At 34.4% G+C, this 72089-nt stretch overlaps 1 long non-coding RNA gene across 1 annotated transcript; it reads left to right on the top strand.

Moving 5' to 3' along the window:
• Positions 1-16749: 16749 nt before the first annotated feature.
• LOC141577474 (uncharacterized) lies at positions 16750-27665 on the top strand. The gene is made up of 3 exons (XR_012506473.1): positions 16750-17111; positions 27466-27498; positions 27584-27665. It is a non-coding gene; the product is annotated as an uncharacterized LOC141577474 (long non-coding RNA).
• Positions 27666-72089: the final 44424 nt, after the last annotated feature.

Below are 72089 nucleotides of genomic sequence, written 5' to 3'. Positions count from 1 at the left end.
TTATTAGTAGGAAGTTCATAGTGATAAAAGCTGATCTCGAGAAATAAGAAAAGTCTCAAATAAACAATCTAATTTGATAACTCAAGGAAATAGAAAAACTAATGGAGCCCAAAGTTTATAGAACAGCAGAAAAGACAAAGGCTAGAGCAGAAATAAATGAAATGACACTAAAAAGAAAATAGAGAAGATCAATAAAACTAAGAGCTGGTTCTTTCAAAAGATAAACAAAATTGGCCAACCTTTAACTATCCTAACCTAGAAAAAAGAGAGAAGACTCAAATAAATTAGTCAGAAATGAAAGAGGAGATGTTACAACTGATACCACAGAAATACAAAGGATTATAAGAGACTACTATAAACAATTATGTGTGAACAAATTTGAAACCTAGAGAAGGGATAAATTCCTATGAAGATACAACCTACCAAGACTGAATCATGATGAAATAAAAAACGTAAAAAGACCAATTGCTAGTAAGAAGATTGATTTGGTAATCCAAAATCTCCCAACAAACAAAATTCCAGGACCAGGTGGCTTCACTGGTGAATGCTACCACATAAAAAGAATTAACATTTATCCTTCTCAAATTCTTCCAAAAATAGAAGAGGAGGGGAAATTTCCAAACTCATTTTTAAGAGGTCAGCATTACCCTGTTACCAAAACCATACAAGGAAATCACAAGAAAAGAAAATTATAGGCCAATATCACTATTAATAAACATAGATGCAAAAGTCTTCAATAAAATATTAGCAAATTGAATTTAACAGTGCACTGAAAGAATCACAGCATGATCAAATGGTATTTATTCCAGGGATGCAAGGATGGTTCAACATCCATAAACCGTCAGTGTGACCCACCACATAAACAAAATGAAGGTAAACATTGTATGATTATCTCGGTAAATGCAGAAAAGGCATTGACAAAATTCAACATCCATTTATGATAAAAACTCTCAACAAAGTGGGTATAGAGGGAATGTAGGGCCAAATAATTAAAGCCATAAATGATAAGCTCACAACTAACATACTCATTAGTAAAAAGCTGAAACCCTTTCCTCCAAGATCACAAACAAGAAAAGGGTGCTCACTCTCTCCCTTTATATTTCACACAGTATTGGAAGTTCTAGCCAGAGAAATAATGCAAGAAAAGGCATCTAAATTGGAAAAGAAGTAAAATTGTCATTACTTGCAGATGACATAAATTATATATATTACATCCTAAACACTCTGTCAAAAACTGTTAGAACAAATAAATGAATTCAGCAAAGTTGCAGGATACAAAATCTATATACAAAACTCTGTTCCATTTCTAAAATAATGAACTATCAGAAGGAATTGCTCAAAAAGAATAAAATACCTGTAAAAAAACTTTAACCAAGGAGGTAGATGTCCTGTGTATAGAAAGCTACAAGTCATTAAGAAATAAATGAAGGAGGAGGAGGGTATAATTCAGGGTAGAGCACATGCTTAGCATGCATGAGGTCCTGGGTTCAGTCCCTGGTACTGCCAGTTTAAATGAATGAATGAATGAATGAATGAATAAGCAAATAAATAAATCTAATTACCTCCCCTGCCAAAAAAAAGAAAAAGAAAAAGAAAAAGAAAAAGAAAAAGAAAAAGAAAAAGAAAGAAAGAAAGGAGAGAAGACACAAATAAATGGTAAGATATCTATGCTTATGGATTGGAAAAATCAATATTGTTAAAATATCCATACTACCCAAAGGAATCTACAGGTACAAAGTCATCTCTATCAGAATTCCAATGGCATTTTTCAAAGAAATGGAGCAAATAATCCTAGGATTTGTATGGAACCACACACACACACACACACACACACACACAAACCAATATCCCAAGCAATCTCGAGAAATAACAACAAAGCAGGAGACATCACCCTCACTGATTACAAACTATATTTCATAGCTATAACTAAATGAAACAGTATGGTACTGGTATAAAAATAGACATAGATCAATGGAACAGAATAGAGAGGCCCAGAAAATAAAAATCCACACATATATGGTCAATTAATTTATGACAAAGGAGCCAAGAATATATAATAAGGAGAGTCTCTTCAATAAACAGTGCTGGGAAAACTGGATAGCTACATTTAAATGAATGAAACTATATCACCATCTTACCCTATACACAAAAACTAACTCAAAATGAATTAAAGACTTGAACATTAATACTGAAACTATAAAACTCTAGAATAAAACATAGGTGGTAAGCTCTTTGATATAGGTTTTGGTGATGATTTTTTGAATCTGACACCAAAAGTAAGAGCAACAAAAGCAAAAATAAACTTGGGATTGCATCATACAAAAAAGCTGCTGCCCAGCAAAGGAATCAACAAAGTGAAAAGATAGCCTACTGAATGGGAGAATATTTGCAAATCATATATCTGATAAGGCGCTAAAATCTAAATAAAGAACTCATACAACACAATAAACAACAACAACAACAACAACAACAACAACAAATGGTATCTATTATCAAAAATACCAAGAAATAACAAGTCTGATGAGTATGTGGAGAAAAAGGAACCCTTGTGCACTATTAGTAGCAATGTAAACTGGTGCAGCCAGTATGAAAAACAGTATGGAGTTTCCTAAAAAATTAAAAATAGAACTATCATATGATCCAGCAATTCCACTTCTGGGTATATATAAAGAAAATATATGTTATATGTGAAAATATACACACACACACACACACACACACACACATATATGTGTGTGTGCGTGTATATATATATATGATATGAGTGAAGAGGGTATACATTTATTAAAAAATAAAAAAGTAAGAAAAGAATCTGTGTTACAGATGTATGACATAAATTCACTGAAGGGAGTGGGGTCAAAAAATTTGTATTATATATTTTAAAGTTGCTAAAAGAATAAATCTTAAAAGTTCTCATCACAAGAAAAAAATATGTAATTATGTGTGGTGATTGATGTTAACTAGACTTACTGTGGTGATCATTTTGCAGTATATACAAATATTCAAATCATACCTGAAACTAATATAATATTACATGTCAATTATATCTCCATTTTAAAAAGTACATGGTTTGCAAAGTTTAAAAATTATTTCTGAAGTAATTTAAACACCTACCCTGGTAATTGTGTTAAAATAATTGATCTGCTTTGCAGATCTCTTCGTAAGTATTACAAACCTTAAAACAATCTCTGTTTAATCAGACAAATTACAAATTCAGAGGTCTGAATTTAACATTATTTCAGTAAGTGTGACGGATGAGGGCAGTAGCAAACCTTTTAATCTTTTAATCATGTATTTCAGCTTTTCACTATTAGAACGTAGGCATGACTTTGAGAATGCAGAATGAACAGACTGTCTCAGCAACACCAGAATAGATTTAGTATTTAAAGTTCAGTGAAATACCAAAAGGCCCTAAGGTTTTCTTCTGCACTAAAATAGCAAATCCTAATAGGAAATCAGAAGAGAACAGAGTACCTCAGCATCTTACTCACACAATTCCTTGATATTTTCATGGATAGCACAGTCTTTCACAGTGGTTTTGCAGATTAGATGAATCTACATTTATAACTATGCTTAATAATATTGAATTGATAAAATTCAGTTGGTCAAAGTTAATTTATTTCTACTGATTTGGGCAATTTCTAAATGTGTTCTCCAAATAGATGCTCATAAACATTGTTCTGGCCAGTATCTTTCTAACAAATGTATGGATTTCATAATAAATTAAATCAGAATTTCTTTTCACTCTCCAAGATTAAGTTCTTGATTACCTTAAGGGAGTAGTAATTTATACGTTGTTTTAGAAGTTTTTTCTGGCCCAAGCATTATTAAATTTTTGTAGAGATGTTCTGAGATAGGTGAAACTGACCTTGTGGTGTTCATAAATAGAAGAATTTAACCATTTTACTTCTCTCAGGTTCACCAATGGCCACAGTGAATATCTGTGTAGGAAAGAATAAATGTATGAATTTGATGAACATATTTTCCCAAATAAATCAGCTCTTTGAATAGATAATTAATATTTATGGATTCAGGAAATTTAAGATAAATCATCAGGGAGATAAACTATCTGCTGTGTGTCAAGAAATAAGTATATTTTATTATCATATATTTGACCAGCAGCAAGTCTACGATTATAGATAAAATTATTCATTTAAAACTAAAATGAGTTTTTAAATTTCAATTTCATGCACAAACCGACATGAACAAACATAATAGTATATGGTATTACAAATTGGTAACTGCTTTGGAAAAAAATATATTATACTAAAAACTAAATGATATCCTTTTGTAGAAGAAATTTCTTTTGCTCTTTTAAGTCTTTGATTATACAACTGAACAATACAGGTTAATTCTGTGAACATATTACAGAAAAACTGTTTAAAACGTACATTAAATGTCTACCCATTAATTTATGGATTTACAGATAGGCCAGTTGTTATATTTTTCCCTTCCCCAATTACTATAGGACTTCTGTGGCGTTTTTTCATGCAAGCATGAGAAAAGTGAGAAAAGTGTTTTGGTCACTTTTTACACACATATAAACACACATACATACACTTAATTTTAAAATAACTAAATGAGTACTTATTTTGCGATACAAAATTTCAGTGTTTAGTTAGAACTTTATGCTTTTTTACTCTTCTTAATTATTACAGAGAAGAAAAAAAGATTCAGAAATTTGCTTGTTAAGTGAGGGTTCATAGCAGTAGAATGAGTTATTGATTTTAATAATTTATGGAGTTCAATCTCTAGCACAGGGATTTATCTCTCATGTCAACCATATATCCATGTTCATGGTCTTGTTGAATTTTTTTGTCATCAATCATCCCTGCACTTTGACATATGGATTGTTTTGCAGATTGAGGAAGCACTTGGTTACAATCAAATACACAGTGTAAAGACTGAGGTTCCAAATCTGTTTCTACTTTGAATAATTTCATCCTCCTGCTCGTTCTCCTCCTCCTCTTCTGCTTGGCAACTGGTAACAATGGAGTGGTGATTTAGACTACCTCATTTCAAATCTTTGTTTCTCCATAGTACTTTATTTAATATTTCTAAGCCTTGGTTTCATCAACAGTAAAGTAGAGATGACAGTAATAGTATCTACTTCACAGAGTTCTTAGAAAATTTAAATGAATTAATGTATGATATGTTTAAAAGAGTACCTCAAATATAGTAAGCTTTCTATTAGTGTTACTGTAACCATTGTCATCAGAACTATCAACTTAATGTTACTCATGTGTAAAACGACAGATACATAATACAATTTTCTTTCTATAAAAAGCATAGTAGCTGGCTTACTTCCTGGTCTTTTCTTCCTCCCTCCCCTAAACCCTGCATTGTGTTAAAAGCTGTAAATGTACTTATAAGAAAGATCATTTTGGAGTTGAATAGAAAATATTACTCAAGTGCAAAACAAAAGATTGAAGTCAGTGCCGAAGATAAAATAAATCTTTGAAATGTTTTGAAATTTAGGTCCAATGACCAAAAGAATGAAAAGATTTCCATATGACATTAAGCAAATGAACTGGATCTCAAATACTTTAAAATGCATTCTCAGAGAAGAACTGAACCTAAATTTATAGTTTCATTTTACTTATTTTAAAAATGTGGATTATGTAAGTACCAAATATTTTTGGCAGTTACATACCTGTGGTAAGCCTTGTTATAACTAAGAATTTATGCTCTAATAATAAAATATCCACCCACTAGAGAAAGGATATTTTAGTCAATAAATGATGCTGGGATAATTGACAACCCATTTAAATAAAAATGAAAAATCATGACCTATATTCAAAAGTAAAGGCAATCAATGGAAACTGATCTTCATGTGACATAGGATGTTGGAATTAGCATATAGAGATTTAAAATCAGCTATTATAACTACATTTAAGAATATAAAGGAAAACATGCTTGTAATGAGTGAAGATGTAGACAATCTCAACACAAGAACAGAAAACATAAAATAAAATCAAATTGAAATTCTAGATGTAAAAAAAATAATACCTGAAAAAAAGTAAACTTAGAGGTCTAAACAAAAGATTGGAGATAACAGAATAAAGTGTCAGTGAGGTTAAAGATAAATCAATAGAAATAAAAACTGGACAACAGAGAGCAAAAAGAGTGGAAAAAGAGTAAATTTTCAGTGATTTGTGGGATAGTAGCATATGCCTAACATATGTATGATTGAAGCCCTAGGAATAGAAAATGAGAGGATAGGAAAAATATTTAGAAAAATGATGGCCAAGTTTTTTCCACTTAATGAGAAACATTAACTTACAGATTTCACATAATTATTAAACCATAAGTAGTACAAAAACAAAGAAAATCACACTCAGGCACATCAAAAGACAAACTGCTGAAAACCAAAGATAAGCATAAAATCTGGAGAGTAGATTTTATATATAGGGAAATAACAACAAATACGCCATCTGATTTCTCAGTGGAAAAAACCGAAGTCAGAAGACAGAATTTTGTATCTTGTCAAATATCTTTCAAGAATAAAGGTAAAATAAAAACATTTTCAGATAAATTAAAATTAATAGAATTTGCCACCAGGAGACCTACTTTACAAGAAATGCTGAAGAAAGTTTTTCTGGCAGTTGGGAAATGGTACCAGCTAGAAATTTCCTCTTCGGGAAGGAACAGTAACAGCAATGGCATATATATGGGTTAACATAAGACTCTTTCTTTCTTTCCTTCTTTCTTTCTTTCCTTCTTTCCTTCTTTCCTTCTTTCTTTCTTTCTCTCTTTCTCTCTTTCTCTCTTTCTCTCTTTCTTTCTTCCTTCCTTCCTTCCTTCCTTCCTTCCTTCCCTTTCTTTCTTTCTTTCTTTCTTTCTTTCTTTCTTTCTTTTACATAAGATTATTTAAAACAACATAACATATTATATGTTTAGTAACATTTGTAGATATAATACATATAGAAATTATAAAACAAAGTGGGTGATTTCAAGGTTCTTAATTTTATGTGAAGAGGTCTAATGTTAATTGTAATTACTTTGGGAAACATTGCAGAAAGAAATCACTAAAAATTAATGCCAAGAGGTATAACAAAGAGCCAAAAGATAAATTAAAAGAAAATTCTAAAAGAAATTCAATTAACATGACTGGAAGTTAGAGATGAGTCACAGAGGAACGAAAAACAAACAGTACGTACAGAAAACAATTATTATAATGGAAAATATAAATACAACATCTATAAGTACATAAATCTATTATTATCTATAATATATAAATGTAAATGGACTGAGTACTATAATTAGTTGGCAGATATGAGTAAAATGGAAAAATAAACCTAGCAAGGCATATATATACTGTTTAGAAATGATGCACTTTAAATCTAAAGACACACAGAGACTGAAATCAAGAAGAGACAAAAAGAAATCTCAAATAAATACTAAGGATAATAGCAGATGATGAAGATAAAACCTATTACCAGAGATAAAGAGAGATATTTCTAAATGATAAACAGATTAATTCAGCAGAGAAACAAAACAAGGTAGTGTTGTATATGCACCTAAAAACAGAGGTTCAAAGTATGTAAAGTAAAAATTGTCAGATATAAAGAGAAAAAATAGATAAATGTACATCATATTCTGCGATATTAACACAACTCTTTCAGTAACTGAGAGAGCAGATAAAATATTAGTAAAGGCACAGAATATCTTTAACCATCTTGACCAAATTCATTTTAATAGAATATCACATTTAACAACCGTCAAATGCACATTCTTTAGAAGCAGACATACAACAAGATTATGACATACGCTAAGCTATAAAAACAATCTCAATAAGTAACAAAAGACTGAAATCTGAGAGAAAGTATCTGTGACCACAACAGACTTAAATTAAAATCAGTAACAATGATATATCTAGAACCTCCCCTAAATATTTGGAAATTTTAAAATTTCAAGAAAAACCATGGTGAAAGGAGAAATCAAAAAGGTAATTTAACCAATTATAAAATTAATGATAGTGAAATTATAACATATTACCATTTGTGAGATATAGCTAAAGCAGTGATTGTAAGGAAATTTTTATCTTTAAAGGCTTTAGAAAAGAGGGAAAGTATAAAATTAGTGATCTAGGGCAGAGTTTAGCAAACTATGGCCTATTGGCCAAATCCTGATAGCGACTTTTTTATAGCCCACCAAATAAGAATGGCTTTTAAACTTAAATTTTAAAATATATATATGTGTATGTGTTTGTGTGTGTCTACACACATATAATACCCTCAGTCTGCAAGGCTTAAAATATTTACTATTTGACTCTAACAAAAATTTTACTCAGTTCTAATCTAAAGTTCTATTTTAAGAAAGCTAGGAAAAGAAAAACTAAGTAAAATCAAAGAAGAACAGAAATAATGTAGATGAGAGTAGAAATTTGTCAAATATAAAACAATAGAGAAAATTTATGAAGTGAAAATTTAGCTCTTTCAGAAGATCAACAAAATTCATAAACCTCTATTAGACTGATTAAGAAAAATGAGAAAGTGCGAAAATTGCCAATATGAGAAATTAGAAAGTGGATATTGTTAGAAATCCAGCAGACATTGAAAGATTAAAAGGTAATATTATAAACAACTATATGCTAATAAATTTAATTAAGACAAATGGACAAATTAAGATAAAAATGAACAAATATTTTGAAAAGCACAACTTAACCATAACTGACACAAGTTGAAATAGAAAAACTGAATGGCTCTGTATCTTTTAAAATAATGGAATTTGCTACTAGGGGAAGTGCACATGCACGCGCGCGCACACACACACACACAGAGAAAACTCCAGGGCCACATGGCTTCCACTGATGAATTCCTGGAAAGATGTCTTCACTTCCACTCTCTAGCCACCTCCCTCTATTATTCATGTGTTACAATCTCACTTCATGTGATGACGCTTCTCTTAGAGACTCAAAATTTCCATCCTCAAAATTTCCACACTGTACCCTGAAAGGACCCACAACTGTGGCTCTATCTTCATATCAATGCAGCAGAGTCTTTCTACTTCTCTGTTATATGTCATAATGCTGCTGTCTTCACAGAAACCATAATGGTGGAAAGGAGGCCAGAAGAGAAATAGATTTGCACACAAAGGAAGATCAAAAAGTATGACCTCCTTTAAAGTGATTTTCTTAATATATAGCTTTATTCCATGGATAGTGATAACGTTATAGATTGCTAATGAAAAATCCCATAAGGTCCAACAGACAACATAAATCTGTGAATCAAGCCAGATTTAAAATGAAAAAACAATGGAGATTCTGGCAGCCAGGAGAGTATATTTTCCACATAAGGGCATTTAAAATTTGCTTTTTATCTTTGTCTTTTCAGCACAGCCAACTTTGAATAAGTCTGGTTGGTTCTAAGTTTGTTGCCTACAATTTAATTACATTGTCTAAACTTTTGTCATTTTGAATCATTCCATTTTATTTATTTAAAAATACACAAGTGTGCTAATTTCCAAGAGGAGATAAAAAGTCACCAAGTCTACCTGAGACAAAACTGAGTGAAGCAAATGAGTGAAATCGCATGTGAAAGTTAAAGAATGAATCGAGATGCAGACAGAAACACAAATACTATTAAAGTATATATTACTGAGTAAGTATTTGTTTAACTTTTGATGAATAACAAAACATGTACTACTAGATGTACTGTTTCTTAATCTTGACAGCAACTCTGAACTAAAGGTCATATTTATTAATTTATTTTTTTATATTATACTTTCTTATGAAAAGGATTTAGAATGGCTAAGATTAAGTAAAAAAAGAACATATTTAAAATGAGACTTAAGGCTTTGAAACAAAGTAGATTTGAAGATGAAATCAGTATTCAGTGTTTATACCATAAATTTATATGCTTTTGCTAAAAGATGGATAGTAATTTGGCTTTAAACTAGTGAACCATTATTAATGCTATAAGGCATAGTGCCTATAAGATAAAAACCTATCCAGATGTTTAGAATGAATCTATTTCTGGAGGAAAAATCAGAAATGAATATCTCTTATGGGTCCTCATAGAGAGCATATGGATAATCTGATAAAAAGTGTCTTCAATAACAACTGAGCAGCACATGTTATGATAACTATCATCAACTATTTTTATGAAATTCCTTCAATATAAACTAATACCACAAAGTAATAACACTTTTACAAGGGGGCTGAGAGGAGGTATGTATTCCTGTTTGGCAGAGATGGAAATGGAAAGAACAGAGAAGGCTCTTGCAAAAAGAAGGGACTGAGCTGAGGCTTTAATAACAGTTAATTTATTGCTATATATATGTAATCTCTATCAATTCTTTCCAAGTTCTCCATTATAATCCATATTTTTCAGTTGATAAAAATTGTATTAGAGATGACATTACTTGATCATAACTACACATCTAATTAGTGAGAAAGCCAAGATTTAAAGGGATCTAGCTGGACCCAAAACACAAACTTTTTCCATTACATCTTGTCTATTAGGTAGATAAGGAGGCAATGTGATTAACCAGATGAAGAACTTTGCAACCATTTTATCATTTAAAATAAACTATGACTTATTCTCAAGGATGAAGCATTAATGATCATGAACTATTTCACTGTACACAGCTGTCCATTATAAAATGAAAATTGTGATATGAAAAATGACAATTCTAAAATTGTTCATTGTTGTTTTTAGTATAAACTTGCAGAGCATTTTATATCCTCAAAAATGTATATTCCTATAAATCTTAGGTTCAGTGACCACTTCTAATCAGGAGGAAGACACTGAACTGAAGCTAATTGTTAGCTCCCTTACAGAAGTCATAATTTACATCCTAATGGCATTAAAGATGAAAGTTTTGTGATCTTACAGCCTGAGGGGATTAAAAGTGATATATGGTAAACCAGCCTTATTAATACTTTTTAAAAAATTAGAGTTAAAAAAAACCCAAGCAAAAGGATTCTGGCATTTGAAAGCAAGTAGGCTTTTATTCATTATTAATTCACACAAGAAAAACAGCTATGATGGCAAAGGCCAGATACTTATACCCAGGCTATAAATATGGATGAATAATTCATTTTTCTATTAATTTTGAATTTATGGCCTAATGGTTGAACTTTATTTTTTCTTTTCCTAGAAGGGCATGTACCAAGCAAAATACTGCGCTGTCAGCAGTCAGGACATAAAGCACAATGGTAAGCAAAGTCAGGTTTACCACACATACATTTACTTATTTGAGTGACCCTCTATTCATAGACTTCATTTTATGACTCACTAGAAGATTCTGGAAAATCATATCTTTTCTAGAGATAACCTTAAGTGTAAGTAGAAGGCCCATGTGTCCCCCAAATAATGTCCTCCATAACATGTTACTGAGTCTATAATTCAGGGTGTTTTCTCCTGAAATTCTTTATTACAATTCAAATGTATCTTCCTGTCTCTCAACTTCTCACTTTAAGTCACACAACAAAACTGATATTTAAAACTTGGAATCCGTTCCCATACTAGGAGGTCTTTTGACTGTCTCTTCTGAGATTATGATTATCTAATTTGAGGACGCTGAAAGGGGATCATTACAATCAAAAGGTTTTTCCTATTAACAAATACTTTCTGACCAGTTGCTGTCATCTGCAATGAAGAGGCCAATCAATTTGGTGCTACCCTTGTTGCCTCCTGGGTGGATGTTTGTACCAAACATAGAAATGAGTACATTGTACACACCCAGCTTGCCTAAGGCAGGTTATACATCACTGAAGAAAAACTGCCCGACATATGAAAAAAACAAAAAGCCAAAACAACAATGTACGTCCCAGCTGCATGGATGAGCCACACATTAAAATCCACCTTTCCTTCTCCATTCCCGTGTACCCTAATGTGGGTATCATAGGTTATATTCATATTGCAATATCATTCAGATCTTCACGATACAATCTGGGCAAGCTGGCCCAGCAGACAGTACGAATATTTCTGGAATCCATTTCTATACCAAACAGCTAGTAATATCTTAACCAAAAACAGAAGTGTCCCTGAATTCCATATATATATATCTCACAACAAACCCAAACCAAATATTCAACTCTGATTCAACTTCCTGTTAGCCAAACTTAAGAATTTTTCTGATTATTTTAGAGACAGGGAGGTTGGAATGGAAAGAAATGGCCCTGGCACTGGAATGCTTATCTGTAGGTGTAAATAGGTTAGAATATCCCACTTTAGCAAAATTTACAAAAGATATGTGACTGTATGAACTCAATGCTAGGACCCTCCAAGCACCTCTTTATTTGAGGGGACCTGAGATTCAAGCTTCATTAGCTTTTTCGTAGGTGGACCCCTGTGTCCTGTGATAACATTTCAGATAAAGAAGAGTTAGGAAAACTCTTGAGGCCTTGAATGAACAATACAGCAAGGACAAAGGCACACCTGCAGCTTCAAATAAAAATCCCCAGTTATTATAAAGGGTGTCAGATACTAAAAGTCAATTAGTATGATGACCATAATAACGAAAACTCTTAATGAAATATACAGAATGGAAAGCTACGTGTCTTTTCTCAAAAATATAATTACACTAGAAATTATTAAATTTCTTAAATCAATTTAATTGATTAAATACTTAATTCATTTTCAGTAAGGTCTCTTTTAAAGAATATAAAGGCTTTCAAGGAATGATTTACACTATTATTAGATAATATAAGTATCAGCTTAAACTTTATATAGTCAACTTTCATATTCTTTTTACAAGGCAGTTTTATCTATGCTTTTTAATCCCTTAAAAGAAAGTAAATTTAAAAAATGATTTCAGTTAATTGTTTAATAAGATGTTTAAAATGCTTCTCAAAGATATTGTCTTTTCCATAGTTATATTGTATTACTGTGTAATCCACTACTGAAAATAACCTCTAATTCTGAAGCTACTGTATATTCATGAGGTTGCATGTTCGTCTTGGAGGACTGGTGAATAAAAGAGTCAGTGAACTGGACATCAGGAAGAAACTTGTAAAGTTCATTAACCATAGTATTCTGCCTTTAGACATATTTCACATGATTTCAGATAAAATCCATATTAATTTTAACCACCTGAAAAGAAGACTCCATTTCTTATTTCTTATACTACCTTTTACTATCCTCCTACTATGTGCCAGTTACCATGGTTATCAAAAATGACAGGACTCTGCTACATTTTCAAATCATTGTGAGAAGTATCAAGGTTTATTTACTATTGCATTCCTTGAGTCTAGCACAGGGTCTGATAGATAGTCATTAAGGGTGTGGTTGGAGTGAGAGAGTTACATAGATGCTGATTTAGAATAACTAGATAGAGACTTCTGTTTCATAAAATACCTTGATGGCAATTGTGACAGTAGAATGGTAGTTCTAAAGATACAGTTAGGAGGGAGCCAAAGAGTTATATGAGCAAAAGATTTTTTGAGGGGAAAGGTCCTTTAACTAGGGAGGATAAATGAAATCAAGAAAGAGAGGACACACAATATTAAGGCAGGAGGTTGGACTTCACTGGAAGGGAGGACCCAGTGCAATTTCTGTGGAGGTAGTGGGAATGATCCAGGGACTCTGAAGAATTTGTTTTGTTTTGTTTGTTTGTTTGTTTTGAAGAATTAGTTTTATAAAATATTCATGTGTTAACATTTGTGATAAAGCCATATATATTCCTTTTCCCAATTCTTTAGTGAAGTGACTGCACATAAACTTGAAACAGTTTGCTTTGGGGAGTAAAGTTTAGGAGCCGTGTCTAGTAGGGTGTAGTATTGTAATTGGGCAGCATGAACTGGGGGAAGAAGGTAGAAAGGAGATGGAGAACTCAACGGAAAGAGAAAATAAGAACAGGAGATGCTAAGAAGACAGACGAGCTCCTCCCTCACCTCCAAAATCCTTCCAGGGAGATGCTGATTTTCCTTTTTCACGTAGGGTCAAGTTTGAACCAGTTGTATTTAAAGTAACAAGGACACGTTGATTCCAACAAACTGGAGGATCTGAGGATATTTCACATGTTGAAATAGGGATTAGAAGTACTTAGAATTGATTGAACTGAGGGGTATTGTTTCAGCCTTGAAACAGCTTAAAGGCTAATGATTGAGAGGTGCCCACAGGCTGTTTTATAAATTCTGCAATAGAGGTGTTGCCCTTCCCTTTGAGGGAAGACTTCAGAAGCAATAACAAGTGAGTGGGGTCTGAAAGAGAATCCAGGATTTCTTAGGAGGGAATGCCGGGGAGAGGCATTCTAGAGATAAAAAGCAGAGACTGCAAATCATGGAAATTTGGAAGGTGCATTGGGGGAACCAAAAGCAGAAAAAAGACTGAAAATGAAGATGGGCTCAGCTTGGAAAGGGCTCTATATGCCATTCTGAGGAGAAAACTGAACCCACATAAATGAGAGAATTCCATTAGAGTTTTTTTTTAACCAAGAAAGTGGCATATACCTCAATATCTGTCTGTTTCATTTCATTAACATGTTTTTAAGACTTCCCTTAGGGGAAAACAAAACAAAATATTTAGAATATCCAACGATACCAAGTAAGAAAGCAAAGACATTGGAGAGATGACTAATTATAATTGCCTGCACTCAAATGGAAAAACGCAATTCCTCTTATTTCCATTTCTTCATTCTTTTCCTGAAAAGGCATGGGATGCATCTTTTCAATGTATTTTGTAAACTGACCCAATTCACACATTTCTTTTCAGGGCTTTGCCTGTTTTGATAGGTTTCATTCACAAAAAGACAAAATGACAGATTATTTTCACTTGTCCATCCATTCCTGGAGCTACAGGCAGATCTATATTCCACTTTATGCTCTAGCAAATGGAATAAAGATGCAGCGAAACAGCATATGCGGAGAATGTTACAGGAAATCTATAATGCTAATAAAACCTACAGGTTTAGCAGAAATCAGACAATTGAGAGTTTTTATTTTGTTATTATTTTTCTTGGCAAAATTTTACTTATTTGTTGCAAAACTAGGGCAAACCTCCAACAAAGTGAATGAAACGATGAAAGAAGTTACATTGAATTTTGTCTAGCTAGCCAGGTTTAAAATATGCTTTTTTTTGTTGTTGTTGTTCGTCTAGGAAGCAATTCTGAGGCACACTGAAGGAGTATACACATTTTTAACTTTTTTTCCCCCAACTAGTAAATCACAGATTTTATCCGTGGGCACAAAAATCAAATTCACTCTTCATGAACTATCTCCACTACTGCCTCTTCTGTGAAGCCCTACCTGATGCTATTCCACTCCATGTAGTTCTGTAGTGCTGACTAGGTAACCCACCTTTTATCTACAGAATAGAGATTCTAGGAATTTTTATTAGAAGCTGAAAAGCTTTCTGGGAGACAGCTCATCCCAAGGTAAGAGAGAATGAAGGTACAGAAATTTGGCCTGAGTCATTGGGCCAGTTTTGGATGGTAGAAAACAGAGTATGTGATTCTGAACATGTCACAGCTTGCATGGATTCATAATTAAAATTGAGGGTGAGGAGGATTAAAATCCTGAGTGAGAACATTTAGGGGAAAAAGAAAAGTGCTGTAAAATGAGAGCATAGTGTACAATATTGATACCAAAGCTCCGGGAATGAAAAAAATTCAGGAGATAAAGCCCACAGTTCAGATATTAGCATGTTCTACATCCAGCAACAAGGGGCTCAGAGTTGATACTGACAGGCAGGAATGCCTTCTCCTGATAGCAGGAGGAGTGTGGAACCCTTTGCATATTTCTTTCCTCTTCCCTCTCTCTCTTTCTTATACTTTCTTTCTTCCTCTTCCTTCCTTCCTTCCTTTTCTTCTTCCTTTCTCTTTCTTCCTTTCTCCTCTCTCTCTCTCTCTCTTCTGATGAAAGAGACACAAATCTGATTTGAATTATTGTAGGAAAACTAATTAAAGTATTGCAGTGAAGAATTAAGTAACTGCAGGGAAAGCAGAAGTGAAGCTGAACATTGGGCACAACACTTAATAAGGAAGTTAATGAGGCCAGAGATCTCTCTGGATCTCTTAAGTCCTCTTTTCTACTATGACATCATTCTCTGCTGCTGCAAATTGGGAATCTTCCACATGGCAGACAATATGCTGCTGAAATCTTCAGGGTCTCATTAACTATTTCTCTGGAAACATTATTTCCCTTGCTTAATCTAGTGTCAAGTTACAAAATCCAGGTACAACATTAACTTGAGTTCATGCCCAGTATGAAGCTAATCGTGTAGATGGGGACTGGAGGATGGGAAGATAGGGATGCTTTTAAGAATAAGTAAACTTTCAGAATTCATGTTTAGTTCTGGGCGAGGAGCATTTCTTTGCAGAAGAGAGACAGTGTTCCAATTGATGGGCAGACATAAGAACTACTAGGGCAAGCACATATCAGGCTGTGACATTTTCATCATCAACATACATGCGCTTAACCTCTGTCATTGGCTACCTCAGGACAAACATCTGAAACTTTTGTTGGCATTTTGTTGGCATCAGTGGATGCCAGCAGACATCAGTAACAGGGCTCATGCCTTTTGAATCATTACTGACAGGGCATAGCACCATGGTGAGCTAGATAAGAAGAGGAGGAAAACAGTACATGCTGTTGTAGTAAACAAGATTACCCGGGACTTCCTGAACCACATGGTAAGTATTTAAGTGTAGATTAGATTACTGTAGAGCAGATGGTGAAGCCAGGGAAATAGTCCTGGTTAAGATGCCCCTATTTACACTTTAGGTTGCTAGGCTTGGGAAATACAAACTTCGTATATTTATAGGCAATATGGATGTCCCCTGTGTCAGATGAGGATCCTAGCACTGTGCATAGACAGTCAAAAAATAAATTGTGGTATGGATTACACCTAACTCAAATTGTAGATTTCTTATATATCCATCTTCTGCATGTCTTTTAAAAGTAGTTCAATTATTCAGTTGTGGCATGAAGGCATGGATTGAGACAATTCAAAGCATGAGTGCATAGCAACATAGGAATAGTGACTAGAGGAATTGGTTAGCTCATTATGACTGTCTAAAATGTCATAAAATTCTCAGGCATAAATTCAGCACCTATAGTCCTGGTGGGAGAAATGGCTATAACAAGGAACTTGAAATTTGAGAAGTTTATATGCACGAGTCCATTCTCAACATGACCCCATTGGATTGAACAGCATCTTCGAAAGGTATGTGTCTTGGCAAGGCAGAGCATATAGGCCTAGAGAGGGGAACTAGAGTACTAGGAACTATTTAGCTGGAAATTATTCAGCTTAAAGTACTTAGCTTGAAATTAGGAAGGGCTAGGGCAGAACTCTAGCCTTATAACTAAAGCAACAAAAGGAAAAGAAGAGAGTTTTGACTTAGAGGACAAATAAGATCTCAAGGGTTATCTGTGGAGACACTCATCCTAAATTTCATTGCTAATGAAGGTATCTCTAAGAGCAGCGTGTTAAGCCAGCAACCTTGACTGGCACCTTGAATTCTGACTCTCAGTGGGTGTTAGACTCAAGCCACAACAGACCAGAGCAGGAAATGGATGGTGAGAGATGGAGGGTACTGATCTACTTCTTGCATATGTCAGGATTATCACAGAAACTGCAACAGGAAAGAATCTGCAGGCAAGCAGGGGCACCAGCAGTTTGAGCTATGAAGACCTGATACAGATGCAGAGAAAAATGAGGCAAGACTGACAGATAACCTTTTGAAGTGAAAGGAAGCTGTTGTTTAATGCTGTACTCCCCTTTTGAAATTTTTAATTGCTTAACAGGAATGAATTAAAGCATTACTCAACAACTATTTGCTGTGATTAGATTTTAGAGGATGAACATGATCTAATTCTATAGGAATATATCTGCATGCCATTTGAAGAGATGAGCTTTGATCTCTGAATCTTTTATAGAAGATTTGCATTCAATTCTAGGAGATCAGAGTTTACTTTCCCCTTAGAGTCATGGGTTACTGTTTATTTTACTGCACTGTTGTCCTGGAAGCATGCGGGCAGAAGCAGTCAGAAACATGGGGTGCCCTTTGTGGGCAGCTCCCCGTGGCATGGTACAAGAGTTGTATTCAATCAAACTGTCAGAGTGATGACAGCTGTGAGAAGGGGCCCATCAAGCTATTCATCAAGCTCTGAAACAGCTAGCACTTTAACTTGTCTGGAGTTATTTACTAGTGGTTGATGATAACACAGCTGAGTGAGGCAGAGGCTTATAAAGCATCTCTGCTCTCTCTTTTGGTGAGAAGGTCATTTTGAAAGAGAGAATTTTAAGGTCTGTATTATATCCAAATCTAGCCTTTTATTAATATGGTAAAACACAATAAAACAGTAAAAAAAAAAAAAGGAGTTTTAGAAGGAGCACAGGCTGTGCTATTATAAAAGCTTGGATTCTGTATCAGTCAGGGTTCATTCAGAAAAGAAGAACTAACAGAATATATAAATGATTACAACACTACAAGAACAACTGATAGAAGCACGTCTTAAACTTTGGTACTAATTAGATGTATCTTTGGGTAAAGAACTTAAAATCTTCATCCCAAGTCATCATCTGTAAACACGGAGATTGGGCTAGGTATTTTTTTTTTTTAATGTTTCTTTTCTGTTTTAGCTATATGTGATTCTCTGTGTATACTCACTTTATCTTTCCACCAGGGTTGTGAAATCCCAGTAGGTCAGGCACCCTGACCAATTCTTCTCTTAAATTTTTTGCAGAAGGTAGAATATTCAACATAGACTAACTAGCTACTGAAAAAAAGAGATCCTTGAATAGAGATTTATAGAAGAATAATTGATGGATAAATCAACTCAGTTTACTGTGCCATTAGTATGTAGACAATTAGTAAGTAGCATTTGATTAAATGTAATGATTTTTAAATATGTTCTAAATGGCTGGAATATAGGTTTCTTGGAGAATCTTACTTTGTTGGCATGTTTTAAGGCAAAGACCATTATACCTAGAAACTTGAGTCTAAGTTCTAGTCAGTTTGAATTTCCACATTTTTAATATATGAAATCTATGACCCAAGCTTCTAAGGTTTTAATTAAAAAATCTATCATATCCTTCAAATTTGCTTTCAGCTAGTGAGAGTAAAATATTGTGTACTTCTTTTAGCTGATAGCCATCTGCTACAGAAACATTCAAATGTCAGCGCATCAGAATTTAAAAGGACTTCCTGAACAGAAGTTCACTGAAATCTAAGAAACTTTAATGGAACTTCTGTTGCAAAATGATGCTCTCTTGGCTTTAGGCTAATCCCCCAAACACACCTACAAATCCATCTCCCAAAATGTCTGCCACGGAGAAGGAGCTGGATCGGCTTTACAGTTTTTATGGCAAAGGTTAAAATAAGTAATTTCCACAACAGCTGTCGACATACAGTCTGTCTTTGGAGGCTGCTTTCCCGAGAGAATTTTATTTCTTCAAATGTCATAATTAGAATTTCATCTCCAGTAACTACTCAAGGAAATCTGGCAGCAGGAGACATCTTGGGTCACATTTTAATTATGAATGCATCCTTCCCGTCTGAAGGGGGCTGCTAGTCATGTCACAGGAACCTCTATGCACTGTGAATAATTAAGTGCACTTTTCAGTGGATAGCAGTTGTTTTCTTAAAATTCAGCGAGCTTTATCAGATCCTTAACAGATTTCTCTGTCCTACCAAAAATCAGTGGGATGCAAAGAGGTCGATTTCCAGGCAATTAAGAGCAATGAGTTGTGTTCATGTACTTGCATTATTTATGGTGGTTGTGTATCAACAGGAGGGCACTTTCATGCATTCATTTTTTTGGTGTTATTTCTTTCATTAAACATTTATTGACTATCTACTTTGGTGTTGACCATGGAACTTACAGCTGGGGAAACAAAGTTGAATACCACTACTTTTTTCCATAATAGAGATCTACTTGAATTTGGTTATAAATTGTCAATAAATGGATGATATAGTGGAGTTATATACATGGTGCTTTGGGGATACTATGAGAGAAGTAATTAATTCTACTTAGAGAGATTGGGCAAGACATGACAGGGAAAGTGATACCTCAGTTGAGCTGTAAAGGAAAAGCAGGAAGGAATTTGATAGATTGACAGCAGAGGGGAGGGAATTTCTGACAAATGGAACTGCATCTTTAGAAAAAAACTATATTTGGAGGCATCCATAGTGGTTCAGTGGGGTGTCAATACAGAATGCTTTTGAATAAGTGGCAGAAGATAGGCATACAGCACAAGATCAGGGTGCATTTTAATGCAGGCAGAAATGCAGATGTCATGGACAGGGTATTAATCTTCACAAAAGGGGTATAGGTTACAGGTGTGACAAGGTATCGATTTGCTTAGCTCTCAGAATAGCCAGACAGGATTTTTTAATATCTTTGTCCTTTTATCCCAATTCCCTGAGAAAATCTATCATTTTCCTTTTTTTATGAAGTGAAAAAGACTGGTACATCCATACAATGAACTACTACTTAATAATAAAAAGAAATGAACTACTGAGACATGCACAAAAATGGTTGAATCTCAAAAGCATTTTGCTAAGTGAAAGAAGCCAGAGAGAAAGACTATATAACGTATGATTCCATCTATATGAAATTCTAGGATAGGCAAAATTATAGTGATAGAAGGAAGACGGGCAGCTGCCAGGAGCCAGGGGTTGGGCAAAAGATACTGACTAAAAAGGGGCATGAAGGCACTTCTTGGTTTGATGGAAATTACTATTTCATGGTTGTGGTGGTGCTACAAGACTGTAAATATTTCTCAGAACTCATCAAATTATGCTTAAAATTGGTGAGTTTTATTGTTCGTAAATTATAGTTTAGTAAAGCTGACAACAAAAAATATATTAATAATTTTAATTTAGGAGGTAGGATAAATAAAGTAGGGTTGTCATTGGTAAAGAAATGTTAGTCACTCATATGAATTTTGAAAGGAGAATGTGGTTGCACAGTGTCCTTGTTTTTGTCTTGGTCCATCAGGATCACAAAATAACCGCATCTGATGTTGATATTCCATGAAATTGTCTATGTTCAGAAAGGAATGCTACAACGTAGCTGTTGGTTGCCAGTCCAGCTAAGAATTGTCAGCTATCAGAGTTTGTTTTAGGTTTTTTTTTTCTCCTTCTTTCTCAATTTCTTACATCCATCAACTCATAACTCCATCTGAGGCAACTTGAAAGGTTGTTTTCAGAGGAGAAAAAAAGCAATTTGTGTTTGTTACCATCTTATCAACCATGACTAAATTTTAGAGTAGAAAGCTTGAGGGAAAGAAAGAAAAAAATATGCCTTTTAACAAACCATTTCTGTATATTATTTCTGCAACTTATTTCTGTGTATTAATTTTGTATCCTGCAACTTTACCGAATTCATTGATGAGCTCTAGTAGTTTTCTGGTAGTGTCTTTAGGATTTTCTATGTATAGTATCATGTCATCTGCGAACAGTGACAGTTTTACTTCTTTTTTTTCCAATTTGGATTCATTTTATTTCTTTTTCTTCTCTGATTGCTGTGGCTAGAACTTCCAAAATGACATTGAATAAAAGTTGTGAGAGTAGGCATCCTTGTCTTGTTCCTGATTAGAGGAAATGCTTTCAGCTTTTCACCACTGAGTATGATGTTAACTGTGGGTTTGCCATATATGGACTTTATTATGTTGTGGCATGTTCCCTCTATGCCCACTTTCTGGAGCGTTTTTATCATAAATGGATGTTGAATTTTATCAAATGCTTTTTCTGCATCTATCGAGATAATCATATGGTTTTCATTCTTCAATTTGCTAATTTGGTGTATGTATCACATTTATTGATTTGTGGATATTGAAAAATCCTTACATCCCTGGGGTGAATCCCACTTGATCATGGTGTATGATCCTTTTAATGCATTGTTGGACTTGATTTGCTAGTATTTTGTTGAGGATTTTTGCACCTATATTCATGAGAGATATTGGTCTGTAATTTTCTTTTTTTGTCATTGTCTGTTTTGGTACCAGAGTGATGGTGGCCTCATAGAACGAGTTCTTAGTGTTCCTTCCTATGCAATTTTTTAGAATAGTTTTAGGATAAATGTTAACTCTTCTCTAAATGTTTGGTAGAATTCACCTGTGAAGCCATCTGTTCCTGGACTTTTGTTTGCTGGGAGTTTTTTAATTACTGATTTGATTTCAGTACTGGTAATTGGTCTGTTCATATTTTCTGTTTCTTCCTGGTTCAGTCTTGGCAAACTGTACCTTTCTAAGAGAATTGTCCATTTCTTCTAGATTGTCCTTTTTGTTGGCATATAGTTGTTCATAGTAGACTCTTATGATCCCTTGTATTTCTGTGGTGTCAGTTGTAACTTCTCCTTTTTCATTTCTGATTTTATTAATTTGGGCCCTCTCCCTTTTTTTCCTTGATGAGTCTAGCTAAAGGTTTATCAATTTTGTTTATCTTTTCAAAGAACCAGCTTTTTTTCTCATTTGTCTTTTCTATTTTTTTAAAGTCTCTATTTCATTTACATCTACTCTAATCTTTATGATTTCTTTCCTTTTACTAACTTTGGGTTTGTTTGTTCTTACTCTAATTGCTTTAGGTATAAGGTTAGGTTGTTTATTTGAGATTTTTCTTGTTTCCTGAGGAAAGCTTACATATTTATAAACTTCCCTCTTAGAACTGCTTTTGCTGTGTCCTATAGGTTTTGGATTGTCATGTTTTCATTTTTATTTGTTTCTAAGTATTTTCTGATTTCCTTTTAGATTTCTTCAGTGATCCCTTGGTTGTTTAGTAGTATATAATTTAGCCTCTGCATGTTTGTGGTTTTTTCAGTTTTTTTTCTTGTAGTTGATTTCTAATCTCATGGCATTGTGGTCAGAAAAGATGCTTGATATGATTTCAATTTTCTTAAATTTACCAAGGCTTGCTTTGTGGGCCAGCACATGATCTATCCTGGAGAATGTTCCATGTGCACTTGAGAAGACTGTGTATTCTGCTGCTTTTTGGTGGACCACTCTATAAATACCAATTAAGTCCATCTGGTCTAGTGTGTCCTTTAAGGCCTGTATTTTCTTATTGATTTTCTGTCTGGATGATCTGCCCATTGATGTAAGTGTGGTGTCCACCTGGGTAACTTGTAACTCTGTGTTTATTAATGAAATTAAACTTTCCCCTTCTAGTAAAAAACACCAGGATGGAATGGGAAACTATGTCCGCTCCAGATTTAGTCAATCTGGCAAACCCGCTCTCTCACACTCTAGATGAGTCACTTCAAAGGAAGACCACCAACATTTTAAATCTTAAACTCCAGAAAACGAAGACTTCTAAATGAAACTAAAATCCCCCTAGTTTCTGCTATTATTGCAAAGAACTAGAACATTGGAAAAGAGAGTGTTACAAATCTGAGCTTTTTAAGAAACTTCTGCCCTCTAATCAGCCTTTCCAGGATCCTCCCAATTCTCAATCACAAGGCTCCGAGGACCTACATGGATTCTTCTCAATCATCCCTCTTACTTGGCATGGAGAGACATTTCTCCACATGGAGGATGAATCTTTTCCTAATTGACAATGGAGCCACGCTCTTGGTGCTCAACCTTGCTACTATAAAATACCCCCTGCCTTCGAGAGGTACCCAACCTTTTCTCCTTAGTTCCTCTGTCCCATCCATTTATTAGGCTGGGATTTCTTAGAGAAATATCATGCTGGAAGTTCTTATAAAGAGGGATATAGTTCTAGGAATTGACAACAGTCATTAAAGTAGCCCATCAAGTGAATCAAATGACCCTTTGACACCTTTTATTTGTTTCATCTCTGATGGTATTAGAGCAGATTCCGGAAATATTGATCATTTGTTCCTAGTGAATCAGCTACCACCTTCCATGTGGGCAAAATCTCCAACTAATGTTGGCAAAATTCACAGGGTACCTCCCATCAAGATTTAAACAGACCACTCGAAACCTCCTCCCAGAATTAATCAATAGCCTATAAGTAAGGAAGCCCTTCAAGGCATAAAGCCCATAACAGAACACTACGATGCTCAAGGTCTCATTATTCATTTTACCTGCCCCCATAACACTCCCACTTTAGCAGTGAGAAAACCTAATGGCTGATGGTGGAGGTTTGTCCAGGACTTCCAAGCAGTACACAATGTTATTATCCTTTGACATTCTATTGTTCCTAACCCTCACATGTTACTAACATCCATTCTCACTGGAAGTAAATCCTTTATTGTAATTGATTAATGCAGCATATTAGTCAGCATTCCAGTTGATGAGGCTAGCCAGTACCCCTTTGCCTTCCCTTGGAAGTAAACAATTTACCTGGACAGTAATGCCTCAGGGTTATACAGAAAGTCCTTCTTTTTCACAAATCCTGAAGGTTAATCTAGCTAACAAAAAGTTCCTTAGGGTTTCTACTTTGTTGCAATACGTAGATAATTTTCTTTTTTGCTCTCCTTCTCAATCAAGCCTCCTCACAGGAAAACAGCATCTACTTGCTCAAGCTTTTAGCCTTAAAGGGACATAAGGTCACCAAAGAAAAAAACTGCAGTTTGCCCAAACCCAGGTTTGATATTTAGGGCATCTGATATCAGAACAAGGGATACACCTAGGTCCAGACAGACTTCACAGTGTCCTAAGTTTCCTCAAGTCCAAAACTAAGTACCAACTGCAAAGTTTTCTCAGGCTAGCTGGTTATTGTCAAAATTGGATTCCAAATTTCTCTCTTATGGTCAAACCTCTATATGCTTTACTCAACAATAACAACCCCAATTTTATGGGGAGAATCCAAGAAGATAGCCTTCAAGGCCTTAAAAAAGATTTTTGATGAACCCATCTGCCCTTGGGCATCCCAATTATCAGATTCCTTTTTTACTTTTTGTATATGAAAAGGAGGGAAATGCCCTTGGGGTCCTTAGCCAAAAACACACAGACAACCATGAACTGGACCCTGGGGCATGGAATCCCCCCACCTCATGTCTGAGAGCCATTATGGCCAGTGCCCTTTCGGTTAAGGGTCACAGAAATTGTTGTGGGATCCCCTTTAACCATTTTTTACCTCATGCAGTGGAAGCTCTCTTGATTTCTCATTGCACTCAATATTTCTCAGCCAGCTGCCTCACATCCTCTGAAGTCCTTTTGTTCACTGCCTTAACCTTGCTACACTTTTCCCCTCCATCACCTACAAAGTACCTCATGATTGCTTAACACTGACAAACACCTGACTCTTTGTGATGATCTATAGGAAATTCCACTAGGTAAGGCTGATGTCTCATTATTTACTGATAGGTCTTAATTAAAAGAGGACAATGACAAATATTATGCTGGGTATGTAATTACAAGTTCTTTTGATGTTGTTGAGGTAATAACTTTACCTACAGCTACTTCAGCCCAACAGGCTGAATTATACACTCTTACAAGGGTTTGCAAATATTTATACTGATAGATGTGCTTTCAGAATAGCTCATGATTTTTGGAATGTTGCGGAAGCAATGTGGCTTTCTTACATCCAGGGGAAATAAAATTAAGAATGATCCCTATGTTCAGGAATTACTGAAAGCAATAATTTTAACTGGCCACTCTAGGTTTTATTAAGATTCTAGGGCATTCTAAACTTGACCCTCTGGAAGCTAAAGGAAACATCTTTGTTGCTATTTTTTCAAGGAATGCCACCCTTAAAGGGACCAATGGCAGCCAAACCTCTGTCATGGTCCAAAGGAATATTTCACCTTATGATAATTTAGAAAAACTGGCTAGAAAAGCCCAACAATTAATGTCACAAAAGGAAAAAAAAAAGATTGGAAATTCAACAGTTGTTGGTTTGATAAAAAGAGAAAACTCTGGTTTAGACCAAATAACAACCCAGTCATTACTGTAGACTCTAAAATTCCCACACTTCACCACTGTACATTCATTAAACCATTGGTCTACTGACAAAATGATAGCACTCATTTATCGATATTGGTGAGAAACATTAACAAGACCACAAAGAGTGCCTACCTCACTTGTCCTACTTGTCCAAAGTACAATCCAGGGAAGGCTGATTGTACTGCTCCTAGATATTTTAAACTGCTGAACAGGCAATTTAAGGTCTGGCAAATGTATTTCATACAACTTTCTTCTCTATTGGATATAAATATGTTTTAGTCATAGTGTATATATTTTCACACTGGACTGATGGCTTCCCTTGCAGACAGACTGTTGCCTCTTCTGTGGTTAAAGTCCTTTAGGAAAAGATTATCTCTACCTCGGAACTCCTCTCAAACTTCATAATGATTGTGGAGCCCCTTTTACTGGCCAGATGCTACAACAAGTCTGTGTTGTTTGGCTGATTTTGTAACATTTTCATTGTGCTTACCATCCTCAATCCTCTAGTTTAGTCAAATGCACTAAATGCATTATTAAGATTCAATTTGCAAAACTTGTAGAGGCCCTCCAAATACCAAAAGCATTGCAGTTCATCCTTCTAAACCCCAGACCCCTTTTGGAACTTGTAAACTCTCACCCTTTGAGGTAGTAACAGAATGACCTTGGCTCCTGCTTCTGTTGACCCACAACTGAAAAAAGGAGAGATACTCCAATATTGCAAAGGTCTAACTGCTTCTATTAAAAATATCCATGTTTTGGTAGAATCATCTTTTCACAGTGTGCCCTAGGGAAATAAAGACTTTAAGCATCACATCTTACAACTGAAGATTTTGTCTATTGGAAAAGGTACCCCCAGAAGAAGTTTCTTAAACCTCACTGAAAGGGGCCCTATTAAGTACAGTTAACCAAACCTTGTGCTGCCATACTCCAAGGAATAAACCCATGGATTCACATGACATGCTTAAATAAAGCACTAAACCCTGACTGGACCCATACATCATCTGGTGACCTGAAAGTAGAGATTTCCCAGAAGTGAACATCTGATGAGACAGCATTCCCAAGATATCCAGACCAGGCCTGTTAGAAGTTTGTTGCCAAACTCTTGATGATAACATAATGCTTCAGATAATCCCAAATGTCTATAATCTTAGTAACATAGGATGTTTAGATAAAAAGTGCCCAAGAGTTCTCCCTCCTACCCCTCCTTGTTGCTTGCATGTGACCTTAATAGGTTTCTAATCTGTATACTTGGCCTGAGACATGAGACACTACATTTAGGAAAAATCCTCCCTGACACCGAGGGACAAAAAGCCACTGAAACTAGAAAACCTGACTCTTGATCAGTAATGTTATAAAAAAATAAAAAAAGATCTTGATCAAAAGGAGAAAACGTAAAAAAATTAATAAATAGAAACCTCAAATAGAGTTGGGAGACCAGAAGAGGGAGCTTTCACACTCTGTGACAACAATAGAGCCCAACAGGAACAACAAAGACTCCTCTTCTTTTCTGGCAAAGACTCAGCCCATGAAAAGCCATGGGCTCTTTGCTTACCATAGACCTCCCAACTTCCTTTTCCCCTTTACAAAAGTGTTCTCTTTTCCTTACCGTGTGAGGACTTGCACGTAGCTCACCATGGTTGCAGATACCAAATTGCATTTCTCTGGCAATTCCAAGTAAATCTATTCTTGCTGGAGAAATAATCTGGCAATTCATTTGTTTCAGGTCAACACAGCCAAGAACCTAGAAGATCAGAAGGTACATTATTTTTCCTCCCTGACAAAATACATTTGTACATTTCTCTTCGTCAAACTTAATGCATTATTTGTCTTTTTTCTTGTAGGTTGTTTGTATCTGGTTGATATGAAGAAGTTATTTATATGACAGGAAAATTATCCCTGTTTCTAATAAAATTTGCAAATATTTTCCCCAGTTTGCCATTTTTGTTTTTGACGTGCTTACGTTGGGCTTTTCCATGGGGTAATTCTACATTTTGTATAAATTACTGAATTTTTATGTAATTGAATTTAAGAGTTCTGAGTTTTATATGTCATATTGAGAAAAGGCTTATCATTCTAAGATTACTTACTTTTTTTCTTATTATATTTCTAGTATTTTTGCATTTTTATTATTGGTCTCATCAAATTTCATAAATAAATTTTAAAGTAAATAAACATGGAGTTGTTAAGAATTAATTTATGCAGTTTTTCAGTGTGCGATGTACTATACTTTGAAAATTCTCTCTTGCTGGACCCTTAGGTTTTCATTTTGCTTTGATGGGATTTTTCCAAAATTATAAATTTTAAAATGTTATAGTATTACCCAATATATCCCCAATGGCATTTTCAGGGGAACTCTCAAAGGCATACTATCCAAGTTTCCCACTACTATTGTATATACAAACAAGTATATATAATCATATTACAACTACTCTGTGCCAGACACTGCGTTGAACTCTGGAAGCACTATACTAAGATGAATGCTAATGCCTTAATTTTTACATTATATATAATTAGGAGTGAGCCTGTATCCTCTTTTATTCCTCTAGAAGTAAATAGTTCATTTTTTTTGGTGAATTTTTGAGAAGAATCAAGGTAAGTAAATTCTTATACTTGGATCCCAGCACCAGTCAATGAAGGTGTTGTTTAGAAATTTCTGAGAATATATACATGTCTTTATTCATAACATAAGATTTCCAGAAGCTGGCTATATAAAAAGTGTCAAACACACAGCATTCCCAATTACTAGAAGGACTTCATAGCAGTGACAAAAGATGGTGAAAGGATTAAAAATTGCTTCAAGCTAGTTGGTACAGATATGCAATATGCCACATTGGAATGATTAAAGGAAGAAGAGTGAAAGCAGGCCTTTTGTAGCCAGCTTTATATCAGGTGTTTCGTTGCTCATGACCGCTCACAAGTGAACCATATTCTAGATGTGTCTTCATTGATGCACCTGTAATCACAATTAAAACCTTTGTGTTTCAAAGGACACTCAAGAAAGTGAAAAGATAACACACCAACTGGAAGAAAATATTTGACAATTATATATCCGATAAGGGACTTGCATCAAAAATATTCAAAGAATACAAATAACACATACAACTGAACAATAAGACAACCCAATTGAAAAACGGGCAAAGGATTTCAGCAGACATTTCTCTAAATAAAAGATACAATGGCCAAAAAACACTTGAAAAGTTGCTAAACATTATTATTCATTGGAACAAATGTAAATCAAAACCACAGTGAGAGATCATTTCACACTCAACCAGGATGGCTACAAATTTTTAGAAACTCAAGAAAAAAATAACAAGTATTGATGAGATATGGCAAAACTGGAACTCCATATTGCTGGTGACACTGTGAAATATTTTGAACACTTTGGAGAAAAGTTTAGCAGTTCCCCAAAATGTTAAACTTGGGTTTATCATATGACCCAACTATTCTACTCCTCAGTATATACTCAAGAAAACTGAAAATATATGTCCTCACAAAAACTTGGGCATGAATGTTCACAGCAGCATTATGGATAATAGCCAAAAAGTGGAAACAAGCCAAATGCTTGTGAACTGATGAACAGATAACAAAACCGCAGAGATAGAAGTAGGTTAGTCGTTGCCAGATGCTAGAGGAAGGGAGGAATGACGAGTGACTGCTAATGGGTATGTTTTTTCTCGTTCATCAAGAAGATTTACTCCCTTGTTTCTATCCAACAGTTTAATCATTTCAGTTCTTACAAGCTTCAGCTTGGTCTGGCCACTCTAGCTGTATCCCTATCACATTCTACCCTGCAGTAACAAGCAACTACCTTGTGTTTAAGATCCAATTCCTGAAAATAGGTTGTATGTCAGTATTGGTATAAATATTTCTTTTGGGAAAACTTTTACTTGCCATTATTAGACTACTAAAATTATGATCAAAGACCACTTAAAAAATATATGCATATATTGTATATGTATATATGTCTGTGCATGTGTATATATATACATATACACATACATGTATATATGTACACACATATATATTGATATATTGGTCTGTTTTTCTGGAGAATCCTGACTGTTGCATTATGTTTTTAGAGAAAAAAAGATTTTTAATTATTTTTATTAGGCTTATATTCAGTCTACTTAAAAGCAATTGGTTTTCTGAAGTCAGCTTTAATATAGTGTTACAGCCATGATTACCATACGGGGAAGCTGTTGTCAGGGAAGGTCAGCTATTTGTGCTCAGTTATTCCACAGGGTGGCATTAACTTACAGAATTTACTGTGGTTCAGTTATTCATTTTTAATTCTACTTTTCCAGAAAAACCAGACTTGTACATGACAGAATAGGGAGAGAGTTCAGGAAGAAGAATTTACTCTAAAACAACAAACACCGTTTGACTAGATTTCTGCATAAATCCAGCCAAGGGACTTTAACAGACATCCATGTTCTTTATCAGTGCAATCTCTCTGGACTGAGAAATCTTCAAAGATGCCCAAATCTTTAAAGATGTCCAAAGATTTTATAACCTGCAATTAGTGAGGAAGAGGGGCAAGTTATGCTACTTATAATAACAAAAATAAGCCATATTAAGGCAAAATTATAGGGGTCTGAGGGCTCTCTCTATCTCGTAAATATAGATATCTATGTGTCTTTCTCCTTACCCATCCACACACCATTCCTCTCCAGAGCTGACTGAGTATTGTCAACCCTTTCCCTTCACAAATGTTTAATGAGTGTTTATGCGCCAGTAACCTTTTAAGTATGGTATCATAGTGAAAAATACAAGTGTCTGTGTCTATTGTAAATGGCAGGTAATACATAACATGAGAAAAACAGATAATGAGAGTTACACTAAGAAATCAAGATGATATGATGTGGTGACTAGAAGGCATCATTAGATATGGTCTTCCTCATTTTGTACGTGTTAGTTAGGTAAAGATCCAATACAGACATGCTAACATTGATCATGTCAGTGTCAGTGTACTTTCTAGGGATGGCCTCAAACATATTCTTTTTCTGAAACACTAGTGAAATCAGGGACATCATCCTTATAAGTGACATTCAGAAAAAGTCTTCCAAATACAAACTGCATTTATTTAGTTATTTACTTGTTTGTTTGCTTGCTTATCTATGTTTATATATATTATATATATGTACTTAAGTTTCAAGTTCTGCCATTAGCAATTTTATACAAAAAGTAGTAAGTGTATTAGAAAATAAGTGTGGTTTTTTTTTTTTTTTTTTTGCAGGAATCGTAGATGATAGGGAAAACATTTTTTTCTTTTTCCGAGCCAGCTATGCAGAATAAACACTTTTCCTCTTTAACACCAATCTGCCTTCCTACCATTTAAGATTGCAGTGGCCCTCCCTGATGATTTTGTCATAAAGTGACAGCACTGAGGGTGCTAAAACTCCAACAGTAAACAATTCTACCATTATTTCAGTATCTATTTCTTGGTATCTAGGACTGAGCTCCCCATCCAGAGGAACCAGAACTATCACTGGGATGTGTACTAGCTTCAGATCAAAGAGATTTGCTATTATCAAATTCACCCAATCTCCAAATAACTGCTCAATTCTGGTGAAGTTTTCTATAACAAATGATACATTATCAATATAGTAAATCTGGTGTAAGTCCAGGGCCCACAAAATATTCTTTGCATGAGGACGGGTAACATGTTGAGCAGGCCTGGGGTGTCCACAGAATTTAAGCAAAATGTGCTTACTGGGATGATCAGGATACACTGTTTCCTTGCACTCTTTACAGAGTCAGCATGAGGATCAAAGTCTAGGTCTGTTTCCTTATCTCTCTTCTTTAGTGCTCTATTTTAAGTTTAGTGAAATATTTCTTGGCTTGCTCTGCAATATAAGCTTTACCATTTCTGGCCATTTGCGTGCCTGATCCTGAAAATAATGTAAATTTTCAGCCTTGTTGAAAAAATAATCATCAAAACAAAAAGTATGTTCATCTAAAGACTGGTGAGCTATGGCTGAAAGAATTTAGCAGCACAGGGGTGTGAACAGCTGTTGTTATTCACCCAAAGGTGATTTTCTTCAGATAACTCAATATACCTTTTACCTCTTAATTTTGTGATTATGACAGCAATAGTATCTCCAAGACCTGGATTTATCATAGTGACTGGCTTTACATAGGATTTATCACTATAAATGACTATTGCAATTGCATTGTGGAAAGTTGCCCATGTTTTCACTTTAAATGTTTTATTTTCCCTCTGTAGGAAGGCAATTTGTTTCTTGGAATTGGGTATGATTAACAATAAACGGTAATGTTTGAGGTTAACAGCCAAGAGCACAAGCTACTGTGTGAATAGGTAGAGAGTCCAAAATCTACCTTTTGACCTCCACCTTAGATGATGAAGACTGGGTCATAGACTCGAGTTACAATCAGTCTGGAATAGGTAAAGGATTTTTGAGGTGGGCTGACAGATACAGCAACACCTGATATGCTTCTTGTTATACTACTGACTGGCATTGTTCACCCGGGCAGGAAAAGATAGCAGTTTGGTAGAAGTCAGGTGAAATGAACCATATTCTTTTTTGTAATTTTGTTGACATAGTCTTCCTTTATACATGTGAGTACCATTTTCTACTCAGTACTATCTAGACATTTTACAAAAGACTGTAGTTTGGCCTGTTGCCTTTAGTTGCCTATTTGTATCCATCTAATATCACTCATGTGTTACACTGAATTTTTAGCTTAACCATCAAAATGAATCTGCATTGCTCTTGACTACATAATGCAACCACTGTGACCTCAGCAATACTATTAAAGATGATACGGAAAAATCCAGAGGTAGGTGCAAACAGGAGGTAGTGGCAGGGAGTCGCAGACTGAGATAGCATTATGTTCTCCTTTGCTTGCTTGTTGTCAGCTTTCTGATATTGATGCCATAAAAAAATTATGCAAAGAAAGGAGGGATTTATGCCTGATAGAATGTTTCCATGTATTACAAAGTATTCTTTTACATAAGGTCTTTTAAAAAGTTAGATGTGCAAAAAAATAAACAAAAAAAAAAGTTAGATGTGCAAATCAATGAGTTTTGACAAATCTGTATACCTAAGCAATCAGCATCTCCATCAAAATTAGGCCATTGTCATCATTCCAGAAAGATCTCTTGTGCCCATTTTAGTCAATTCTCATTCCCATAGTCAACTATGCCTCTGATTTCTATTACCATATGTTAGTTTATCTTGTTCTTGAACTTTAAGTAAATGAAATCGTACAGTATGTACTCTTATGTACCTTTTCATTCACCATAATATTTTTGAGATGCATCTGTGTGGTAGGGTGTATCTAATTCACTTATATTTATTGCTAATTATTTTCCAGTTAATGAATATATGAAGTTTGATTATCCTTCGCCTAATAAGAAACATCTTGTGATTTTCACTTTTTGACTATTATGAATAAAGCTATTATAAACCTTTGTGCAAGTTATTTTTGTACATATGTATTTTAGTTTCTCGTGTATCCAGAATCTCACAGTATAACATCCAAAATCTCCAGGAAACTAAGTACAACTTGAATGAGAGAAGATAATCAACAGACACCAACATCAAGATGAATCAGATGTCAGGATTATGTGGATTTTGAAGTAGCCATCATAAAAATGGTTCAGAAATCAGTTAAAAATTCCCTTGCAACAAATGAGAAAATAGAAAAATATCAGCAAATAAGCAGAATTTATAAAAAAGAAAGAAATGGAATTCTATAGCTGAAAACTACATAACGAAAATAAAACCTCACTCAATGGGCTCCATAGTAGAATGGAGATGACCTGCAAGAAATGACTCCACCACACAGAGCCCAGATCTGGGCTTTGTTCTCGGCCGCTTCATATAATTGCTTCACTGTATAGAGCTTCATGCACTTTCTCATAAGCCATGAGGTGTTCGCATTTAATTAACCCACAACTCAGCTGCACTTAGTGCCCTGAAATTGGCAAAGTACTTGGTCAGAGAGCTCTAACTACCCTTTTATTTTTCCTCAGTTTTCCCTTGAAGAAGGCCTGTTTCTGATTCCAGATATACCATCTCCAAGAAGTCACTTCAAGCTAGAATTTCCTTTAAAATTTAAATAAAGTAATATGCACAAATTGCAGACAGGGATGCCCTCATTCCAAAAATCACGCAAAAAGTTATATGTGTGGTGGAGAGTGCAGCCTTGTTTTTTATCTAATGTGAAAGAACTCTGCTGTATCACTGGGCCCGAAGCTGTGTGTAGCACCAAATCAATAAGCCTACTGCCTTGACCTGTAGGAGGTATGAGCCTTATGCTAGTGCAGGGGCAATATGCCCACTTGGGATCACTGTGTTAGGCACCAGGTGGTGATGAACAACAGGACTAGTCATCCCACTGGGACGACTTTATTTTTTTTTTTCATTTTTTTCTGGAGAGTGGTAATTAGATTTTAGATGCTGTGTTGGTAGAGACTCGATCCTGAAGTTACCTTCCAGGTAGAATAGTTCTCTATTTCTTATCAGGAAAGTTTATTTAGTTTTGGAATCTTCCATCAAGAATTGACTCCAGTTGAGTTATTTTCTTCTCCTAATGGTGGAATTTTCAGCAAGCCCTGTGTTTTGACTTCATCTAACTCTCTACCTGATATTTGACTTAACAAATTGTACATGTAGTGCCAGACTTGATGTTGCCTTATTTTCCCACAATGCAGTAAGTTTATAATGTCGATATAAACTCCATAAAATGAGCTTTGAAAGGGGTACTTAGACCCTTCTTAAGATGTTTTATTGCTTTTGGAGATTTGAAAAAGAATTGACTTTTGAAAAATAATGTCAAGAGGAAGGAAATGGAAAATTGTCTGAGAGTTGCCTTATCCTAAGGTTAAATTTTGTTTCTTTATTCTAAAAGTTAAATTTTGTTTAACTAATTATTTTATTATGTTTTTTTTAAACATCAAAAGTTATTAAACATGCCAATATAAGTAAATAGAAATCAGCTGATCATATATGTAGAGTCTATTTTTCTATTTTTTTCCATGGATATATTTGTTTATATCACTGTCAATACCACACTGTCTAGATTTTTGCAGCTTTATAGTAAAGAATATAAATTGTATTTATTTTGAGTTTCCATGTACATTTTAGATCAATTCTAAAATGTCAATTCTATTCTAGTATTGATCAATTTCTTCAAAAAACTTACTAAAATTTTGTTTGGGAGGGCATTTCCTTTTTGAAGAATTTATACTTTAACAATATTTTCTTTCATTTCATAAGCATGATACATCTCTAATTTATGTCCTTTTACAATTCTCTCAGAATATCTCTAATTTCAGTGAGTAGATACCGTGCATCTGTTGTTAGGATTATCATATATTTCATGTTTTTAGATGCTACTATAAATGATATTGACTTTTAAAATTTCAATTGCTAACTGTTACAAATGTAGAAATACATTTAATTTTTATAGATTACTATCATATTCCTTAACCTTTTAAAACTGATTTATTCTAGTAGTTTTTCAATGTCTATCCCTTAGGATTATCTATGTAAATGATCATGACCATGACCATCTGCTACAAAGTTCTCTGAGAGGCCTTACGGAGCCTAACTCCAATGTAGGTAGCCCAGCTGTTCGCCATGAATGTTTAGAAACCACCCATTCAGACTTTTGTCCTCTTTGCAACCCTCTGCAGTTCCCTCATCTATGACCTTATGCCCCCAAACTTTCAGCTATTTCAATCTCTGTAACTTCAGTGAGACACAGGGTTTCAGCTGGGCTTGACTCCCTGGATCACAGTTTGAAAAGTCACCTGATAAAGAAGAAGCGGATAAACTTGGGGTTAACTTCATATGTTTCTCTTCTCTTGAGGATTACTGTCCCACTGTATCTACTGCCCAGTGTTTAGAAACCATTGCCGTATACATTTTGTCCAATTTTATAGTTGTTTGTGGAAGGAGAGCAACAACTGCCAGCTGCTGTCGTGGCTAGAAACAGAATTCCTTCTAACTTATCTGTTAATTTATTTGTACAGAGTTATATAGTAAAAGGCAAAGAGGAGAAAATAAAAGTTAAACTACTGGACTCTCGTGCATTTAAAGGAAACAATTAATTGTAGTGTGAAACACAGCAATACTGCATCAGTGTTATATCTTAACAGAGAGAGACATTACCCACAGGAAGGCTCCAGATTTTTGACCTCTGGGATGTTTCGTTCGAGAATAAGTATTTCTGAAAATTCATAAATAGCCCTAGACCTAGAGGACATGAACTACTAAGCCTCACTGAGCATAGTTCTCAAGTGGGCTAAAATATGATATAAATGATAAAATAATATTTTTCTTTTATAAAATTAATAACCCTAGTAGGGTTCATAGTGAGATTTAGAAAGGAAGAGACATCAGGAAGTGCATAAAGTACCACAAATGGTTAGATAATTCTTGGCGTTCTTGTGAAAACCAAAGAAAAAGAAAAAAAAGGGGGGGAAAAAGAATAAGGAGGAGGACAGAAATGAAAATCAGAGGACGGAGCAGAGGAAGGAAAGGGTTTCTTATTCAATCTATTTAACTATAATTTTGACCCTTCTCTAAAATAATTCAGTCTTTCCATATTGTTCCCAAAATTCATTTACTTGTTATTTCCCATAACCGGCTTGGATTTTTGCCTATTTGATTACTCTTAGATCCATAAGCAAATTCTGTTAATCCTGTTAAAACCTGACGCAATGGCTACATTTTGCAAATACAATGCTTCAGAAGCCTTCCTTCCTAGGAGAACCAGTGACATATCAAAACTCTCCCAAGAGACTTGGATTGCTAGTTTATTTTATAGTGACATTTAGCCATCCTGACAAGTGCTTAATTATTATATGTTCCTCCATAAAGGTTGTCTCTGACAATATGTGTAAATCAAATAAATTGAAGCAATATAAGCTATTAGGTTTCCATTCTGGTTGACATCTGTGATATTCGTTAATAAATATTTTAGTACATTTACAGACAATGATGAAGAGAGCATCATTAATGTTGGGATAATTTTCTCCCAAAGGATATACTTTGCATCTGCTTACCTCTAATAAAGTAAAATCAAAGGCTATGAGTTTACACTTTGTCCTACTATTATAATAGTCTGACTATACCATAATTGGTACATACTATGAACATGCATAACATATTGCTATGTGGTGTGGTACAGAGGAAGGACCATTATCACCATCAGGAGTCACAGCTTTAAGTCTCAAGTTCTCTGATGTCTAGTAAATTATTCCTCCTATGCGGAGCTCAGTTTCCTCATCTGTAAAGCCAGTCATGAACTAGATAAACTCTATAGATCTTTCTAATCCTAAAATTCTGAAATTTTGTGTTTTGTTATTTCTTTGATGAAAATCTAGCTGACAGGGAGTGCTTATTTTTTCTCATCTCATTAACACTAGGCCTTGTCTTACACCCCATCTGTCTGCTGAACTCTGAGTATCTGACTCAACTATATTAACTGTGAGATCAGATTGGGGCTAATTGAAGTATCTGTAATTTTAATATAGAAAATAAGTCAAAGGTTGATTCTTACACCATCTAAAAACTGAACTAAATTTCAGTTTGCTATTTGGATACACTAGTTTTTTTAGGCTCCTCAAATAACATGAGATGGATGGGTGGGTGCAAAGGGAAAAGTGAGGAGGATGAGTGAAGGGAGAAAAAAGTCCTTATTTCACTTTTCTAATTAACATTTGCTGAAGTACTTGTGATGTGTGCTAAGTACTGTGCTAGATGACCTGCTGAGGCCACAAAGATGGGTAAGACAGTCCCCACTCTCAAAAAGCTCATAGCCTAGTGGTGGAGACAGAGAGTGAAAGTGATGTGATATATACATATACTATAATGTGATGCGAGCAGCATTTAACTTTTATGAGCACTTAAAATATGCCAGACTCTTTGCTAGAAGCTTAGATGAGGTAAGTATTACCTCATCAATTACCAAAAGAGATCCATAAAGTAGGCATATTGTTATCACATTCATTTTTTTTTAAATAGACGAAGAAAGAAGTGCAAAGAGGTTAGTCAAAACTACTCTTTACTCATGGTCCGTCCTGTCACATTGCTTCTCTGCATCTTTTTCAGCTTTTCTCCAGCTAACAATTCTCTGGTTCCATTTCTATTTCAGAAATAGAAATTCCATAAAGACAGAATCTGGACAACTTTAGCAGTATTTTTTGTTTTGGAAACAGTCTTGCTCTAGGTCACCTCACTTCGCTTAACGTTTGGATTTTGTTAAACTGTAGATTAGTGACTCTTGAGCCAAATCCCTTCCCCTCATGTATGACAAGGAAACAGGGGAATGTGTTATAGAAAGTGGTGGCTCTTCTGAGCAAGACAAAATTCCATGGAAGACTGTTGTATGCACTAGTCTTCATGATTAGCTTATTCAGTTTAAAAGGAAGGATGAGTTTTCAAATAATGGAATGTACCAGCCGTGTAGTGTGCTTTAAGATTGATCATAAATAAATGCTATGTAGTACCAATAAAATAGAAACTTAGAAAAATAAACCAATTAACCTTTTATGGGATCTAAATGAAAATATTTCCCCAAAGGAATTCTATTTAATAATGGTTTTACCATGCTTATTTCAGGTATAAATTAAGTAAGTGTTTTGTTTTCAAGGTGTGATGAACACAAGTTCCTTTTTAGAATGCTCACGAATTTATGTTCTTAAATTTTTGTGCTATTGCATTCTAGCTGTTCTGTGGTGATATCTGGTATATAATCTCAAGTTTAATTTGATCATTTGGGGAATGGGGACCCCAAGTGTAAGAAAGTGCAAATTTCTGGAACAATTCAATATAATTTATATGAGAACCTAGATCTTAGCATGTGAGTAATGTCTCAGTACTCTGAGGGTCCATCATCAGAGTGAAGAGTCTCAGGGATTACACAATTCTCTCCTGTTGAATTAATTACTTTACTACATACCTTGGATCACATTCCCTAACATTCTACAAGCATATGGCTCTATTTTTCTGGCATGTGAGATTAATTTTATTTTTTTATTTTTTGATATGTTGATGTTTAATTTGGGGAGGACACAGAGATTTGGAAAATAGCATTTTGGAATGCCACTGATCATGGAACGTCAGAGTAGGGGGTATAATGCTCCCTCACTCTCACTCCCACCTCCTCACTCTCACTCCCACCTCCTCACTCTCCAGGAAATGGAGGTCGGGGAACCGTATTTGAGAGAAGGGGATATGTATGTACTTAATAGTGGAATATTGTGTTTCAACTTGTTGTGCCATTGTTAGTAGATTGATTAATAGCAGAATATAATTGCCACAAAACTCAATTCATGTGTTGTACTAAGTGAGAAGCTATTATTAGAAGAGTAATTAGGATTATTGCTTATCAACTGTTCTATACTTTCAACACAATAACTGTCCATTATGCACCTGAATTAAAATAAAAATTTAAGTGGAAATAAAATTGGCAATTTGTCCTTGTTTATAGGAACTATACAAAAGCCTCTAGTTCAGATTGGTTCAAGGCATTTGAAATTCAATGTCTAATGGACCAAGCAGATCATATAAATGGATGAAGTTGGCCTTGCACATGAATGCTGGGACTTGCAAACTGAAGGGTGTATGCCTCATCCCAAGGAATCAACCACCCTGCAGATAATTCTTAAGAATGGTGTCATATCATGCAAAAAGGTTGTCCCAGTGTTGTCAGTTTGATTTTTCAAGAGAAGCCCAAAATTTAGATTTAGGTAAAAAAATACCATTTTATAAACCTAAGTTCAATTTTTTAAAACTGTATGGGCCAAATACAACATGTTTTTCAGGTCAAAGCAGGCTTCCTATTTGAGACGTTTGGTTTAATGACATCTTATGATATCCAATGTGCCCATCTCATAAATGTAACAGCTTTGGAATTCGCTCAGGATATTAGCATAAGAATTTAGAAGAAGAATGGATGGACAACGTTAAAATTTGCCTCTATAACTCTTCCTTACTTATGTTTCCAATGCTCACTTCTACCCATCCTCCATCACAAACCTTTAATTTTGCTACCAAGTTTAGCTGGGTTTAGTGCCATTGTCTTTTGAGGTATACTTTGCATAGTTGTGCTTTAAATGATTGTTCCGAATTTATATACTATTCTTATGGGATAACTTTACTTCCATGTTCTTGGAAGGTGAAGTGGAGGAGATCTTATTCATCAAGTGCAAATATTTTCTAGAAATGAAAGCATTGCAAGAATCACCTAGCTAATACTAACTGTGGGAAAAACAGAGGTTTCCAATTTTATGCACTGATAAAAATTCTACCTTCAAACTTGAAAGACCATTCCTTAATTGGGCTGATTAATGAGGATATTATTGCTAATTTGTTCTTCTAAAAGTACTGGGTAATGTCAACACAAATTTACAGTCCAGCCACATCATATGTGCAACAAACAGGCACGAACTCCATGTGATCTTGATAGCAAACTGGCCTTGATTTGCTATCTATATGCACCTGTAGAAAAAGGCTAGAACTCTCAGGTCATGTTTTGAGAATTTTTTTTCCCCAATCACATTATCCCTAATCACTGTAACTATATATTGAGGGGGCAATAAAGTGTTTGACTTTTGAAGGTCATTATAATTTAGAGACACCCTAGGAGACAACAGAGGCTATATCCTCATCCATATGCTTCAAGATATTTTGCTCCCTTTTCTTCTCCTAGCCCCATTTACCAGGGCAAGTCAGTTTTATTCTTTGTCTGCTGAAATACAGTCACATTGGTTCAAAGCTTGATGACTGATTTATTCATGGGTTCTAGGCCCTCTAGCGGTTATGTAACCCATGACTCCAAAGTCTTCCCCCCGGGTAATCCTTTGCTGATTTTCAGTTAGAAGAGACTGCATAGCTCCCAGTCTGAAGCAATTACCCATGACTTTGTTTCATATGTTCTTGTTCCTCAACATCATTATGTTTAATGTTTCTGTTATACTCCCTGTGTGGTTTGGTTCATATTCACTTAGGGAAAACAAGATTCATGGTCTGATATTTAATATTTCAGTTGTACATTAACTTTTTTACATGTCTCTGAGGGACAATACTGTCTTCCAGTTCCATAGTGTACTGACTCCGTTCCTGCTCTATATGTGTGCATATGTAGGATGTTAAGACAAATAAAGCTTATGTATTACTGCATTTTCCCCCACAGGAACTTGTAAAATACTACACAGTTCTTACTGAAATTACTTTCTACTCATTAAAAAATATTTATTTCATGTACTTACTATACTGTGGTGGAAAAAGATGAATAAGATTTATTCTTTTTTTTTTCATTTCTTTTTTAAGATTAATTCTTTCCTTTAAGTAGGTTATAATCTAGTGAGTGATATCATGTTCATGAGAAACAAGAGTACAATTTTACCAAAAAGTGCCCTGAAAGAAGTTTGATGAAAATGTTATAAGGCACACAGTAATTAATTCCGATTTGGGGCACAGGGAGAAATCTAATAGTTCACTGTGGATTGAATTTTAACATTAACCTGACAAAATTATTTTTCAAAGGAATTTTCTCCTCACATAAACCCTGGAAATCATGTTTTCCAAAAATAAATAAGCTGACATCATTAGACATGGAAAATATCCTCCCTCAGTATTATCATTAACAGTAATGGACAATTCAAAATCCCATTCTTCCTCGTTGACTCATTACTATTAATGAGACAAAATGAAAGGAAATGCCAGCTATTCCTCATGGAAACACAGAAAAAATGAAAATGAGACATATGATCTGAGATTTTAATTTATAAGTCCGAATATAATAAGACAGAGTACATCCTCAAATATTTATCAGAAAAGTTAGTTCATAGATTGTTTAATGTCTATTTTTCTCATGATATTTAGGCTTCACTCTCCCTAGTTTACCCTTAAAACCTTCCTCTCAAACTAGCATATCTTCTGATTAGGTAGTTTTAAGGCTGTAGGGCATTGAAAGATAAAGAAAGAAATTTGCCTTGCTTTATTTCATGTGTGTTATTTGTGCTTTCAAGTGACTCTATTTTAAAATCAATATAGCCATAACAATTCTAGAAGGTAGTTAACATTTTGAGTATATTTACCCTAGAAAAGAGTGCGTTTGTGATCCATCTGGACTCTTCTGAAATAATCTTCCTCTTGTGCCCAGGTCTAGATGACCCACTTTTTCTCCATTATTCCTTTCACCTTTTAACTCCTAACCTGAATATGATGCAGGGTTTCTTCCTACCAAAATGAGTAGAGGAAAAAGACAGCCTAACTTTGATTCAGATACTACTGTGGCCATCAAATATTTTTAGTCTGGAGCCTGTCTGTGTTATATCAGTTGTTTACATTGGAGGAGATACCCATACCCACTAATGTAAAGACACCAGGTCACTTAGAAATACCCCTTTTCTATCCAGCATATCTGGAAAAAATAGTATGTATATAGAAAAGCTGATGTTCTCTTTAAATCCTTGTAAAATTCTTAATAAGAGCAAATGGAAATAATGTTAATGTTTAAAATACATATGGAGCTAAGATTCGTGTTTACCCTCACTGGTTATTGGTTATGCTGTGTGCTCTTCTATTTTTTCTTTTTTAAATTGTTGTCTCTGGGTCAGTTACCTCTTTTTTTTTTCCCTCATGGCTGACCTCTAACAAACCTCTAACATCTTAAACTCAAAGGGTTTTTTGCAAATCTCACTTAACAGCCGGGGGAAAATGTATGCTCAATCATCTGGATTATCCTGGATTCAAGACTGCTGCCCTTTCATAGGAAAACCTTAATTACTTCTGCAGTTAAGGGTATAAAAGCATAAAATGACTTTCTTGAGCCTCTTCATTGATTTTTTTCAAAAATTTCTGCTCTTATTTCTACGATTTTCATACTTCTGCTTTACTGTTCTACTATCTTCTATTGACACTTAGAAAATTTATTTTCAGAGGATTTGTTCTTAGTAATATTCAAATTGAAGACTATAAATTCTTCATTTAACACCAATTTAACCACATCTCACAAGATTTATTTGTAGTATTTTCACTATTGTGTATTTTAAAACATTTTTCAACTTCCATTGTGATCTTTTGTGTGATGTATGTATTTCTTAAATTTCTGTCAATATTTGCCTTGTCTTTGATTCATAGTTACACACTTTCTAACTATTTTAGGTTACTCTATAGATTAAAATGTGCATCTCTGATTTATCAAAGTTTAATATATGTTAATACTTCTATTTCTCCTGAACAAGGCAAGGCCCTCAGAAATTTTTTTTTTTTTGGTCCCTCTCTTTTGTCACAAATTGTCATACAGTTCAGTTATAAACATAAATAAACAATAATTTTTATCACTTTTAAATATGTTCTATTTATTTATATTTACCCACATATTTACCTTTATTATTGCTTTATATTGTTTTTTGCATCTCCCATTGTGACCATTGTTCTTAATGCTTTAGAAAATATCTTTTCTTTAGTGCAAGTTTAGTTGTTACAAGAAATCTCAGTTTCTCTTTGCCTGAAAACATCTTACTTTGCTTTGGTTTTAAAAGGATGTGTTACTAAATTGGCAATTATTTTTCCCTCAAAACTTTGAAGATCTTGTTCTGCCTTCCATTGTCCCTCTGGCTGCCTTGAAGATTTTCTGTTTTACTTCACAGTAGTTCCCCAAAATGTGCCTTTTGTGGTTAATCAGTTGTGGAAAGTGATCGGTAAATACATCTATAAATCTTGATTCTCTCACTCTATCAGTTTTGGGCCTCGAATTCCACAGTTCCATGAGAGTAGTCTATTAATGCCAACTTTTGTCTACTCAGCCTGTCAAAACTTGGTTCAGTATCTCACACTTTCAGCTGTCCCCGTAAGAACGCAGGATAAGATATTAACTTATACCTAAATAGGTAGATACATCGAGGGAAAAAGAAGTCCTGGTTGCCGAGATCTCAGCTCTCAGTTTCCTTTTTCTCTTGGATCTTGGCCCCTGAACCCTTCACTGGCTCATTATCTCTTCCATAGTTTCAAATAGGCATTCTTTTCATTTTTTTTTCCAGTTGTCCAAGTGATTATCAAAAAGAGAGGGTTGGACTGAGTTATCTACTTAACCATTATAGAAAACAGAATTCTCTCCTTTTAATTGATATGTAAAGTACACTAAACTTGAATGTTAAAAATTATGATTGTTTACACATATATAGGCCTGTAAACCACTATTCAGTGAATACTTAAGATGTTTTAGCATTCCATGACATACCTTTTGTCTTCCCCTAGACTATATTCCCCATGAGATTACTACAATTCTGACTTTCATAATCATTGATTAATTTTGTCTGTTTCTGAGGTTGATATAAATGGAATCATGCTGAATATACACTTATGTGTCTAGCTTTTCCCACTGAACATAATCTTTATGATATTTACTTATGCTTTTGTGTGTACTAGTAGTTCACTTTTTATTTCTGTGTAGTATTTCATTGTATGAATATACCACAAGTATATACCATTCTCCTCTTGATGGGCATCTATCTAGTTTTAACTACTTTGAGTAAAGCTTCTATGAACATTTTGAACATGTTTTTTGGTGGCCAGATGTATTCATTTCTCTTGTGACTATATCAACAGTGAAATTTCTGGGTCCTAGGGATGGCAAATATTCAGTACGAGCAGAAACTGCCAGCCTTTCAAAATTGTTTCATTATTTTACATTCCCACCAGCAAGGTATGAGATTTCTTTCTCTCATATAGGCTACATGTTTGTCTTCGTCTTCCTTTTTTAAAAAATAATTCTTTGCTTTATCTTTCTCATTCCCTTGAATTATTTACCTTGCTCATTGTCTAACAAAGTTGGGAGTATGGAATTTACGTAACGTTTTTCCCACGTGGTCCAGTTTCTTACTTCTAACAGTAACAGCTGGTCTTTTAGTTCACATTCCCTAAACCAAGCCTGGTTGGCTCAGTTTAATTCTTCTGTCTCACCAGAGACTATGCACTGAGCCAGGTAGATTGATTTTCTTTTCTCAGATTTCAACTGTGGCAAATGAGCTCAAGCTAAGAAGGAAGGTATTATTTACTTACATGGCTGCTACTTCACAATGTTGAAGGAGGTGGACAATACTATGTTTATTCTGCACTTTACCCGCTACTCATATCTATTCTTCAAGATAGGACAGAGTCCAAAGTTTCAGTGTAATATTCTATGGTCAGTGTATCCCTATTTTCTCTCCCAATTCCATATATCTCTAATCACTACTGATACAAATTTTACTTTGGTATAGATAATTATTACATATGTTACTTGACTCTTTAAAAATAAATTAAAATAAAATCTGCAAAGTAGCTATTTTATAACCGAATGAATATCAAAGAGTAAGGGTTTGCCCAAGTGTGCTCACCTGGATAGTGACAGAATTTGAATACAAACCTCTATTTTCTCTAGTACATATTTTACATTACTTTCAATTACTGAATTCTCAGTCTGCGTCTAATCTAACCTTTATATGATCCAAATGTTGACATGAACTTACTCTAGCCATATGGAGAACACTGTAGATACTCGCAGTGCATTTTTAATTGTCTAATGATAAAGAGAATGAAGTGTCTGTGTGTGTTTTGGGTGTTTCAATCAGATATTTAATGAATATGTTTGTTGGATATTTCTTGTACTATTTTTCTAACGTTTCCTACAAACTCCTAATAAAAGTTGATTGATGTCTTTTTGGAGAAAGACACATTTCTGGGATTTACAAAAGAGAAGAAAAACCCCACCCCTATGAATCATTGGTTTATACTTTGACACATTCATTGCAACTACATCTACCAGGTACAATGTCAGTTTATATATTTCAGTATTTAATAGTTTTCTGAAGTCTCTGGTGTGTATACACATTCTATTAAAACCCTGTGGACTATTTACTTTCTCCAATCATTCACATGGGCTTTTTCTTGCCAAATGTTAATGTGACATCTGCTGCACCTAATTCCAGTAAATATCAGGACCTTTTATGCATACAAATGGTTTATCATACATATGCCATCAATTTGTTCCAAAACATGTCACTTGTGTAAATAGCTTAGAGTTTTTATTTATTAAGATTTACATCAAGTGAAAACTAAACACTTTAATTCAAAGGTCTTGGATTTTTAATCCAGATGTTTATAATCTGTCATGCTATTTACTGACCTTGCCAAATTAAGGTTGTGAATTAATTAGCAGCATTAATAAATTCACAGCAAAGAGACAGAAATACTATCAAAGCCTGATAATATATGATATTAGATTTTCATAAATTAAAGAAGCAAAAAGTTTAATCTGGAAGAAGCAAAGCAATAAAAAACAAGATCTTTGTTTTTAATTGCAATAGATATGTAAGACCAATCAGGCTTCCATGCTTAGACTAATGAATTTATGTACTTCTATCATATAAAGCCCCCCAAAAATCATGTTATGTAATATTATAATTTGATTATAGATTTTTTTAATTGCTTTTTTTATTTTCTACCTTGAGGGAATGTGTTTGTTTCTTACTTTTATTCAGCTATCTATCTGACTGCTGGTTCATCAAGCAAATGTTTTTTGGTCACTTTTTAAACCTCTAACTTCCTAAAATCAACCTCCCTCCTCTCATAGTATGATACGCCTCTTACTCATAAAAAGTAAATAGTTGTAATATTGCATTTATTTGTGGGATGATTTGGTTAATTTTATGATTTCTCATGAGATCTGGCTCCTCTGAATTCTCTTTCTCTCTCATATAGACACATACAGATATAGATAGATATGTATATCTATGTCTATCTATATGACTTTAAAGGCATAAAATAGAAGTATGACTAAAAATGTAAACTAATCTTTCTCCTTGAGACTCTACTGCAATAACAATTAAAGAACAGGAATCACATAAACCCACCATGCTGAAGACGATGGGTAGGAAATCACAGCGGATATACCCATGTGGCTCCCCAACGTAGTGTACAACTTCTTTAAAGTTAGATTATTTTCCACATTTAGAAATATGTCTTCTCAGGGTGAAAACAGAAATCTTATATCTCTAGAACCCCCTGCAGCTGCTTCCCTCCAATCAGAACCTGTGTCTCTATCTTTTTTCCTCCTTCTCTCTCTCTCTCCTTCCATTCTCCAACTCCAACTCTCTAAAGTATACTCTCTGGAACATTTCCTCAATTCTACCTTCAACCAGTAGAGTAGCTTAGGGGAGGGACGTTTTGGTAAAATTTGGTTTGTTCCTAAATATTTTAAGTTTTCAAAGGCTTTGTTGTAAGTATGATGTAAATATATTTACTGTAAATAAAATGTCAGTTATCGGCTTTTGATGGAGTCTCTTTTTTTTAAGTGCACCAGGCTACCTCGGGTTGAGGCCTCAGTGAATGACTGAAAGTATTATTCATAGATTGATATTTTTCCCTATTTACTTATTCTCTCTCTGTCTCCATCCCTCTCACTCTAATTGTGTGTGTGTGTGTGTGTATAAGACAGTCCGTTTTGAAGAGAAAATTTTAACAGTTCTTAATCTTTTCCTTACTCACTGATCTTTCCAGGTTTTCTCTGTTTTAGGCAAACAATGGTAATTCACATTTTCTTACTAAGAGTAGTTTTAAGGTAATTTACCTTTGCTTCTTATTTTTATATGCTATAGAAAGGCTATTTCTTTGGTTATATTACTGGAATATGTTCATTTTTGCTACTTTAAGGAGGTATAAAAAGAATGCGTGTAGGTAAAGAAAATGTGTTGCTGTTTTCATAAGCTTCACAAGTCTTAAAATGCTTGTGTTTAGATAATTCTCAATTACCAACCCTCCAATTTTCCCAGTGAATAGAAGTCAGTGACTTTGGGTAGAAGTTATACTGAATATAGACTGTTGAGACAAGGAGCATTCATGACAAAGAAATTCAACTTCACATGCCTTTTTTTTCCCCTAAGGAAAAGAGTACTTCTTTCCTAAAGCAACGGCTCCCCAGTGTTTTGGTCTGTGGCCTTCTTTACACTCTTAAATATTATTGAGTACCCCTAAAAACTTTCTTTTCTGTGGGTTACAGTGTAAGTTACAATACTCAAAAGTATACTCTCAAAATTAAAATTGAGAAAAAGTTTAAAATATAATAATCAATTCATTTGAAAATACCCAAGGTGAACTCATTTCGTGTTAACAAAGTAACAATTTTATAAAGAAATAAACTTTTTTCCAAAGCAAAAAAACGTATGATTAGAGTGGCATTTTTGCAAATATTTTAAATGTCTTACTTGATAGAAGGCAGCTGAGTTCTTATGCCTGCTCTTGCATTCAGTCTTCTGAGAAATCACATGTTATGAAGTATCTAGGAACCTCCACTATCCACTCCTGAGAAGAAGAGTGAAAAAGACAAATAACATCATCCTAGTCTTATAATAAAAGTAGTCTGACCTTGCAGACCCACTGAGAGAGAATCACTGTTCTAAAGTGAAAGGTCAGTCTATTCCAGAATATGAAAGAGCACGATGAAGGGCAGTTTGGAAATGAATTGTACTTGCCTGGGTTCAGAATACCTCAGAATGTAAGTAAATAAGCCATGAACTATGCTAAGATTTTAGCAACATTTGCTTAATTTTTGATGGGCTGGCTTCCTTGGTATACTAATTGCAGCCTTACTCTACCGTATGGATAGCTGATAGTTGTTCTTTACCTTTGTGTCATCTGCCTCGATAAGAGATTCTATTTCTTATAGAATAATTTTCAGTGCTTTATGTCACTGTTATGTCCTTGATAGCTAAGAAAGGAAAAAAAAACACAAAAAAACTAAGCTTCTAAGATACTTTATAAATTTTAATTGCATTACTTTTTATGTTTATTTTTAAGTGCTTTATTGGCAATTTGATTAAACAGGTAACCGAGTAGTTTCTCAGTCACTTAACAATTCTAAAACAGTGAACAAATCTATGAAAGTGCTTTTGATTTTGCATTTCCAAAATAAAATTCTAAATTTAGAAAGAAAGAAAATAAAGATTTTTAGGCTTTTACATGCAAAAATATCTGGAGAATCGCAAATGTGTTTTTTTCCTTCTCTTCAGAAAAAGAGAGTTATCAGAAATAATTGTTTGTTTCATTGGATATTACATTACAGCAAAAAAAATTCTACTCATTCTGGGAAAGAAAAGAAATCTTTCCCAATCCTTTCCTTTCTGTTCATGTTGTTGTTTCAGAGGTCAGTTTATAATTTTTGCTAATCCACCTCAGCTATAATTTTTTCGGGGGTAATCACTCCTCAAGAGTGTTGTTCACACAGCTTTAACTATGATTCAAAGCACATTTTACATTTTGATGCAACACACACACACACTCACAAATGCTCACGACTGAAACAGAAATTTTAAGAAATAATACTAACCCACACATTTGGGATGCGTTTCTGTTCTAGTCCATTTTAGGTGTGACTTGATTTGATTCAATTTAATTCTATTTTATTAAAACAAAAAATTCTAGTTGTAAGCCATTAAATTGATTTTACTATCCACTACTGGGTTGCAAACTTTAATTTGACAAACACTTCATTGAAAGAAAAATTTTATTGATAATCTTACCTTTCCTTGTCATGTAAAAATTTCCTATTTTTCTTTTTAACCATAAAAACATGTGGAGAGTGCATTAGCAACCAGTTAGAGACATCATATCCCACCTGTGATCTGTCTTGTCTTCTCCCTTACTAACGTGGGATAGAGGAAACCACAGGATAAACCATGAGTAAGGGCTTTTAAAATTTGGATTTAATCAGGTCCAGCAGGGCCAAGGTATTGTTTACTTTTCTTTTTCCTCTGGGGAACTCTGAGGAATAGGAAAGTTGTATGCTAAGCTAATTTCAGACACTGTACAGTTCTCTCTTGCAAGTGAATCCATTAAAATCTAGGGAGCACCTGCTGACCTGTGCACTTTGCTATTCAATGTTGACTCAGTATTTTCAGAGACAGAGTGGAATAAAAATGTGTATTTTAATAATACCTACTGATCACGTGTCCTAGCAGTTTTATTTTTGCTGACATAGTAGAGAACACAGTTCCTTGTCCTTGGAAAGTGTGAGTTTCTCCTGGACATCAGCACAGTTCTGAGCGTTCCTGGGCTTTGCACATTTCTCAGAGCATGCCAAGACCAGTGTGAAGTGCTCTCCTTTTCCTTCCTACTACAACATTTAGCAACTAAGTCTATCTTTTTTTCTTCTTTATTTGCACCACCACCCACAGTTTCAAGTAACATTCCCCAAAGTGGCCTGCCAGAGGTTTTCAATAAAAAAGTTTAATGAGAAGACAGACTGGGCATAACATATTAAAAATTTGAATATGCAACATGATAATAATTTAAGGGCTTGTACTCATTCTTATAGGCACAATTCTAGGTTTCCTAATAGGAACAGGAAGGTTTCAAAAAGCCTTCTGGTCTTCCTTTCTATTTTGAAGGGTGGAATACACCAGACCTTCTCCTCCCTTAGATTCTGGCTCTTTTCTGGATTACTCATGTCGTATTTTATTTATTCATCCTGAAATATCAACCATAAGGTATCGATAGGTTTGAACCTGTATCCATTCAAGTATCCAAATATGGGAAGTAAGTAGTTTGCATTCCTGGGGACCCCAGTGTGTTTCTCACATGACTGAACCCTATATACACTTCCTTTGTTCTTAGGAAATGTCATATTACTATCTTTACTCACAATCATATTTTTATATTATTTGTATTCTTTTGTTAACTACAAAGGTTCAAAACAAAGATTTCCTCAAATGACTTTTTCTTGAAACACAATCTAGAGTGGAAAGTAATATATAAAACCAATAAAAAAGGAGCATTTCTAATTCAAGAGAGGAGCAGAGTTTTGGAGCCAGTGAACCAGTTGATGCAAACCCCACAAATACATACACATGAGCACACACATGCCATGTATGTCTAAACAAGCAGATCCCACTGCTCCTACTTGATGTTGAGAAGCTTTTGCAAAAAAGGAAAAATAATACTGATTTCTGGTTAAATATTTAATCCCTACTATTAAATTGAAAAATTACTACTAACTTGAAAGCCCATGAATAAAAATTGTATTGATCTCCAATGACCATGGGACAGAAAGCAACTGCAGACAAAATCCTTGAACAAATTTTTGGAAGGCAAAAAGCAGATGGAGACATGGTAACTGAGCTTAGAAATAACAAACAAACAAAAAAGCTGCAACTTAAGAGCCTGAAGAGGAGTTTACCTAAGAATAGTATTAAAAATAGTTAACAATCTGTACAGCATGGGCTCTGACCAATAAATCTATGCTGAGTGTGGACTAGGTGAACAAAGACCAGCCCCGAGGAAAACGATGAAAATAAACATTTCCACATGCACATTCATGGCAGCACCCAGCCTTTGGAAGAGTGGTCTGAGACATGAGCCAGAAAACTGAGGGGCTGGTTGGAAGTTTGTCTACAGAGTTGTTACTCGTACTGCACTCACTGTTGTATTTATATAGCACTCACTATAAGTTAGGTACTTTCCTTGGTGTTTTACAAAAATATATTTTCGTTTCTATAAGAAACGTAAGAGTAGAGTATCAGCATTATCTCTTTACAGGTAAGGAAACTGTGGCACAGAAAAGTTAAATTGCTTAAGGTCAACCAGATAGTAAGAAATGGCTCAAGGACTCCAACCCAGGTGGTCTGTCTCCATTCCTTAATGACCATGCTATGCCACCTCCTGCTTTTCTCCCTCAGGAAAATTTGAATGGAAGGAGCTGCAACTGAGTAAACTTATGCAGAGCAGAAAGCAGGGTCAAAGGGAGGAGCTGAAAACAATGGGGTTAAATTATTTACTCTAAATTGTGTGGCCTCCAGTCCCACTCTGCTTTACATGGAGTTACTGCTTTCTTCTACCCTCCATCACACTTAGTGACAGAAAGTTGGAGGATGTGTGTCTGAAGGAATAAAACATCTTGAGTGGAAGATCTTTACATGCTGAACTGGGGGTCTCATGGTGAAAACCCATTTGTTTACCCTAAAGTCCAACAACAGATAAGTCTCACTTTACGTATCTTTATTGGTTTACTTGTAAATGATAAAGGCTAGAAAAGTTTCACCAAGAATTTGAGGCACAGTATCAATATGAAAAAACCACAATAACAACCCAATCCAAAAATGGGCAGAAGACTCAACAAGCAATTCTCCAAAGAAGACATACAGATGGCCAATAGGCACATAAAAAAAAAAAAAAGCTAAACATTGCTAATTATCAGAGAAATGCAAATCAAAACCACAATGAGGTATCACCTCACACCAGTCAGAATGGACATCATTCAAAAGTCCACAAATGATAAATGCTGCAGAGGGTGTGGAGAAAAGGGAACGCTCCTACACTGCTGGTGGGAATGTAGTTGTGCAGCCATAATGGAAAACAGTATGGAGATTCCCCCAAAACCTAAAAATAGACTTACCATAGGATCCAGCAATCCCACTCCTGGGCATATATCCAGAGGGAATTCTAATTTGAAAAGATAATGCACCCCAATATTCATAGCAGCACTATATACAATAGCCAAGACATGGAAACAATCTAAATGTCCATCCACAGACGACTGGATAAAGAAATTGTTGTATTTTTATACAATGGAATACTACTCAGCCATAAGAAGGAATAATATAATCCCATTGCAACAACATAGATGGACCTGGAGATCATCATTCTAAGCGAAGTAAGCCAGAAAGACAAAGAGAAATACCATACGATATCATTCATATGTGGAAAGTAAAAAGAGAAAAAAGAAGACACTAATGAATTTATCTACAAAACTGAAACAGACTTACAGAAATAGTAAACAAACTTATGGTTACCAGGGGGAAAAGGGCTGGGAAAAGATAAATTGGGAACTTGAGATGTGCAGATACCAAGTACTATATACAAAATAGATAAACAACAAGTTTATATTGTATATTATATTGTTATATTATATTCAATATCTTGCAAAGAGATCAAACAGAAGACCAAAATATAAGAACAATTCTCCTGAACTTTTATTATTTTCATTTGTTGGCCTACATATGCCCTTGAATTTTATTTCTGAACCAGTATATGCATAGAAATAATTTTAGTATAATTTATGCTTTGTTCACCAACTAATGATGTTGAGTATCTTTTTATATGATTATTGGTTATTTGTGTATCCTCTTCCATAAAACAACTCCAATCTTTGGTTCTTTAGAAGTTGGGTTATCTTTTATCATTGGTTTTAAGGGCCCTTTTGTATCAAAGGATATAAGTCTTTTATCAGATAAAAATTTCCAAATATTTTCCCACCCTCTGCAGTTTATCTTTTTATTTATGGATTTTTTTGAAGAACAAAATTTTTAATTATGATAAAGTCCAACTTCATATTAGTACATAACCCACTTGATAGAGAGAGGAGACCAAAATCTCTACAAACAAATGTGTAACAACATATCAAAGTAAATGAGAAAACTAATGCTAAGGAAAAAAATGGAAAATTAATTTACTTCTGATGAAATGTCAGTGATAGACCAATCTGAAGTTACTATGAACACAAACAAGGACCAACTGTATAGCACAGGGAACTATATTCAACTTCTTGTAATAAGCTATAATGGAAAGGAATCTGAAAAATATCTATGTAAATGTACACCTGAAACTAACATTGTAGACCAACTAAACTTCAATAAAAAAATAAAATAAAATAAAATAAAATAAAATAAAATAAAATAAAATAAAATAAAATAAAAGGTTTGGGTACTAATATGGGGTTTTTAAAGTCTAATTTCTAAATGTGGAAGCATTTTGATTTAGACATATTTTCTTTTCTGTTAAAGCATTTAATGCCATAATTTTTCTGTTAAGCATTGCTTTGGGTCCCACAGATTTTGATAATGTGTGTTTTCAATTCTTTTCAATTAAAATTATAATTTCCTATGAAACTTCTTTTACTCATGGGTTATGTGTAAGTATGCTATTTAATTCCCAAATATACAAGGATTTTCCAGATATATTTCTTTTATTGATTTTTAGCTTAATATTATTGTTGTCAGAGAACATACTTTGCATGGTTTAATTTTTTTTATACTTGTTAAGTGTTGTTTTCTGGCCTAGTTAGGGTCTAACTTGGTGGAATTTCATGAACACCTAAAAGGAGTACATATTTGACTTTTGTTCGGTGGAGAATTCTATAATGTCAATTAGGTCAAATTGGTTGATTGTGTTTTTCAGATCTTCTATATTCTTAAAGACTTACTCTCTACTTGTTCTATCAGTTACTGAGAGGAGTGTTGATATCTCCAACGATATCTGTGGATTTGTTTACTTTTCATTTTGGTTCTATTAATTTTGTTTCATGTGTTTTGAAGATGTGTTGTTCAGTGATTTTTATGTCTTCTTGTTAAAATGATTCATTACCTATATGCAATTTTTTCTTTTTTTTTCCTGGTAATTTTCCTTTTTCTGAAGTCAATATTGATATTAAGATAGTCACTCCAGCTTCCTCTTGATTAATGTTGGCTTGAGATACACTTTTTCATTATTTTACTTTTAACCTATCAATGCTTTTTCTATTTAAAAAGATTTTCCTTTAGACAGCTTTTTAAAAAATTCTATGGATAATCTTTTGTCTTTAATTGATATATTTAGACTGTTTACATTTAATCCAATTACTGATATGTTCAGATTAAATCAAACCATTTTGTTAGTTGTTTTTATTTGTTGTACCTCTTTATGATTTTCTCCTTCTCTGCTGGATTTTGGATTAATTTATTTTATAGTTCTATTTCATCTCCATAATTGGTTTAGTATTTACCCTTCTTTTGTAAAAGCCTACGGTTTACAACATTTATTGTTTACTAATCACCATCTGCCTTCAAGTAACATTAAAATACTTCACAAAATAGTATAAAAACTTTACAACAATATACTTCCAATTCCTCCCTCCCATCTTTTCTTTTATTATCTACATTTTACTTTCACATATGCTATAAACTCAAACTTCACTGTTACAATTTTTGTTTTATTCCATTTCTATAAAAGAGAGAAATATACTTTATATGTATCTTTATTTTACTATTTCTGGAGATACTCACTTTTTTTTAGATCATAGTTTCTGTGTAGTATCATATTCTTTCCGCTTAAAGATTTCCTTTAACATATCTTTTACTGAAAGTCTGCTAGTAATAAATTTTCTTTGCCTTTGTCTGTCTTAAAATGTCTTTATTTGACCTTTATTTTTGAATGCTGTTTCTGGGATTCTGAGCTGGCAAGTTTTATTCTTCATTCAAACCTTTAAATATGTCATTCTACTGCCTTCTGGCTTACATAGTTTCTGCCATAATAATTCTCTTTCTTGTTCTTCTGTATATAATGTGTCTTTTTTCTTTGCCTTCAAGATTTTCTCCTTGTCTCTGGTTTTCAGTAGTTTGAATATATGTCTAGGTGTGTTTTGGGGGGTATATTTTTTCTGTTTGGTGGTGCTTTGAGCTTTGGATCTGTGGTTTAATTTCTTTTATTCATAACTTCAAGTACTTCTTTTTCCTTGTTTACTCTCTTTTCTTAAGATTCCAAGTTAATATTTGTTAAGGCACTTGATGTTGTTCCATAGCTCCTGGATTCTCTATTCTGTTCTTTTAACTCTCATTTTGTTTCAGTTTTGGTTATTTCTACACTTTTTCACTATAGTCACTGATTTTTTTCCTTAGGCTTTGTCTAGTCCATTGATGAATCCATCAAAGGCATTTTTCACCTCTACTGTCATGCTTTTTACATTTAGGATATTCACTTGTTGCTAACGGGCTCCCTATCTCTACAGATATTCTCTATATGTTCATGTAATGACATTCACCTTTTCCACGAAAAGTTTTCCCATATTCATCAGAGCTAATGTGAATTTCCTTTCTGATAGTTCCTATAGCTGGGTCAATTTTTGCGTCTGCTTCTACTGATTGCTCTGTCTTTTAACAGTGAGCTGTTTTACTTGCTTCTTTTCCTCACAGTTTTTACTGAACTTCTATCATTGGGCACAGAACAGTAGATTTTAAAATAGACACTATTTTTGCCTAGAAATGAGCAAATCTTTCCTTCTGTTAGGTTTTTTTGTATGTGGGGTAAGTCAGTCCAATCAGAAGTTGAACTGAGTTTGGGTGTTTTTGTTTTTGTTTTTGTTTTTGTTTTTACTGCTACTATGGATACCTTCAAGGTAGCATTGACCTCATTTTCTAAGTGTCCCTGTCCAGCATTCAACCTTTAGCGATTTGTTAAATACTTTAGCCAAAATATTCCTATCTGCTTGTATGGCCCTTGACATACAGCTTGTGTGGTGTATTGCAGGGAAGCCACTGCTTTCTGTCTCTTTGGAGGACTTGGTCTCTTCCTAGATTTCAGGCCACTTGGATGTCTTGAGACCTTGGCTATCTGATGAGCTCAGGAACGGTTATGATTCTGTATCATCTGGCTTTTTCTTGTTGTTAGGATGGGAAAAGCACTATTTCTAATTTTCTGTATTGTCAGGAGGAAGTGGCACTACTCTATCCATTGATTTTGGGGTTTTGACATTGCCTTCCAGGCCACTAAACAAAATCTAGGATTAGTATTATTGGCTCAGTTCAGGAGCCAATGGACTGTGGTTAGGAAGGTTCTCTTACAGAGATAAGGCCACCTCTGCTTCTTTCCAGCTTCCTGTAAGTCCATCTGTGAAAAATTTTCCTCTTCCCTCAGCTTGTTATAATGTGACTGGTTGTAGTTTCCCAACAGATATGGGATATCTTCCATCCTTATCATTCCACAGGGTTAGAGTTTCTGACTTCTTTGGCCTGTTTCTGCACCTGGAGACTGGCAGGCCTTTGGCCTCAACATTGGCTTTGCTTGTGTTCCACACTATCTAAAACAGCCAGTAAAGCAGAACCTCTGGGGAAGTGCAATGTTCAAAGTGAAGAAAACCACTTTGTGGTTTGGCTTTGGAAGATCGGGATTCAAAGTCTGTCTCTACCAGTGATGAGATGTGGAAAACACCTTCCTCATGTAATTTGAAATGATAAATACATATTTTAGTTGTCTGCATTTGGATCAGTCTTAAATGTTAAGGATGATGCATTTGACATACAATGCTATAAGTATCAATGAATAAAAAAATATTTTCAAAATGAACTGATAAATAATTTTAAAAGGTAATTAAATAAGTATCTCAAAACAATGTTTTCATTTATTTACAGAACCTTTTTTCATTTGCCCTCATTTTAGATTCTCACAGTCTTGAAAATCATTTGGAATAAAATCTCCACTTTAATGTTGAGGTTATAGAGGCAGAACAATAAGTGACAATCACTAAGAGATGGACCTGCAATACAAACACAAGTCTTTCCAACTCTACCTCCATGCATTTCTTCTATAGAAAAATTACTGTAAGTTGCTATACCAAATGTAGCCTCAGTCATTATGGCTCCATAGAAGAACAGGAATTACAGTCACTACAAAATAATTCAGTGTTCCTTCTGTAAGTGTAAAAGAAATGTTCTGTCCTAAATGTTTAAAGTTTGCTGAATTGACAGTGGAATGATGGAAGTAGCTGATATGAGTGCTTTTTAAAAAACTGATGGTGAGAAAAGGAAAGCATAAGTGTGGGCTGTCTACAGCAGCATAACAGAACCCAGAAGTGCTGGGAAAATTCGATGATCCCTGCAGGGTAACTGAAGTGGAGTGTACAAAGCTCAAGTTGGTAATAAAAGTCTGCTACTTTGGTACCTGAGTGTTGTCTGGATAACACAGACATCTGAGGGTTCACAGTTATCCATATGCTGTACCAAATCTATATTTTGTCACAAGAAATACTCATGGCAGGTCTCACTGCTGTGTCTTTAGGCAGTAGGACTCAAGGGGCTTGGGCAAATAGGTTTGTTTTTTAACAGCTTTAACTTCACCCCCTCAACTTCTTAGAAAGTAGGTCTCTGCAGAGTGCCACTGTCCCAACTTTGTTTCTGTCATCTCTTTCTTACTGGATTCCCTCTGTTTTCCTGTCATTTCTTATATTTACTCAGAAGGCATAAAACAACTCATGAGAAATGGGTTAAGCTTGGGTGAGCAAGAGGAAATTCATTTCTGAAAAACTTCATTCTGTAAGTATCTTGCCCTTTAAGAGAAACTACTGTAGTTGTCAGAAATACATATTTTAATTTTACTTTTTGGTATACTAGTCATCTTTCTAAACTATTAATTATATATCATACAATCCTTTAATGACTTTTGTTGGCTATAGGAAAAAAGTTAAGAGAAAAGCGTATTAGTATTGAAATGCTAAGAGTTAGAGGAATTAAAAAATAATCTTGTACTTAAAGTTTCAAAGTCTTTTCACATTTTATCTTAACATATGGGAGGATTGGTGAAGTTCATTTCAGTAACCTGGTTTTCAAACTAATTATTATAAAAGTGAGATTAAATCCATTTCTCCAGACTCTTAGCCTTACGTTCTGTCAGGCCCAGATACTCCTTATTTCTAATTCCTTGACCTAACTGAACTCTATATCACCAGAGAAACTTACTTCTTCACTTTAAATTTAAGGCTAGAATTACACAGAAGCAAATCAGGCCAAACAGACCAAGAAAAATGATTCAGTGATGTGACTCACAAGATGCATGTATCTAGGAAATTTGAGTTTAAATGAACCATCCTGCGCTTCCTGATCAGTCGCACATAATCACACATGATTTGTTCCTACGTGTTTAAGGCTAGATAGTTCATAAAGTCAACTGAATCTTCCAGGTTTGTCCTGTTCAAGTGCAGGATATTATTTACAATTTTTAGAAGACATTCAGACTCAGCAATTTAGGTTTGGATTTATCTGAAAGGCAACAGAACGTAGTTAAATTATGTTTCCCTGGGGCATATTTACCTCTTACCATTCCACTTAGGCTAGAAATAATGGCATTTCGTACTCTCAGAACTTGGGTCAGACTCTTCTGACACCGTGTGTATAGATGTGCCCATAGGCACATAATCCCTCATGTGAAGCCAGCTATAATACATTATGGTAATAGGCAAAGTTGTATCCACAACTTTACTTTACTAGCAGGAAGCGTTTATATTTGTGCATAATATTCTTATGAGGTTTGATAGGGGACATGATGAGATAAGTCTTTACATTTTTATTAATGACTTCACACTTTAGACTATCTGAAAGCAAGGAGTTCGAGCTTTCTGATCTAGAACAGCAGCACAGCACAGCAGTTAAGGTAACTGCTTTCAGTAAGGGATCAAAACCTTAGCGATATCTTTGATGTCAGCTTATTCACTGAGGCAGAGGTAATATTGCTCATGGCATTTTTTATAACTTGGGTTATGTTATTGAGGTTCACAGTTCATATTGCAAAAATAATTTGCTAAGCATCTTTGATCATTTTTACATATTTCCAGTTGTTGAGAAATACTGTGCTTACATCATTCCTCTTGGTTTAGATGGGATCTTTTGACTCAATTTCCTAAGTGATTCTTCAATTTTCAAGATATTTTTTAACCGTTTGGGAAACTTTCAATGTCCTTACTGCAGAAAGCCTTGGGGATTTCAACTTCCGAAACAAGAATAAAATACTCCATTTTGTCACTGCAGGTTTTTATTACTTTAAATCTCTATTATCCATGAAAAGCTTGCCCGTAAATTTACATGTGAAACTTCAGTTATACTTTCACCCCATGCCTAATCTTCATATATGAATTCTAAATCATCATTTAGGTGAGCTGAGACATGATTTCTATGATAACCACAATGGGAAGCAGTAAATGGTGTGAAAAAATATTAAAATATAGAGACATTTATTTGAACTTGCTGTTAGCAACAAGAAATTAAAAATATTTTGGACAGTTCTTGGGTTAAAAAGGGGAGTTTAACAGCCAGTAACATTTAATTCATCTGCTCAGAAGAATCCTAGGTTAATATCAGATAAATAGATTATTATAAGATAAAAATCTTGTTTGATATAAAATATTTCATATTTAATGATTTGCTTAGATAAACATTGCACTTTAATTTTGTTTAATGAAAGTACTCAGATAGGCGATATGGAACTTGGTATGACCAAGTGAATTAAAACTCTTGAAACATTTGTCAACTTATATGGTGTGTAGAAAATTCCTCTCGTAGAAGTTAGGTGTGGTATCAATAATCAAAAACTAAAATGCCACATTATATTTAGACGATTATTTTTTAGAGTACTTCTTAATACTTAGGGACACATGTGAATGTAGTTTTCTGGGTCTTGTTTTTTGACTCCTATTATGAAGATCTGAACATGGGTTTCCATTGAGACGGATGTGTAACTTCTGCAGTTGCCTCAGCACAGCACAGTTTTCTGATGCTAGGTAATCACTAGCTGATCTTTTGTGGTCTCCCTCCAACCTATGCACTAGCTTCCCCTCCTGATGGTACAGCCATGGCTTTATACTTCTGGTGTTCCCAAATCAATAAGACTCCTTCCTGGGTGGATGCTTTCATCAAAAATCCAGAAATAGTAAAAATTAAAACCAGATAAGTAAAACAGTATTTAGTAAGAGTTTACTGCATACAAAAGAACAGTTCACAAACTGAGTATCTTCAAATCCAAAATCTACATGAACCTTAGAGGCACGATGTTACAGAATGGCTTATACAGTGAAAAAGAGAAAGCTGTTTAATCTTTATAGTGACTGGTTATTACAGTGGGGGTTTCCAGACAGCAGGAGATTAGTTAAAAGTGATTATCTTATACCATTTTAGGAAAATGACTTAAGTTTCTTTTATGACTATCAGAGGCATTATAGGAAATAACCTGTTAAGTTTTGCTTATGGTCATGAAATAAGATAGATTTAATTTTGCTTACATGGCTCAAATGGTTTTATTTGTTTGGGGTGTTCTCAAGTCTGGTCTCTTTTATTTTATTTTAACACTATAAAGCTAGCTTAAGCCAGGCTACCTTCCTCAGAGGCTACTTAGCCCATGTAAACTTCCAACGGTGGGAGTCAAACTGCTTCTGCTATTGCCCTCATCCCTTGTCCCACCATAAGTAGCTGCTCCAGCCAGGCTTTGCCTGGAGGATTCCCCAGGAAGGACAGAGGCAATTTCTTGGTGTTCAGGGACAGGATGCCTCTAAATTTCAGGAGTACACTGAGTTCCCTCTGGTGTGACGGTGAGGGCCTAAATGTTTCTGCAGTTTATCAGTGAGTGGGAAAGCTGGACCAAGCTCCTCTTCTCACAGGAGCTCCCAGTCTCTCTAGCCAGTCTTTCTACATGGCTTTGGCTTGAAGGGTGGCAAAGCAGTGCTCTGCTTTCTCACAAGGGGGAGAGGAAACAAGATAGCACTCCCCATCAAAGGCATCTTACTGCTCAGAACATTCTCCTTTAAACCCTTCCTATCTGTATATATGAGGTGAAGATCAGATTACCCGGCTCAGATGCACTTTGCAGTTTTTATTTCTTTTCTTTTTTCTAGCTTTCTTTTTCCTGTCTTCTTTTTTTTTTTTTAAAGAAGGTAGTTTCCATCAATTGTTTTCAGCATCGATACTTTCCAGCAAACTGGAAAATATGTCAAACACTGAGCAGATATCAAGTGTTGACATTAATTATCAGAGGGACGGAGTTAAAGATGGGTAAGACAAGACTTATTTTTTGCTTTGTGTAATTTTTTTTTGCAATGTAATAATGATTATGCATTACTTCTTACAATTTGAAAAACTATTTGGGGAAAACATGAAAAATAGACTTAGTAGAAAATTATTAACAGAGAGGGGTAGGGTAACAAAGCTGCAAAAGCACTATTTCTAGGGGCTTTGTTTTCAGATGGGAGTCCATCTGATGGGATGATTACCTTTATCTTTGGAACCATTTGTAAGCTTTCAAGTTTCAACCAATCGACTCAAAAGTAAGAAACTCTCTATTTTCATTCCGCAAGACAAATGAGCTTCCCCGAGACACTTAATCACTTAGTCATAGAGGAAAGAGTACTATAATGTTCTAATACAAACAGGAATCAACAATCAGGGTTATCAAGTTAAAATGGTGAAACAGTCTGAAACAGTCTATTGACATGTATGTTTCAGAGTTGTCTCTGGTACAGAATAAATAACTCACTTTGAAAATTATTTAATTAAATAGGAAGATGGGATATTGCTTTTTGAATTTGGAAAACTAAACAAGGATATTTAAGTATGACTTTAGTGATAAAAATTTTAATATGTGTTTAGAGATTTAAATTTCATGAATTTTTCTCCCTAAATTGAATCTCACCCTATTCTATTGTTCTTCTCATCACTATGAAATGAAGATCTGCTCATGCCAGTCTTTAGCTTAAAATATTCAATTTTTTGCCATTTGCCTGCCAGACAAAATTAACACTCCTTAGTTTGATGCACAAGAGTTGTCGTGTTATTAGGCATGAGATCCTTTTCATTTTAACTTCATAGCACTTCTCCTCATGTACTCTACACTTAGTATCATTGAAGAGTTCACTGTTCCCTGAGCTCACCAGAGTCTTTTATAGATCTATTCCTTTCCTCATTCTATTCTTTCCCACTGCAATTCTGACATGAACTTCTGCCCACAAACCATAAATTGTCTTTCTATACCCAGCCCATGTGTCATTTCTGTAAGACTTCTCTTAAAAATTAGGGGCAGCTAGTCACTTTATTCTCTTATAATTATTAACTCTTGTAGTAATTGACTCTGTCTCAAACTCCTAATAGATTTTTAGCATAGAGTGGATACTCAATAAATACTTTTCAGTTTTGATGAATAAATTAAGAAGATTGCTCCCTAAATTTAACTGAATATACTAAAGGTTCAACAAACATTAATTTAATTTTACATTTTACTCAGGAAAACTAAGATCATTTTGTATTCTATCTCCCCATATGGTAAAGTCTATTGCAGTAGCTACTTTCATGTGAAAAGCCTTCAACAGCCTAAGTATATGCACAGGAATTTTATGTGGAGCTGTATAATGTCTGATTTTCAGCAAAAGCTAAAATTTTTTCCAGTTTAAGAGTTTAAAGTGTTTAAACTTCATCTCAAAAGTTTCACTTTGGATCTTTTTGTCACTCTTCTGGGTAAAAATATATTCCCTCAAAAAAATGAACAGAGGGATTGAATATGCTTTACTCTCAAAGCATTTTTTAAAGCAATATCAGTTAGTTGCTCTATGTCAAGAGCTGTATAGCTCTTATTTCTTATCAAGAGAGGAAGGAGGGGTGTCTCATCTAATGAGTAAGTATACTTATTTGTGAGGCTCTGTATTAATCTTGTCTTACTCCAGGAGTGGCTGCCTTAGCCAGTTCTGCTGATTTATTACCATAGATCAACACAAAGGTGATTATAGCAGGATGGTAAATGATTGGGAACTGAGTCTATTGCTCTGCTTGCCCCTGAAGGTTGAAAATGACTTCACTCAAGGTTGACTATTCTTCTGAAAGCTTGCTTTTTGTTTTGTTTTATTTTATTTTCCTGGGCAGAAGTATGTCTCTTGCCCCTGCAGTTTTTCTATGTGATGATGTGGCAAGTACAACTTTCTCAGGTCAAACAGCACAGTCTGGCTTAAAGTCACCAGGACACTAAAGTAACATGGAATTCAGAAAAACTGCCACAGGCCCAGACTGAGGGAGCCGCTGTGCTCTCAGCTTTGCGAAGTTTGCACTGATGTGCTCTCTCCCAGTGCGCTGTCAGCCCAGCTGGCTGCTACTGCCAGATGCTGCTGCTAAGGCAGCTTGCCAGTCTCTTTCCTCTAGGCCTGCTTGTTTTCCCAGGGTTGTCTTGGTAAGCTATATAAATATTCTAACTATGAAAACACACACAGGAGGGAATTCTGGGAAAGACCATAGTGTAATAGATGACAGAGAAGAAACTGATCAAAACAGCTAAAAAGAAATGAAAGAAAGAAAAATTAAAAACCTTCATCAGAGCTTAAATTATGGAATGGTGCCAAATACATGTTCCAGATAATTCAGACTGAGCCAAATCAAAAGCAGGCACTAGAAGAAAACACACAATTTCCCTTTCTAGAGAGAGGTGCAATGTTGCAGGAAATTATAGGAAGATCTTTCAGCAAATCCCTAAAATACCCCTAAAAGTTACTAATTCATTGGGTAATGGTCGACGAAAGACTATAAAACATTTCACTTGTTGACTCAAGTTACTAACCTGCCACAAATGAATAATCTACATATTATCCTGACAAACATGCAAAAGTTGGCTTTAAAAACACATGGTGGATGATTTACTTCAGGAAATAGACTATCATCAAAACATTTAAGGCAGCATAAGCATTGTGTTCTTCAAGAAATTAAAATATAAGTTCTGTAAAATGACAGATAAAAATATGCTGATAATAAAATATGTTGAGATGAAAACATTTCTGGCATGTCTAAGGAATGAATTTAAGAGAACAGGGACTATCAATATAGACCCTAAAACTAAATTAGAAGCGGTATAATACAAAATTGAACTCCTGAAAACAGAATAATTGATGTGGAGCATAGTTGAAAGAAGATGTTCTAGAATACAGAGAAAAGGAGCAGAGATTAAAGTGATCGTAAAAAAATGTATAATTTATATATAAATCATTATTAATAATTAGTATAATTAAAGGAAGAAAAAAATATATCTGAAAAACTAATTAAAATTAAAGGAAAAACGATTCCTAAAGGGAAACTAATGTCTACACATAGAATTATTTGTGACAGACACACATAATGAGAAGCCATCAAGTGGATATTTATTTTGGAAAAATTATTGAATTTTAAAGGTAAGGAATCATTCAAACATGGTAGTAAAATGAACATGTCAAACGTAATATAGTTGATATAGGTTTTAGATGTATTTTTGTTAATATTAGAAACCAGAATACAATGTAATAATTTGTACCAAATTTTGAGGAGCAAACTGTGATATAGGAATTCCAAACGAGACATATAGGCATATATGTGAAGGTAACAGAAATATAGTTCCCAATATACTAGGGCATTATATATTGGTATGTCACCAAATTACCCTAGTTAAGTTTTAAAAAGAGAGAAAGAGAAACTTGGACACAACAGTTACAATGCTGAAAATCAAAAACATTTGGAGATATATTCTAGTTTGTTTATTAGATATTATTTTGACTACAAACTTATCTGAAGAAGAAGGAAACAAGACTACAAACTTATGTGAAGAAGGAAACACAAGACTACAAATTTAACTGAAGAAGACAGATGTTAAGATCCAACATTTCATAAATATAAAATAAATGGAGAAATCTATTAAAAGAAAAGAGTCTCACATTTGGGGCAGAAAATAATCTCAATATATGTCATCTATAAGAGATTCAACTAAAACAAGATGATTGAGAAATGATGTGTGTGGTAGACTGAATAATATGTACCCTCAAAAATGTTTACACCTGAATCACCAGAAACTGTGAATATATAATTTCATATGGCAAAGGGAACTTTCCAGATGTGGTTAAGGATATGAACCTTGAGATGGGGAAATTATCCAGGATAGTTTTGGCAGTCCCAATTCACATATATAAATTTTAAATATTATATGAATCTATAAATCTTAAAGTTAAGAATTTTTCAGGGCTGTAAACAGAGAGAGGGAGTTTTGACTATGGAAGAAAGGTCAGAGAGATGACATACTGCTGGCTTTGAAGATGGGAGAGGGTAGCTGTTAGCCAAGGAATACAAATGACCCATGGAAGTTGACAAAAGCAGAGAAATGGATTCTCCTCCAGAGCCCATCTTCCTCTAAATTAATACTTCAACGCTTGACTGCTCACCAAGATTCTGAAAACAAAATCACTATACATTAAAGATTCCAATTGTAGTTGGGCCCTTGACGTTTTCTATAAACTCTTCTCTGTATACCTATTAGGTTTTATCTCCCATTCTCCACAGTGGTATTTCAAACATTGTCAGTTTTCTTGTAGTGGATACTGTTGATTCTGCTTGCCTAGTATCTGTTCCTCCATTTTTCTAAGAATATTACATTGATTTTCCATTAGAAAATTACTTTCTTCCACATTCAGATTATACCATTGCTTTTGGTCTGGCCCACTCCAGACTTACAGAGATGGGCACATGACCCAGGCTTAGCCAACAAATACATTCCATAGCACTGTCAGTGATTGGTTTAGGGAAGAATTTATGACGAGCTGGCCCAATGAAAAGTCAACTCTAATAATTTTGCTGAAACTATTGGAAAATAATTGCATTTGCTTTTAGTATAGTTGCTGGTCTGATACAAATCTAGAGATTCCAAGTGCCATTCACAAAGAAAACCAGCATGAAATGTGGTTAATGCAAAGAGGAAACTAAAACAAGAAATAGAGAGAACTCTGATAACATCTTTTGTGCCAGATGTGATTGAAGTCATAACAACTTTGCAATTCCCAGTTAAGTTAGCCATGCATATCTTTTTTCTTCTTTAAACTATTTTGAATTGGCTTTTTATCACTTATTGCTAAGATTTAAACTAAAACACTCCTGAAATATCAAAGTATACCAACTATTTTGACATAATTTTATTCAAGAATCAGTGACAAGTTAGTAATATAGAATAGGAAACTTATTACAGAGATTATTATACCTGTATGTAATTGTTGGACTTAGGGTAGAATTCTATAGAAGGTTTTGCTTCTGAGTCTGGTAAGGGCCTGAAGACACTGTACTTATCTGGGTCAGTAAATGGAAGTAACTTGGACAGGAAGGGGAAGTGGGAGATAACAAGAACAAACTGTAAGTCCTGAGAAAAAAATGTAATCCATATTTGTCTCTCACAATCTTCAACAATGATGACATGCTGACCGGGAGGAAACGATAACCTTTACCACAGAGTTGCATATGTGCTTCTCCCAGGACTTGGAGAAACTGAAGGAAGAGATAGGAGATCTAGTAGGAAATGAAGGAGTTGCAGGCTGGTTGCTACAACTAAGGTAAACTAGTAAATGAACTACGAGGTATACAAGCTGCAACAGAGACTCATGTCGACATCCACCTTCAGAGGACAATGGCAGCCACTTACCTTCCACTTTCCAAATCTCATTCAAACTTCTCTTGAAACCAACCTTAACTCAAAATCTTAAAGGGAAGAAATTCTGGACAATTACTTCCAGCCTGGCTAAACTGACACAGCAGCAAATCCAAATCCATCACACCAACTCTTCTATCACTACCTATAGCAAAATATACCTTCTTCTTTAGAGAGTAAAGAGAAGACAATAGACAAACACTAACAAAATGTCCTACTATCACACCTACAAAATTATCTGTATGCAAACCCATCCACAGTTTCTTTTTCATCTCTCCTACTCTTTATCCTCTAACTTGTACTCCATATTTCATCTCCTCTTATCTTCTTGGGGACTTCATCATACTGATTCTTTTTTAACCCTTTCCAAGAGATTATTTTCATACTAATGTAATTCCATACTGTGGAAAAGCCTCAATAGAATTCTACCCCAGGTCCAACAATTGCAAAAGGTACAATGGTGCCATTAGAGTAATTAGATTAGTATGCACTAAACATGAAAAGTCTATCCAAAGTATATTTTTGAGTTTAAAAACAATATATTTGCAAATATGCATGCTATGATGCTCTTACACACATACACAAACACACACTTACACACATACACATAATGTGTAAACATTTATCCCTCCAAAATAATGGGGGCATAAGTCTTAGAAGGATTTATGTGACACTAAGAACATTTATATTTGGGGTGTGGGATTAGGGTAGAATTATCAGTTTTAATTTCCATTTTATATACTTTAGTACTCTTTGATCTTTGTTTTAAAAATTATAACTTAATTCTCTAAATAAAAGCAATAAAAAGCAGATTAAATTTATATTTGAAAGCCTCTCAATTTTAAAAAGCAAAGCTAGCCTATGATTAGGAAAGAGAAGTGACAAGCTGGTCATAAGCATAAAAAAGCAATCAATCAGAAAAAAATGTAAAAGCTAAATTTCATAAATAAACTTATCCATGAGTTTGTTCTTAACCAACATAAATAACTGGGAGCTAGTTCATTCAAGACATAAAAGAGAAAATTAATAATTATAAAAAATCAATAATAGGAACATACATATAAATACATATAAAAGAAAAAGTACAAATACATGGGGGAATGGTCAATATTAAAAATAATAAAAAACTAAAAATACACATGTATTATATTAATTTGTATATGTGCTTCTCACAACTCATCTTTTTTGTGTATGTGGTTATGTTATATTTACTGGAGCTCCTAAGATTTTTGGAACACAATTTTGAAAATATTATTTTGTAAATATTAAGTTTTTATTTTCTTTAAAAGTAAATCATTGGAGGAATAATTTTATCCCCGAAATTTTCTGGACTTAAAAAATGATACATATTTACATATTTGAGAAATTATTGCTGAACTTCCTTGGGACATATATTTCACTAACTTAGGTGAAATTTAGAATAAATGGAGCATAATGCATTCATGGAAATTTTTGTTTTTATTAAACTGTCTCTATATGATTAAATTGTTTAGACATATTCTTTTTTTTTTCTTACCTTTGGCTGAAAATAGTAAGAGAATCAAATTAACATTTTTATTAAATGTTCTCATGCTTATTTCTCAAAACGAATATTTATATATCGTTAATAGTTTTTCTTAGTATGGCCTATTGAAAATAATGCCAGGTTAGTAAAGAGATTTTTATATAGAAACACATTTTTTCCTCAATGATCATACTCATCTCCCTATGAAAAATATATCTTTTATTTATTAACCATCAAACCATACAACTGAAATGGAAAATGAAGTCTCCTTGATTCATTATAGGAACACAACTTGCTGATCAAACATGTGAATTTGTTGTATTTATTGATTTTATTTTTCCTTGAATATGTTTATGATAGATAAAAATACAAAGCAAATAAATTAACAATAGTGGATGCAAAAGGCATATTCTGGAGAAATCGTCATTTTTCTTTTAGACTATATCTGCTTAGAGAGGTTTGTGGTAATTGCATCAACTCTTAATGTTTATGTTAATTTGTGCTCTGTGGGGGCTTACAAGAGTATTAGCCAAATCGACATATTGCCTATGAAAAACACAGTGGGATAGGAAATCTCTTGTTACTGATTTTATAGGGTATTGCTATTGAATCATATGTTTTGGGATTTTGAGTGGTCATAAGAATAATTAAAATTATTTTGTAATTTACTTTTGAATCAATGAACTTGTGTTACTGTTTTTCTTCTCATATGCCTTAATTTAAAAAAAAAAAAAACTAGTGAATGCTTTTGGAATATGCATGCTGACTTGAAATAAGAGGACTGAACATTTTAATAAATCTTTTCTCATTAAAACTTCTAATTAAAACTACACATTCTAAATGTTACCCTCTAAAAGGAAAAAAATAACCCATTCATTTAATGTAGCTGATTTCTTGAAAAGTGCCAGGTGGTTGGTGGAGCAGAGCCATGTGGCTCTTTGGATTGCCTCTGACCCAGGTGCTGGATTCTATGCAGCTGTGATTCCCATTTCCTTAGTACTTTCAGAGTCAGTGTAAGATTAGCTTTGTTGTGACCTCTGTTTCCATAGCTAGACACTGACCTGAACAGGATTCAACAGTATTCCATGGAGCTTAGGTCAGAGGAGTTGTATCAAACTCTGAATCCCAGATCCATTTACAATGCAGCTATACTGTCTCTACCCTTTTCTACATGGCCAGGAAAGTGTTTCCTCACTATATGCTTTACTAACAAATTTTGAGAGCAAATTTCAATTCATCCTACGTTTTTTTCTTTCTCTGTCTAGGTTTGCTTTCTGTTGAACACTAATCAGAATTCAGGTTGCAAGAACAAAAGAGCTTTATTTGAAGTCTTAGGAATTGCAATTTGAGAGATACAGATTTGGGTAAAATCAAAAGAGTGTTCTACAGAAGAGAGAGAGTCAGGGGCTTATGAAGACAAAAAGCCATAAAATTGTTTTAAGGTTGCTTGGAGAGAATTGCATTTGACTCCTCAGGAAATATTTGTCCTTAAGGAATCATGAGTTGTTTTAGGTTAGGGGTCCAATACGTAGATAGGCTGACACGAACTATTTTAGAGTAAGGGTCTGATAAATACTTTGAGTTTCTGGTAGATACTCTGGGTGTGCTTGTTAAGTTAATAAGTGGTCAAAAGTCCAGATTCTATCCAGTCTGAGATGTGCATACATCATACTTCCTCAACGGTCTCCCATTCCCATTTTAGAGCTCTCTCTTAACAATATGGGCTCCATTTTGATTTTCCTTTCACATTTCCTTTCAACCTGAAGAAAATGATAGTGGGGTCGAACAGTAGTAGAGTTGATTCCATGGGGGCTGTTGGTGTCTTTAAGGTTGCCAGGCTAGTGCTGACTAGTGTCTCTCAGAACCATCCATAACTGTATTGTCTGCGACTTGGTCTATGTATATAATTTCAGAAAGAGTTCTTAGAGAGTTAATCAACATGTCTAGACCTAAATTTCTAATCTGTTATTAGATAATGGGGGTAAACTGCATATTAGAAGATTGTAAGAATCAATTGAAATTATTTTGTAAATCTTGGGGGCAAACTGATGCAAACAATAATATCAGATGACTTGAGGATTAAGACACCATTAAATAATAATAAAAAAGAATTTCAAGGCCTTTAGGTCAGGCATGCACTCTATTCTTGATCATGGTAACTGCCTCACTCAGTTGTCATTTATCTCTAATGTCTTATGCATTTATATTACCTGCTTGCCTGCTGAAAGCATTTGAATTAACATCCCCTGATGCAAGCTTTAAAACTGAATTATCATTATGATATAGAACCTAAGATACACTTTCCAAACGGTAAGTTTACAATTTATGCAAATTATTTCTATGTAATCAGAATTTCTATTATCAGATTGTATGCTATTTAATGGTTCATATGATGGTAAATGCTCAATTTTATTTTGTGTTTGTCATAAAAAGACACTAAGGATAAAAAAGATAATAATGTATAAACTTTGAGTTCCATAATGACCCCGAGAAATAATTTTAATCACTCTTTTAATATGTAGAAATCTCAGTTTAATAAAATTTTCATAAGATAATTTTGTTCCTCAGCAACAAGTATGTACAGTAAGTATGATATTAACTATAGTATTATCAAACTGGTTTCTGCTTGATGTGATATCTTGGGATCAAAAATATTTAAAATTGTTCTTTTGAGATTTTCTTTTTATTATAAGGAAGCAATATATAAGCTCTGTATCCCCCCACATTCAGTAACTATTTGGAGGGAAAGAAATTTGGTGCTGCTTGAAGTCTTCTTTTTTAAAGCGGTATGTATGTGTGTGTGTGTGTTTGTGTATTTGAATATACAATTAAATTCTGATACAGGTAAATTCCTATAATTTGTGTTTTGCATGGATAAGAGAAGGAGAAATTTAATTTTGCATCTCTATGTGGAGTTATTTCACCAGAAAAAAACTTTGTTCTATTGATTTGATTTGTAAGCAGCTACTATCAGAGATTGCTATTTAAATCATATTTAATTATCAATAAAACTAGATTGCTTTCCTTATCCTTTTTCTTTATAACACATTTTCAGTAGGTATCTACTCTCATTTTGGTTTTGGATGAAACCATATGAACAAGCTTAAAATGTACAAAATGACTATCTAGAAAAAAATGAGGTAAAGCCTTACAAATAGAGTCAACTTAAAAATCCTGGAATTAATGATGAAAACAGAAGCTTGGGCCTGGGAGTAAAAGCATCAAATTGGAAACTCATATACAACTGCAGGGGTTAGAAGGATTTGGGGATGATCAAGGGAAAAGATATGACCACAGAGGCAGTAACACATAGTAAGGTCTTTTGGGAGACCCTTGAATAGGGTTGAATAAGAGAAATCCCACATAGCAGGAATCTGTCTGAAGGCCACAGTATAGACTCAGAAGGGGAGTAGGGTAATGGAAATTTCCAAGGAGAGGGATATCAGAGAGGGCTGTATTTATCTAGATGATGCCACTCTACAATATGTTAGGCAGTCTTTGGTCAGAAAACTCCAAAAGAAAAAATCTGCTTGTTTGAATTACTTTTTAAAATAATTGGATGGGTAAAAATTTCAATTTGGCATTGGTAGGCATTTGAGCTACTAGGTCTCAGTCTACAGTGAGGAAATAAACAACCCAGCCTCCCATATACAGAAGATATCTTTGGCTCGCTTATTAGAGAGAATAAAACAGGAGAAAAATATAACATTTTCTCTATAAAGGCATCTCCGTGTACATAAAGACTACTGGATACTTTTGGGTCAAAAAGGCTGAGAATATTTTCAAATGTTCCCCTCTAGCATCAATCATAATAATTTTGTATTTTAACACACACACACATATCCATAGTCA

Source organism: Camelus bactrianus, chromosome 4 (assembly GCF_048773025.1).
Source record: "Camelus bactrianus isolate YW-2024 breed Bactrian camel chromosome 4, ASM4877302v1, whole genome shotgun sequence".
NCBI classification, from domain to species: domain Eukaryota; kingdom Metazoa; phylum Chordata; class Mammalia; order Artiodactyla; family Camelidae; genus Camelus; species Camelus bactrianus.
The sequence above is the reverse complement of the archived record's forward strand: the minus strand, read 5'-3'. Positions and strand labels throughout refer to the sequence as shown.